The sequence below is a fragment of the Hibiscus syriacus genome, unplaced genomic scaffold, assembly GCF_006381635.1.
Source record: "Hibiscus syriacus cultivar Baekdansim isolate YM2019G1 unplaced genomic scaffold, ASM638163v2 tig00110374_pilon, whole genome shotgun sequence".
In the NCBI taxonomy this organism is placed as follows: Eukaryota; Viridiplantae; Streptophyta; class Magnoliopsida; order Malvales; family Malvaceae; genus Hibiscus; species Hibiscus syriacus.
The window spans coordinates 564,950-637,038 of NW_024062710.1; the positions used below are offsets into that span (position 1 = coordinate 564,950).

Below are 72,089 nucleotides of genomic sequence, written 5' to 3' on the forward strand. Positions count from 1 at the left end.
CATAGGCCATGAATTTGTTAAGATTGAAAAGGATATTGAAAACACTTCCAGAAAGTTTAGAACCTTTCAGGTCACGCAGCGTGATAAAACTCTCATTCTGCAAACAATAAAATTTTAATGATAAAAAATGTAAAGTGGTCCATCATCATTACAGTGTATATGAAAAGAGCATTCATTGGAAACTCGGCTCCTAAAACCCCAACCAGCATGTGATAAAAAGTTGTTCATGGTATAATTCTCAGAGCCTTAAATGACACAAAATGATATAATTATAAAGCAGCCACGAATAGCATGCTTCAGAGGAAATTTAAGAGACAAACTGATCCCCGACAATTGATCAGGCCGAAATAGGCTACATACATCATTTTAAGAAGGGTCATTTGAGCGTATCTAAATAGATTCCATGTTTACATATGGATCCCTAGGTAATTACATTCACACAGATCTTTTTGATATTACAAGGGGAACTTAAGTATGAGGATTATGACTCAATCCAGCCATTTGCAACACATTAAACAGCCAAGGAGATGAAAAGGGAGCAATGATAAAATGGCAAACCTCCGGTTTAATCATGTCAATCATCTGACATAAGATGTCCTCAAAGAGAACAGGCTCCTGTGCCATGCATTCCATTCGGTGCAACTGCTCCTCATAAAAGAATTGCATTTCATTACGAGTTATAACTCCATTGCCATCCAAATCTATGCACTTGAACCTACAAATTTAGATGTCCCAATCACTGGCTAGTAATAGCATGAAAATGAGATTTAGAACATACAATATCAGGAAAAAATAGCCAAGAATAGCAGTGCTCAGAAATTCAATCTTAACGTGATCATTAAGCCTCCACCACCTCAAAACAAAATGTATTTCTAACCCTTCGAAAGCAGGGGCAGAAAACATTTAAGCAAATATATCTAAGCTACTGAGAAATGCAAAAAAAAAAAAAAAAGTTAATGTCAAATTTTTAGGGGGACTTTTTCAAACTAGTGAGTTCATATGAAATATAGGTGTAATTACTTGACACTAGGCATGTGAGCTTTGAAAATGATACTTTGTGCATAAAATCCATTATGATACCCTTAAGTCGAGAGAGAGAGCGCACAAATAATACCAATACTCAAGACTAGGCTCAGATGACTTATCCTCCTCCGCAATAATGAAGTAAACAAAATCTTCATACCCCATCTTTCCTTCAACCTTACTGGTAAACTTTCTTGGAACCTAAGATGACATGGAAGCATTAAACGAGTGAAAGTTCAAAATTCATAAATAAATAGATAAATCAATGAAACATAAAACAGATAAAAGGGAATGGAGGAACAGAAATGTTCAATTAAATGAAAAACTTCTTTGACCAGGTAGAATGTGGTCTGGACCAAGGAACAAAAATATCATCAGACTCAGACAAACCTGAGAAAATATTCTATCGACAATTCGGTAGGTAAGCGCATGGTTACCATATCTGATAAGGTTCTCCTTGTCAATCAAGAAATCATGATCTGTATCCAGCTCCCAAAACTTGCAGTATATTACATAAAAATGCTCGTATGAAAAGTACCTGCGCATATGATAATCATTTTGAAAGATGAAAAGATGTGTACCAAAAAGCAATTATATAAACATGCATGTAAGCTTGTGGAATTTGAAAGAAAAATGAAAGTCAGTGTCATACTCTATATACTCAAGGAGATTCGGCCAAACCCTTACCTCAAAACTTTATTAATGTCCTCTTCCTCATCAGCATGTAGCATGGCTTCAATCAAGTTCCCACGTTTCAACTCTCTAAGTGTGAGTTGACCATTTCCAGATCTATTTATGTAGTAGTATATTCTGTATATAACAGATTCAGCTGGCCATGTGCAACAACAGTTGTATTAATATTTGGAAGCGCTGGGGGGCAATCCAGACTATAAAACAATTGAAAAACACAGATAGAGGTTTATGTTAATGTTTAAGCATTAGTAAACATGTAGAATGAGGCCCTGACATGGTAAGACAGAGAATCAATATGTTGTAATGTATCAACAGGTGTAAGATATTTTAATCTCCTTTTCAATCGCACAATTAAACACAATTTACTATTTCAACCCGAATTGTACAGTCATCAATTGTCAACAATCATCATTCTAATATGATCATATGAACATAAGATTACTTTACATTAAACTAAAAAAATATCGTAAAATGCCTCAGATATCGTAAAGGAGGGCTATGAAGAGTTAAAAAAAATCCTAGCATCCAAATATCCAATTGCAGTGAGAAAACAGTCAAACAGATGAAAAACAAACCATATCTGTCCTGAAACTCAGGTGTGCTCTGTAAGAATTCCAACCCTGGATGAGTTGCCAATAGTTCTTGGAGTAAAGGTTTGAAGTCCTCCTGACAGATTGAAAAGTAAAAAAGAAGCTAAGCTTGAACAAGGACAAACAGATATCAACCAATATTGCGGTTGATTTAAGCAGTGTCAAAAATGTATAAGAACCTGAGCAAGGTATTTGAGATCTGGTTTCTTTAGTATGGTATAAACTCGTTGCTATATCCTTGTCAACATGTTTCCGTTGACCCAATAATCCACAAAGGCATCCCTACAAGCAGATTAAAGTAAAATTAAGAAAAAAAGGCTAATATCTAAAATGAACTATATCAGATCACAGCTGAAAAGCAACTACCAGAAGAAACAGTAACGGATTAGGAGCCAGATTCTAAATTAGCAATTTAAAGTTATAACACATCGTTCTCCAACAAGGCCCAGCATGGTTGAGCACCTCACCGCAGAAAAGGAACCCAAAAAAGAACTCTCATTTTTTCCCTAAGAAATTTCCTAACAGTTTCAAAGAATATGATGGAACTAAGATACAGATATAAAAGTTCACTTCCATGAACAAGAAAGCCTACCTTGTAACCAAACCAGTTCCATTAACATCAATTTTTTTGAAAAGTGGCGTGGAGAAAAATGAAGGCAGCTTGCAGACTTCCTTGGTCACAAGTTTGAAATCTGAAAATTTTAGAAAGTAAAACATGAATATCAAATGAGTGCTAGAAATATCAGTCAAAGTGAAGCACACTTGTTTCTTACTTGGCAGCTGTAGTCCATCAGGGTGGCCAGCAAAGAACTGGCTGATTTGAGACATGCATTGTTCTTTTAGATCATTTGGAGGTGGACGGCCCTTTTTAAAGTAAAACTGGACGCAGTTTCAAGTACCAACATAATAAGTTATCACAACTTCAGAATAGAAATGAAAATATACATAAAACACAAGCAAGGACAACAATGGCAAAAGAAATATCATATCAATTAAAAAAGATTCAAACCTGAGGTATAAACTCTTTCACGGGTTCGCTAACTACTTTCAGTGGAGAACCCAAGTTTGAAGGAACGGGCCTTTGTTTTGTTGTTATACGAGGGGAACCAGATGTAATTCTTGGTGAAAGAGGAGGAGCACTGCCGGCAGGAAACATGGAAGGTAAAGAATGGCTCGAGGGAGAACCTCCACTGGAAGCATTTCCAGGAACATTCAAGGGATTACCTGCCTTTGCATCATTAACCAATGATGTCACCTAGAAAAGCAACAAGAATTAAACAACAGTGCACATATAGGCTTAGAGGAATATTTAATAAATTACATGAATTCCATATTCTCTGCTTCAAAAGATGCTAATGAGCGAAAATTCAAAACACCATATTTAAAAGCAAAACATAGCTTAATCATTCAAGATTAGACAACAGCAATTAATGGATATTGTTAAAATCATTAAGCCTCCAACTTAAAATCGATTTGCATAGAAAACTAAACCAATGTAAGATAAGAGTCCTTACAAAGACAGCAGGAAAATTAACAAGAAGATGTCACCATATTCTGTTTGCATTGATTTAATCCATGAAGTATCTTAGTAATGCGGAATTCAGAAAAATATACTCATAATGAACTAACTAAAGCAGGTAACAGGAGCAAAATAATGCTTAAAATAATCATAAGAAATACTCTTTTAAATATAAAAATAAATTATTTTCAACAACAACAATCATAAGCAATGATCTAACTTGTACAATGTTAAGGCAACAACAATCAATCATTTTCAATTCAAGTACAAAATTCAAATCAAACACAACGAAGATCCGGAATTAGAAAACGAAAAGTATACCAGCTTGTTAGCATCGGGAAGCGAAAGCCACTGCTCGAAAAGCTTTTGAGTGAATTCAGGATATGATTTGAGAGTTAAAGGAGACATCTCCTGGAGATGCAATAGCTCCACATCCAAACACGCTAAATCTCCAACAACAACAGCCTCCATTTTCTTTTCTTTGCATAACCAAAACACAGCTCGAACAAAATTTTCCGCACAGATCAAATGAAAATCAGTTTCCAAAAATTAATCCTCTATTAAGGCAGCTGATTTAAGCTTAGGAGAATAGTTTTAATAAATTAATAAAAAATATGAATAGAGAAACTTCGATTTAGAACTAAAAAACGTAGAACATCCTAGATATTCATTGCGGAACTGAGCTACAATTTTGTTTTCAAACAAAAAAATTATTTTGAGAGAGAGATAAAAATCGATGCGATTCAAGAGGGAGATTTGCTAAGAAATTGCAGAGATTTGAGTAGCATTTAGGGAGAGAAACAAATTATTAATAACGGATAGAAAATGTTTTTTCCTGAATAAATTAAGAAAATAAATTACAATTTTTTTTCTTGGTCACGTTCGAGATTACATTTATTACATATTTTACTATACTTTATGGAAGTTAATTTACTGATTTTACTATTTTGAATAAAACATAACTCTATTTTATTCTCTCTTATTTTGCTTATTGAACTTTTAATTTTTCTAATATGCTTACTAAACTTTACAAATTGAATCATTTTGCTTACTCCCTTGCTTTCTTTCTAACGACTGATTTTTTTATTTACTATAAAATAATTAAAAAATAAAATAAAAATAGAAGTTGGTCGGATGCCACCGTCGGTCACCGTTGACTGTCGTAGATGGTCGTCGTTTGGTCCCAAAATGAAATGGGTCGCTTCGCCTCAACAGCGTGAGTTCGAATCCGACCTACATTTTTTCGGAAGTTGCTCCAAAGTCTACGAATTTGAGATTGAAAGTGAGGAAACCAAAACGTCTCAGTCCAAATTCACTTGTTTTGGGACATTTTTCGATGAAACAACCACAGATCCAGACTCAGGGGGTCGAGACAAACTGATCCATCCCATTTTGAGACCGAACGACCACCATCTACGGTAGTCAACGGTGGCAGGAATGAAAATGACGTGGTGGGCAGCAGAGAGAAAATAGAGAAGAGAAGGAAAAAGGGTAAATTACACAATGAGTCATTAAAATTTACTTTATCTTATATTTTACTCACCAAAACGACGTTGTTTTTAGAGTATATTTGAGTTTTTCAAAACGACGTTATTTTGATTCATGTGCCACACCATAACGCCATTGAAAAGTTAACGGTAGAGTGATCAAAATGATTTAATCTGTAAAGTTCATTGAGCAAAATAGGAGAGAAAGTAAAATAAAGTGAGAAACCATGTAATTTACCCTAAAAATTATTTGATAAAATTGCTCAAATAATATGATGATAAAGAATTGCGATATAGGACATAAAAAGATTTTGTTTTTCAAATAAGGTGGGTTTTTATCCTATTATTGAAAGGCGTATGTGTTATAAGATAATTTTTGAATGACGTCTAACTTAATTAATTATTTTTTAGAGAAAATAACTTGAGTGACCCAAAATGCCTTATAATATACGATTTTAACCAACTTTTTTTGGATTTACAAAAATAACCAACGAATTCGCAACTCAATTTCGAATTCGCAACATGAAAGCCAATTTCGCAACACAGTTTCTGAATTTGCAACACAGAAGTCGAATTCACAACTCGAATTTGACATTTTCGCAACAAGAATTTCTTTTTCGCAACTCGATTTTTAAATTCGCAACACGAGTTTTGTTTTCGCAACTCAAAAATAAAATCCGCAACTCGAATTTCATTTTTGAGTTGCGAATTTCATTTTCGAATTGTGATTTTCGTGTTGCGAATTTTGAATTTGAGTTGCGATTCTGATTTTCTTATCTACACAAAGATAAGATTTCTTACAGATTCGCTATTCATGCAGTACGCAAAAAGTACCAGAGAAAGCAGAATATGATATTCTCTAATCTTTTCAACATAATTTTATTTCTATATAATTTTCAATTATTTTTCTCCCAAATGGATTTAGGCTATCTTATCAGAGAAATGGTAAAGTTTATTTGTTAACCGACAATGAAGATGTTGAGCGATTCATTGCTTACATTAGTGTTTCACAAGATGATGTTATATTGTATGTTGTTGAACCTAGAAGTAGTGAAGTTAGGTCAGTAACGGGTAGTAATCAACTAAGTTCTTCAGCCCCAGTTTATGGTGCTCACAATGTACAACGTTGTTATCAACCTCAAAATTTCATGGTTCCACCATAATTTCATCACCAAGAAACTTTTGTTTCACCACATTTCCAATACCAAACACAATATCAAACACAATCTCAAAATCCACAACTTTTCTCTAATCCAAATCTCAATCAATTTACAGACCCAAATTCAGGTTTTCGTATTGACAGTTAGACGATGATGAGCCAACAGATAAAAATGTGAGTACTAGTCAGTATTCGAAATTTGATCTTGGTCAATACACGGACTTTGATCTTGGTCAATACTCGGATTTTGATGATGTTTCAGATCAGATTTGGGGTAAAAGTAAAGAAGAAGAAACAAACCTTGCTTATTACAATAATGATTTTGATATTGGTCAGTACTCAGATTTTGATGATGATTCATATCAGATTTGGGGTAAAAGTCAAGAAGAAGATGAAACAGACGTTACCGAGGAAGATGTTGTTGATGATAATAAGGAGGAAGTTACGGCTGTGAAAGAACATGTTGAACATCCATTCTGTAATTCATATAACCCTGAAAAGAAAAATAAGAAAAAAAAGAAGAAGTCCCCTAAGAAAAGAAAAAGAAAATTCATGGCAATATAAAGGTTTAAGAAAGAGCCACGAGAGTATAACTGGAATATCCAGAATTACTTCTGATACCGGAAGAAGAGTTGGTAAAGATAGCAGTTAATTGTTACACAAAAGTTATTCGTATCAAGAAAGATGATTGTTTTGATACAAAGGAATACTTGAAGATTGCTTTGTATACAAAATGTGTGGAAGATGGCTATCAACTAAAAGTTAACAAATCAAGCAAAGATCGTTTCGAAACAAAGTGTAGGATTGACAAAAACTGTACGTGGCGTATGATTGCAAAGAGGATAAAAGATTACGAAATGTTTCAAGTTAGGACTTTTATTGATAAACATACATGTTCAAGAACCCAAGTTTTTCCTCACCATAGACAGGCAAACAAAAAGGTATTGGGTGGTTTTCTGGCTGAGTTGATGTTTTTGAATGACAAGGTATATTGGGGTCATGAAATTATGACTGACATGAATGCTTGGTTCAAGATTAGTATCTCATATTCTCAAGCTTGGAGAGCCAAATGTTATGCCTTGGAATTGTTGTGGGGGTCGCCAGAAGCATCGTTTGCCCAACTGCCTGCCTATTGTCACAATTTAAAGTTGAAAAATCTTGGGTCAGTAACTCATATCAAAACAGATAGAGATGGACGTTTTGAGTTGTTGTTTATCGCCATTGGTGTTGCGGTTAGTAAATCAATATAATTTTGTTGACTCATTTTTGTTAGTTACATGCATTTCACATTTAAATGATTATATTTTTGTGTATATTATTTTGTAGATTCGTTCGTTTGTTACTTGCATGCGCCCAATTATTATAGTTGACGGAGCACATTTGAAAGGTCGATACCTTGGAACAAACTTATTAACAGTAGCCATGGATGCTAACAATAGGATACTGCCAATAGCTTACGGGGTTGGCAAATCTGAAACCTCTAATTCATGGACATGGTTTATAGGGCATCTTAGAGATTGCATATGTCCTATTAGCAATTTGACAATCATATCCGATAGGGCAAACTCAATTGATAAAACTATTAGAAGGTGTTTCCCAGATGTTTTTCATAGACTTTGTGGTGTTTATTTGTACAGAAATCTAAAATCAAGGTCTGCTGGTATAAAAAATCACAAATGGACATACTAGAAGTCTGTAAAAGCTTATCGGGAAGTGAATTTTAATAAGCATATAATTGTTTAAGACGTGTTTTGCCTCAATGTTTTAAACACTAAAAGATGTCGGGTTTGAAAGATGGTCAAGAGTACAACAACTTGGAGCAAAATATGGTTTCATGACGTCTAATAGTGCAGAATCAATCAACGCTCTAAGTCGTCTTAGGTGATTTTTAAATGCAAACGTTGTATTATGTATTCATGATTGTATAACACTTATTATATTAGTACACCCTTGAATTGGTATGAACTTAAGGATCGAGAAGTTATTGGTCCTGAGTTGATTAAGGAAATGGAAGAGAAAGTCCAAGTAATTCAGAATAATCTGAAACCTGCAGCTGATAGACAGAAAGCATATGCTGATTTAAAAAGGAAAGAAATTGAGTTTCAAATTGGAGATAAAGTATTCTTGAAAGTGTCTCCTTGGAAGAAAGTATTGAGATTTGGACGTAAAGGAAAATTGAGTCCTCGGTTTATTGGACCATATGAAATTGTTAAGAGAGTGGGACCAGTGGCATATCAATTAGCTTTGCCACCTGGAATGGAGAAAATTCATAACATCTTTCATGTCTCAATGCTTAGGAAATATCGATCCGATCCATCTCATATTGTGACTACCGAAAAGATCGAGGTTCAACCAGATTTGACTTATGAGGAAGAACCTGTTCAAATATTGGCTCACGAAGTCAAGCAATTAAGGAACAAGACTATTCCATTAGTCAAAGTGTTGTGGAGAAATCACAAGGTGGAAGAAGCGACGTGGGAACGTGAAGAGGACATGAAGATTCAATATCCCCATCTCTTTGTACAATGAAAATTTGAGGACGAATTTTCTTAAGGGGAGAGATTTGTAACATCCCAAAATACGGGTTAGTGATTAACGTATAAAACTTCAGAGTTTGGTGATCGAAGTAGGATATTTGAATAGTTTAATGATTTGTTCAGAAATATTTCCTGAAAGTTATTAGTAATTATCCAAAGAATTAAAGGACAAAATGGTCATTTACCATGAAAGATATTTTCCCCCAATAATATGAATGAATCACGTGGAGGTGGGGGAATCTGAAAACTCTTTCTTCTTCCTTTCTTCTTCCTTTCTTCTTCTCCCAACCGTTGAAGCTAGACAAAGGTAAGGGTTTTCTGAGTTGTTGATTATTTGTTAAATTAAAGGTTAGGTTTTGATCACTAAATGATAATTAAGCTTAAGGAAAGCTTAATTCGTTCAAAACAACAAGATGAAAGGTATAGGAGAGATTAAAGATTTTGAGTTTTTGAATGAAATTTTGAAATAGAGTTGATGAGTTGAATTTTAAGTTGAATTTGACTTGTCATCTATGAGAATAAGAAGATAGAAGTGTTGGAATTAAGATTGGATAATATGGAAAATTTAGTATAATTCTTGAATTACATATGAGGGATAGAAATTTTAAGTTATAGATGATTTTCATGGATATAAGTTGGTTTAAGTAATGGTAGTTGAGTTAATGATATGATAGGGGTTTAAATAGAAGAATTAAGTGAAAATTGATGATTTTCGGGCTTAAAGTACAATTTATGGGTAGAGGGAACCGATACCTATGAAGGGGAATCAATTCCCCTTCTTGAACGAAAAAAATCTAGTATGTTCAGGGGGTAGGGAATCGATTCCCCCTAAAGGAAACATGAAAATTGGTTCAATAATCTGGCTTAAGTTGTTAACATTAAGTTTAAGGTTTAGGCTTCTGATAGTTGTTTTGAAATTTTATATTTATGTAGATATTGAGCCTAAACAAGTTATGGAATAATCAAAGGATTAAAATTGATTCAAATCAAACAAGGCTAAGGTGAGTGCAATTTTAATTGTACTTATATTATTGAACGAACATTGGCTTGCGATGAGTCAGTGATGGAGTTACTATGGTAATAAGTGACTCTTAAATGTTATTTGATTGGTGATTCTTATATGTGCATGAATACATGAAATGAGTATAGGTTATTATATATGTTACATAATATATATGTGATATATATTATGAGACATGACCAATGTGAAATGAGATAAGCTATGTGACTATATGAATGATATATGAATATGCAATATGCAATACGTGATACATGTGATATGATATGAAATGACATATGAATAGTAATACGATACATGTGATATGATATGAATACATGGTTACACATACATGTGGTATGTGACAGAAGAGAAAGAACAAGTGATGAGAAATGTATTCATCCCATACAGGAGTCCAGATTACCTACACACAGATCATCCTTCGGGATGACAGGTCCTTCGGGACACAGATGACATCCTTCGGGATGATAGGTCATTCGGGACATTTATACGAGTTGTGGTGACAGCATATGTGTGCACAACTCAGTGTACTCGCATACCTCTATTCTCAATAATATATGGCAATACAATTGAAAGATAAATTAAAGTGAAAATGGCACAAGAAGGTAAGTTTTACATGTGCATGACATGCTTATATATGTTGTCGTGTAATAGATACATGCATGTTGAAATGTCATGATCAAATGATAAGAATGCATATTCATGAATTGGTTGTTAAATGTTATTTATTGCCTCACTAAGTCTATGACTTAGCGTGTAAGTGATTTACACGTAGGTACCAAGAAACGAGAAGAGCAAGAATAGAAGTGGCAAGGACAATATTATTACTAGAAGATCAGATCAGAAGTAATCGACAAAGTATGTATTTTGGTGTGTATAGAGTGTGGCATGTAGTAAGTCGTTAATTACGAGTACTCTGATGGAGTTTGTATTTTTTAGTCATTTTTATGTAAATTAACGTATTTTGCTTTAAACAAAGTTTTAAATTTCTCTTTTTTCAAAGAGTCAAAGTTTGAAAAGTCAATGTGACACCTCGGACTTTTATTCGAGGTCGAGTACGGGTTGGGGTGTTACACTATATAGTAAACAAGAACGTGACAATGGTAACTTTGTATATAGTAAGCTTATATTACTATATTAATAGCAAATATGATCCTAGTTCTTTTGCTGCACTCTAACTCCATCATCTATGTGCTTTGGTGATAAACCAGAACCTCTGACAAAAAACTATTTTAAGGTTTGTCTTGGGCTCTTGGCTACCGACCTTATTCATAATGATGTGAAGGCTAAAGATAACAATATCACTTGAATTCCACCATAATGCAAGCCAATGGTTGGCATTACTTGATGATATAAACTTCGTCCGGATGAATGAAGGCCATGTTTTTTTGTCTATATCATTTAATCTTATAGCAACTTTCTCATTCTTACAGTTTTTGTAACAGGTTGGGTAATCGTTTTGCCAATGCTAGTGATACTGCATAATCTGCTAAAAGATCTTTCTTAGTATTCAACAAGCAACACCTCTAAAGCTATAATTATCTGAACATTACATAAACAGATTTATGTGTATTTTATGTGTGGATGCATACATTTTTGTAGTTAGGCATGCATTATTAAGTTGTATTCCTGACATCACTTGATTCTTTTTATATATTCTTAACTTGAGTTTGACCATGCTATGATTTGTTCAGTTGTTATCTTTTTGAATGTGTTTGCCTTGAGACATTATGAAACTAGAAAAAAAGATGATTATGTGAACTACACTCTTGTCCAGAAGGATAGAAAGATACTAGCAAATTCGTTTTTGTAAATTCATTTTTGTACATAAACAAATAGTCATACAATGAATGCAAGTTACGGAATGAAGCTTGAATAACAGTTAACAAAGGAGATGGGTGAAAGATCAAGGGAGCTCCAAAGAGATTCATTATCGCTCAAATTGGACAAACTGTTCCGGGTCTCAAGTGGCTATCTTGGAGCTGAGTTCCAAGTTCTACCGACTCTTCCGATATCCTCACATTTTTGGCTCCATATTTTAGCATCAACAGCTTTGTTATTCCATTGAAAGCATAGAGAGAAGATGAGAATTTGCGTTCATATGCCATTCTCTTCATCGCCCCACTAATCATTGAAGGTTCATCCATGAAACTCTCTTCTTCCTTACTGTTTCAATCACTTCTGCAATTTGAAAAGGTGAGCAATAGCACGATGATTCTATGTTATCAATGAATTTTTTAGGAAAAAACTTTTCCAGCCTGCAAATTACAATACACAACAATAAGTTCACTAAACAAGTATGATTAGTAGGAAAATTTACCTAGTGAAAATTCGCAACTCGAAAATCGAATTCGCAACTCGAAAATCGAATTCGCAATTCGAAACTCAAATTCGCAACTCAAATTCGTAACTCGAAATTCAAATTCACAACTCGAAAATCGAATTCGCAACTCGAATTTCGAATTCGCAACTCGAATTTCATTTTCGAGTTGCGATTTTCATTTTCAAGTTGCGAATTTCATTTTCGAGTTGCGATTTTCGTGTTACGAATTCGATTTTCGAGTTGCAAAGAATTTCTTTGAAAGTCAAGCGCAACTGAGAAATCTGCAGGTTATTCATTCTTAAAGTAAGAGGAAGCACTACAGATAAATTTGCATGCATAATCAGAGGTCAACATTCGCAACAAAGGATTACTTCCTGACAATGATATTAGCCAGATCAAGGTGCCTTAAGGCTAACTAACAAGGTTCAAAAAGTTATAAAGGGACATGCAAAAATACTAATTAGTAGAGAACATAGACTTAACCTGGAACGCATTTGCAGCTGATTTCACCAACAATTCAGGAACAAAGAATAAACATGTTAGCCATGCCCATGAAAGAAGTTTCCTATGACCAAAAGCAATGAACAGTTAAATCAGGAATAGTTTACTGTACAGAACAAAGAAAAGAACTACCAGTAGTTAGAGATACTATTCTAAATCATGCCATACAGCAACATATGTGAATATAACCCATTTGTTGAGTAGCTTTCTTTGAGACCCACCAAGTGGAATATACAAGTACGTAAAAGTTATATTATATTGTAAGTCGGCATGTCAAATGTAAAAATTCATAAATCACAAATGAAAACCTCACAATCCATTTGTTGAAGGACGCATGCCAATTTTTTCAAAAGCTTTCCAAGTTATGACAATTATTGACACACTTTGGCATGTTTTCTAGAGCATCAATTCCAGCAATCTACAATTATGAAAGTTTCAATGAATTTCTCAGTATGGGTAAAAACTCCATACTGATTATAAAAGTATTGGCACAAGTTATTACTAAACAGAGTGACGTGAACCAATGATTAAACCAACAAAGATGGAACGCAACAAGGAGGCATAAAAGGGGGAAAAGTACTAAACATCATTCTTAAAGTGAACATACAGGACCAAAACCGAAATAGCACCAGATAAGGAAAAATTTCAACCACATGAAATTTATGACCTGTACCAGTATAAGAAATAACATCAGACTTCATTTCGTAATTTGCATTTACACTTGGAAAACTTATGGTATATAGCAGTGTAAGACAATATAACTGACATTATCTTAGTTTGTATCATATCAAAATCTTCAATGATTCCATAAGATTCTTGTTCTCTTTGAAGATAGGACCTTAAGACCTCAGTGCTCAATAAATTTTAGGATGGTGTTTGCTAGCTTCACTAATATCTTTATTTAAACCATACATCACTTCTCACTATTGGTTAGAAAATTAAATCTTTTCTTAAACATTGGGTGCTTCAGGATCAATGTATAGTCAAGATATATATCCTCCTTCCACGAGACCTTTCCAACAGGAATAGCTCAAATGGTACTGATTATACGAGAACCAAAGGATAATTTTGGTTTACTCGATTATATTTCTTTGAAAAGCAAACAGATGTTCTCGAAAGAACATAATTCCCGGTTCAATTTCCTTTTTACTAATATATTTACATAATTATCATCCAATTCTTAGGCAAGCACCTCTCTTCTGTCTTAGGGAAAACGACCAAGAGTTTTTCTATTCACATGTTATACTAAATCTTAAGGCTCTTTCTTTTCCTTAACATGAGAATATGTAACCTGTCATATTTAAGGAATTTCAAGAAAGATATAGATACTTTAACTCCTTACCCCGTATCCAATTATGAATATGTCCATAGGAGACAACATTTTCCATGAAGCACTGGTCATTGCAAAAGGAAATGGTTAACATACAGTAAAATGCAGCTCTCAAAGTTTCGTTAAACAAAAATGTAAGCTTCAACTACGAATATCAAGAAACTTGCCTGAATGCAAAAGCATTAAAATAAAACAGATGAGTCATTAGTTCCATAAGAGACAGACCAATTACCCAGCGTAGCCCATACAAAGTCACATCTATGATGGAGTACTGAGTTTGTGGCATATCTAGCTGCAAAAATTAGTAACAAGAACACTTCATGAAATTAGACCACTTATCACTGATAACCAGAGTATGTTTTACTGGCAGTATAAACAGTCTAAAATACACATACATGAGGAACACATTTTTTTGTGGGGGGAATGAAAGGTATTGTGCAATGTTTGGGAAAATTAAATTTGAGAAAATTTCAATTTGGTTCATTATAATGTTGGAATGAAGGTTAAGATAACTTTGAATTTCCATTATTTAATTTAGGTATGTAATGTAAATCAACCATATGTTGTCGATTTGAATATATAAAGATTTTATTTCTGTGTGACCACTTACTTGAAATAGTTTGAAACATCTTGTAATACAAGTCCATTGTTGCCCACGCATAGCATATCAACCACTGGATGCAGGTAAGCAACGTCTCGCATATATCTCTCTAGCCATAAAATACCGAAACCACAACCCTACTACACCTCTATCTCTATCTATCGGAGGTAGAAACTATTTGCCTCCTTTCGTCATACGTTCTAAGCACATGCATACAAACGAACCACAATCCCCTCTGCCTATTGACGCTTATTGTGGCACTGTCTCATCTCTCATCATTGTAACATTTAACTTATTCGAATTATCGTTTCCTGAATTAGTCCAATAAGCAATCGCATCCAAGTATTTAGGCAAAAGACCGGTCTATCTCCTTCAAATAATATCTTTCAAAGCAGACAATGGTATGTAATTCAAACAGCTGTCATATACTATCGTCTTCAGTGATGGGAGCTGAAACTTAACGAGAAACCAATGACGACGTTCCATAACAGGGATAAACACCTGCAATATTAAATAAATAATACTTCAACTGCATACATTAAACAAATTTGATGAACACCTTTAAATATGCAAAAATAAATGCTAACCTTATCGACCTCCCACTACTCAGGATAAAGGATAGCTTTGCCATTACTTAACGCATATGAAGCGTCTCTCTGATCCTGCAAGTGACTTGAGTGAAAAGACGAAGGCATGATAGTCCATCGTGTCTCTTTGAGTTTCTTCAATTTCCTTAAAATCAGAAGTCATGTTACCCATACATCAATATACTGTTTTATAAAAAAAATACATATATTAGTGAATTTAATAAATTAAAAAAATACTCAAAATCAATATAAAAAGAATATAATACTTACCCCCCATTCGAAATAGCCATTATCTTCAACCCCTAATAAAACACCCCACCAAGGCCGCTCAAGAAACAAATGTGTATGGTCGATTTTGCATATGTCGGTGAAGCACCCCTTGCTTCGCTCATGTAGATAAAAATCAACTGCGGTCTTAGCCAGAATGGTATTATCCTTAACTGTATTCGGTAGTGTGCATATCTCGTGCTGAGGAATGGTACTGGCCGGTAACCGATACAAAAGCCATATCAGATCTAGCATACCGGGCACAAGATGGGGTTTACCAATATATCTACATAGTATGGAATGTGAATTTTGAACGATGCGGGGTGAATCTTGAATGATGGGAGGTGGATCCTGAACGATGGGAGGGGCCTCTTGAACAATGAGAAGTGAATCCTGAAGAATGGGAGATAGACCCTGAACAATGGTAAGTGGATCATGCTTCTTCTTACGCAGTCTTGGAACTATTGGCGTGAAAAGAGACGTAATGGCAGGTACACGGCGTCTGATGCATGAACCCCGTCGTGTAAGAAAAATGGTATCCATATATTTGAAGGTAGATGGCTAGTCTGGCTTGGAATTATGGTGGTCATCATGTAACATATCATCGGGCCTCTAAAAATAAATTAATACATAAATCAGTAAATAAATAAATAATGTCAAAAAAAGTTATATTTATTGCATTTTTATTATAGTATTTCTTATAAAATTAAACAAACTTACCTCATCGCATAGAATACGCACCTCATTCTGCAGCGATGAAATAATCTCACATAGAGCACCTACCTCATCACGTAAAGAACCATTGTCATCACGTAAAGCACCTACCTCATCACGTAAAGCACCTAACTCATCTCGTGGAGGTGGAGAACGGGGAGATAAATATCGTGGCATCTTTGCCGGTCGCCTAACATGAGGTGATGGTGGAGAAGAGGCTCGATGATGTGATGGAATAGGTGATGGATCTCGGTGTCGAGGTGTAGAGTCTACTAGAGGTGATGGATCTCAGTGTCGAGGTGTAGAATCGGCTCGATGAGGTGATGGATCTCAGTGTCGAAGTGAAGAATCGACTCGATGAAAAAGTAGGGGGTCCTCATCATCCGTCCCATAAAAAAACGCCTACTAGCTTGCCACTAATCAGTGGCAACCTCAGCCTTTGTGGGTATCAATGTCTGTAATAGATAGTTTGCCTCCTAACAATATAAAAGCCCAAATAAATTCAAACATCTACTAGTAATAAATTGTTTATATATATATATATATGTGTGCCTATATGTACACCCAATAGCCACCAATTTAAATAAGTATTTGTGTTTACTTACATCATCGATCGTCATATATGGTAATATCTCATCCCAATCCAACTGTCGGATCCTCTTCCAAGTAATAGCCCTAGGAATATCATTTGAATTCTTGATGGCATAAGTACGCATGCTGGGAAATGCCTCAAATATCCAAATCTACAATATAATACACAAACATTAATTTTAGTAATTGTTAAATAATTAATTTTGGAAACATTATATATTTATTACCTTAAAGGCCCAAATAAAGCATAGCAAAGTGTATTTGGAACCATGCACATGCAAATTAGGACGATTCTCAAAGGCAGACGACAATTTTTTCCAAGTAGCTTTCCATATATACGAACCCCACAGAAACACATTCTATGCATCTAGGTCATCTACCAATAATACTAAATCCTTACAAATAGGTTGTATGCCCTGTTTTGCTAAAAAATCGACAAACAAAAGTAACAAAAGGCATACTCGGACAACATCAAGGTCATCCATCCGAGTAAAACTATCTTTAAGAAGTAATATGCTCAAATCGTCGACGTGTAAAGTGGCCATCACCTTTGCCAGGTCAGGAAAAACCCGAAATAACCATGATGGGGTGGCGATATGACTAGTGTACGGACCTAATTCATCGTGTTATCCGAAACGTAGACCAGTGACCAATAGGGGTGTGCAAATCCGGGTACCCGATTCCCGGGTACCCGGAACTTCCGGGTCGACGATTTCTCAGCCCGTGTCCCGACCCGGATGTTACGGGTACCCGGTAATCGGGTACCCGGATTTTGCGGGTACCCGATAATCGGGTACTCGATACCCAGTTTTTAATTTTTTATTTTCAAATTATTAATTTAAAAAAATATATACACAAATTTAAATGTTCGAAACTTCGAATTACATACTCTAATATCCGAACATAAAATTTAAAAGTTCAAAATACAAAATATAATAATCCATAATATTAATAATTCATTATATTTTATATAATTATATATAAAAAAATAAAAAAAATAAAAACTAACCGGGTACCCGAAAAAACTAGATTTTGTGACCCGGGCCCGACCCGGGAAATGTCGGGCCGGGTACCCGACCCGGCCGGGTAATTTTTTTTAGAGAATTACCCGATTTTTTTAGATCCGGGTCGGTGGGTCGGCGGGTCGGGTCAATCGGGTCGGGTAATTTTGCACAGCCCTAGTGATCAAGCAAAACTCATCCCGCCCAAAACAAATATACGCCGGTGGAAAATGAAACCATATCTCCTTATCGCCACGTGGTATCCCCTCGGGTAGATCGTTAGTCATGGTCTGTAGAAACAAATGAATTAACAAAGCATCTCCACTTGGATGTTGTACTTTCAGCCATGACCCGAAACAAGTATTCTCAAACAAATTTCTTTAGACATGTGTAAGTGTCGACGCAGTTGTAGTGGCTAGGCTTAATTTATTCCTTAAAATCAATACAGGCGAAAAAAATTCCTAATAAAAACAATAAAAATACTAAGTTAGATATACTAATAATATACCAAAAACTATAAATTATACACAATAATAACCCTACTTACATATCATAATATACCTAAATAACTCATTCATATATGTATACAACAAATACACGTAAAAGTTATACTTATTAACCATCACAACATTGGTGAGGGCATATTAGTTTAATAGCTTCTGCAAAGGTGCAGGAATAGATAAGTCATTTCTACTTTCACATTCGACCTTCAAAAACACATTCAATTAAATCACTGTTTAATAATAGCCAGGAATACATAACAACTTCATTACTTCTCCAGTATTTTATTAATAACTTGCAATTCCATTATAAAATGATAAAACAACACTTTGTAGTTCCACTTCAACCATAGAAGGTATCTAATGTTTAGCAACCCTCTCATAAGTCATGTGCATGGGTGATTCTGTGTACAGAAGGAGAAGCAATAGTATCCGTCTCAAAGTGACAAACTTGGGAGACCAATGCTAATATCCACGGTGGTTGATTTTATATACTAATAATAATACAAAAATTTCAAAATAAAAATTAAGAAAACTAACCCTCGATGGTTGATTTTCCATTTGTGGTCGTAAATGGTTGTGAGAGGGTGTGTGGTTGTGTTTGTGGTCGTGGATAGGGTGGTTGGTGGTGGTTACGGCTGGTAGGGGTTGCGGTTTCCAAGAGGGTCGAGGGTGGCTATGAAAGATGGAGATGGAGGGGGTATTCGGAGATGGGGATGAATGTCGTCGGAGATGGGGACGGATGTCGTCGGAGATGGGGACAGGTGTCGACGAAGATGGGGACAGGTGTCGCCGGAGAGAGTGAGAGATGGAGATGGACTGAGTTATGATTTAGGGGTTTAGGTTATGAGTTGTGATTTAAGGTAGTTTATATATGTGTTGCGAAATTAAAAGCTGAGTTGCGAATTCGAAAATTGAGTTGTGAAAACGAAATTCGTGTTGCGAAATTGAAACTCGCGTTGCGAATTAGAAAATCGAGTTGCAAAAACGAAATTCGTGTTGCGAATTTAAAAATCGAGTAGCGAAAAAGAAATTCGTGTTGCGAAATTGTCAAATTCGAGTTGCGAATTTGACTTCTATGTTGCAAATTCCAAATTCGAGTTCCGAATTCAGAAACTGTGTTGCGAAATTGGCTTTCGTGTTGCGAATTCGAAATTGGGTTGTGAATTCGTTGGTTATTTTTGCAAATCCAAAAAAAGTTAGTTAAAATCGTATATTATAAGACATTTTGGGTCACTCAAGTTATTTTCTTTTTTTTATCATGTATGCAAAAAGGGCAAAAGTGCCCAGATAATACATGTGAGAAAGTTTATTTCCCAAAATAATGCACCCACTCGATTATTTCTCCAAATGGGGTGAATGCTACAATGTTGCATGGTTGCATGGGATATCTCGACGTCTTCAAGGGAAAGTTTTCCCATGCAAACCACCATTTGAAAATCAGTTGGAAATCTCGGCGTCTTTAGGGTGAAAATCTCAGCGTCTTTAGGATTTTAATGCAGAAAAAAAGTTGGCATTTATACACAAATATCACCTTAACAGAAATTAATTACTTGCTAGATCCGTAAAATTTTCTGAAAATGTGTCTAACAAGTAATTAATTTATGTTAGGATGATATTTGTGTAAAAATGCCAATTTTTTTCCTTCATTAAAATCTTTAAATAGCAATCTTTAAATATGTTTTTGTAAATTATTTTATAACTCGACAAATTTTAGCTTTTGCATGAAATTACACAATACAATTATGTCAAAAAAATTATTTATATTTTAAATTACTTATCCTCAAAGTTTTCCTAAAATATACTATACGTATAAGATTTTGAAAGGCTCAAAAATGTATCAGAAAGTGTCAAGTGATAATTGGTAGACATAACTGTATTGTGTAATTTCATGCAAAAACCAAAATTTGTTGAGTTAAAAAATAATTTGTAAAAATATTTAAAGATTTTAATGCAGGAATAATTTTATAAAATATTACGGATCATCATCATTTTGAAAAGGGCGCGGCACATGCACCGCATATGATTTTGAAAAATAAATACTAGTTATAAAACTTTTATAAAATTATTTATATTTTAAATTACTTACCCTCAAAGTTTTCCTAGATTATACTATACGTATAGGATTTTGAAATGGTAATAAACGCATCAGAAAGTGTCAAATGGTAATTGGTAGACATATCTGTATTGTTTAATTTCATGCAAAAACCAAAATTTGTCGAATTATAAAATAATTTGCAAAAACATATTTAAAGATTTTAATGAAGGGAAAAAATTGACGTTTTACACAAATATCATCCTAATAGAAATTAATTACTTGTTAGGCATCTTTTTAGACAATTTTACGGATCTAGCAAGTAATTAATTTATGTTAAGGTGATATTTGTGTAAAAATGTCAATTTTTTTTGCATTAAAATCCTAAAGACGTCGGGATTTTCACCCTAAAGATGCCGAGATTTCCAATTGATTTTTAAAGGGTGGTTTGCTTGGAAAAAATTTCCCTTGAAGACGCCGAGATATCTCATGCAGCCATGCAACACTATAGCATTCACCCCATTTGAAGAAATAACCGAGTGAGTGCATTGTTTTGGGAAATAAACTTTCCCACATGCATTATCTGGGCACTTTTACCATGCAAAAAGTATGAAGAAAACGTCTAATAATCCATACGATTTTTAAAAGTCGTCATATGTTTCAAACAACTTCTAATAAATACTACAATAAATATTTTATTTGAAAAATAATTTTTCATACACTCTATATATCTATTTTTCAACACATTATCCAAAAGAATTTCTCAAATATATTTAGACAGATAATTAAACCAAGAATGTCGAAATATTTCTTCACAACTAAAAAGCCAAATCCTTGTATAAAGTTTACTAGATCTTAAAATACGGTGCAAAAATTACGATCTATGGGTGTTTATTCACAGAATGTAAGATTACCTTTGGGAATAACATTACTGAAATGAAAGATTACTATAGGAATGTTGTATTATCTTATTTGATTTGTTTAGCATAAATATAAAATTACAGTGTTTGGTTAGAGGAATATAATATTACTTTAATATATATTTTACAAAATTATCCTTGTGATATATTTTTTAAAAAAAGTTGAACTTTAATATTAAATTATAAATATTTGAATGAAAATTCATAGAAATATTTTAATGGTTATACTATCTAATTTTTGAGAAAAATAGATTTAATATATAATTAGTATGTTAAACTTATATTTTTAAATAATTTTCATAAGAATCATATTTATTTATATATAATATAATATAATATAATATTATATAATATGAAAAAATAATATTATGATCTCGAGTATTCAAAGATATTATTTTTCAATGTATAAGATTTATTTTTAATAACTCAAAGTTAAATATTATTTTAAATAATAGCATTTTTAAAATCATATTATTTTTCACCAATAAAATTATAAAATAATTAATATATTCAATATTAAAAATATAAGTAATTTTAAATACTCAAATTTATTAATATTTTACTAAATTAAACTCTATGTATTTATTATTATATTTATAATTTTGAATAAAGTAAAAAAAAAGAATTGAAAAAAATCATTATAAAAAAATTAATTAGTTTAGGGGTATTCTTGTCCAAAGTGGTGAGAATTATCTAATACCTAAGAATTTGAAAATAATGACATTCTTACCATTTTAACAAAAAAAAAATATTACTATTAGAAAAAAAAAACATTCCCTGTTAATAATTTTTTACGTTAACCAAACGTCCCTTTAGAGAAAATGTTTATAACACGTTTGTAGATTAAAAAAAATATGAGGTGAATAGTTGAATATTAAAAAAAACGAGGTGGATGCTACCTTAAAATTAATTATTAATATTATATTTCTAAGTATTTTATTATTTAATTTATACTACAATTAAAATATAATTTCAAATTCTCCAAATATTATCTTTAAAAATATTTAAAAATGGTATCTATTCCAACAAAAGTGCCCAGATAATGTGGATGGGAAAGTTTATTTCCCAAAATGATGCACTCAACCGATTAATTTCCCATATAGGGTGTTTTCTACAGTGTTGCATGACTGCATGAGATATCTCGACGCCTTCAAGGGATATCTCGACGCCTTCAAGGGAATATTTTCTCATGCAAACCACCATTTGAAAATCAATTGGAAATCTTGGCGTCTTTAGGGTGAAAATCTCGGCGTCTTTAGGATTTTAATGTAGAAAAAAAAGTTGACATTTTTATACAAATATCACCTTAACAGAAATTAATTACTTGCTATATCTGTAAAATTATATGCAAAGGTGCCTAACAAGTAATTAATTTCTTTTAGGATGATATTTGTGTAAAAATACCAATTTTTTTCATTAAAATCTTTAAATATATTTTTGCAAATTATTTTATAACTCGACAAATTTTGTTTTTTTTTTGCATGAAATTACATAATACAGTATCAATTACCACTTGACACTTTCTGATACGTTTTTGACCCTTGTAAAATCCTATACGTATAGTATAGTATAAAAAAACTTTGAGGATAAGTAATTTAAAATATAAATAATTTTATAAAAATTTATAACTAGTATTTATTTTTCAAAATACTATATGATGTATGTGTCACGTTTTTTTGTAAAATTATTTTTCAAAATGATATGATGATTTGAAGAAAAAAAGTTTGTTTTTTTACACAAATATCACTTTAATATATATTAATTACTTATTAGGCATTTTCGGATCTAACAAGTAATTAATTTTTGTTAAAGTGATATTTATATAAAAACGCTAACTTTTTTTTTCTGCATTAAAATCCTAAAGACATTCACCCTAAAGAAGCCGAGATTTTCAATTGATTTTCAAAGGGTGGTTTGCATCGAAAAATTTTCTCTCGAAGAAGCCGAAACATCCTATGCAACCATGCAACACTGTAAAAAACACCCTAAATAAATAATTAATCGGCTGAGTACATCATTTTATGAAATAAACTTTCCCATCCAGCACTTTTGCCATCCCTTCCTCTGTTCAAATATGTGGGAAAAATTCGAGAAATAAAATGAAGTGTACCCGTGTTGGACACATAAAACTAAATGCAGTCTAAAGAAAACAAAGGTCAACACAAGCTAATAGAAGAGACTCAATCAAACAAAAGGGCAGTGGAAAAACTCTTTAGCCAAAAGTATTGGCTATCAAAATCCATAGAAACCAAGTCTTTTAACTCCATGGTTTCCTTCCTCTGAAAACTTCCCATTCCTTCATCTTTTGATGCAATTTGTTAGCTTTTTGTTTCATTCCGGCATTGACTACACCTCTGATTATAGTCGCATACTCCTCCTGTTTACTCCGAGTTGAGACCATCATTTCCAGCACTTGAATCGCCAAATCTAAATTGTCAACTTTACACAATTGAAGTACTACCATTTTATAACTACTAGTTCCAACCCTGTGTTCCCATCCCGCCATGACCTTTAGTATCCCTATAGCTCCTTCTACTTGATTCAACCTGCAAAATCCCCAAACTAAGCAACGATGAGTTATGTCATCAGGATTGATCCCTTCTTCTAACATCCGATTGTATAATCCCATTGCTTTCTCCATATCACCGGTTCTAGTACATCCATCAATCAGTTTTATAAGAAATCAAACCAGGGGAACACCTGCTACCACTTAAATTTGAAGTAGTTGAAGAGCCTCTTCCACCATTCCTTCTTTAGAAAGAGCACCAAGCAGTGTATTATAAGTAACAATGTCTGGGGAACAGTTTCGAGAAACAATCTGATCAAAGATGCTGATGGCACGGTCCAAAGGTCCGTATTTACACAAACCATTTATCAGCATATTGTAAGTAACCACAGTTGGAGGATGTGAAGTTTCCTTCATGATCGCTAGTATCTCATCGACTTCATAATGGATCATGGTATTGTATGTTACAGCATTCGGCTCCAAGCCATAAGATATAATATTGTAAATGACTAAAGCAGCATCATCGTATTTCCCCAGTTTGCAAGTTAAATTAACAAGGGAGTTGTAGGTAACAATGTTGGTATAACATCCTTCTATCGCCATATCATGTAATACTTCCATTGCCCGAGCAGTTCCACAATGCTTGCAGACTAGCTCAATGAGAATTATATAGGTGATTAGATATGGGGGGCATCCCTTTCTCAATTGATCCTTCCAAAACCCGACAGCCTGGTCAAAAAACCCATTATCAAACATGCAGCGTATTATTGTATTGTAAGTAATCACATCCGGAGGGCAACCACTCAAGCTCATGTCTTCCAAAAGGTCATTAGCAGATCGTATCCGTCCTTTCTTACAAAGCCCACGAACCATCATGTTATATGTAATATTATCAGGGATCCCACCGGACATTATCATAATCTGAAGAACTTTGTTGGCTTTATCGAGCTCATTTACCTTTACAAAGCCCCTTATCAAGTTTATGCAAGAGGGGAAATGGGGAATTTGATTCTGATGTGCCATAATTTCTATCAGCCGTGATGCATCATTTAGTTTGCCATTGCTGCATAAGTTTTGAAGAATATCATTGTTCGTTTCCTTGTCATTTCTAACAAAAGATCCATCTAAAGCAGATGTCGAAGGATTCAGAAGCTTTTCCGAATTTATTTGCTCTTTAAATTTTCTCTTAGCACTCGCTTTTGAATCTTGTGAACTCAAACATTCATCTTCATCAAATTCATCGGTGTCAATACAAGCACTTCCCTGCAGTCCTCTGCACACTAAAGATATTGCCTCTCTTTCTGAACCATTATCGACTTTCGGTGGCAAGCAAGAGTGAATTCTACGACTACAGTTGTTCGAACAAGTTTAATGAGTAGTAGACACCTTTACTATTGAGCACCTCAGAGAGCTACAACCCAATCCATGTTGTTTTGAACCCCACTGCACGCCATGAAAATAGCAAATCTCAACTGGAGAGTTGTGAAGGGTAATTGTGTATCCCATTTTCTGATCACTTATTTAAAGACTATAACTTCAAAAAACCTGCACTAATGACTTAAAAAAGTCAACTACGGGCAATTCCCGGTACAAACAAACAAATCCATAAATCTCCTTATCTCATGATTTTAGGCTGAACTTTAAATACTGGGCAAGTAATTCTCCCACTTTGTCTGCTGATCAAATCTACAACAACCATCAAAGCTGCAACAGTAGAAGCAAGCAACGTCAAAACCATGGACTCCTATACCAAAAGAGAAAACCCCATGAATTGTATAGATACATTATGAACAATAAGAATGAGCAGAACGTGATTAGATAATGCAAAACCCTAAACCCTGAACTATCATATCCTAGAGTTAAAACAGCCAAAGTCCGCTGGGGAGAAAGGGAAATAAAAAAGAAGAAAGAAAGAAAGAACAGTCCCAAGGTACGAAGTCTTAAATTCTCCAAAATCGTCAGAATTCCTCGTTTAAGGCATACATACCAAGGAACATAAGAAACCAGAAGGTTTACATTGTTAAAAGGAGTGTTATTTCCAATTAAGTGAAGATTGCAGCTTTCAACACCGAGTATCCTGGTTTCCTAGAATAGTTGCGTTGTTTTAAGTCGCTAGGTGCAGGATCGTGTTCTGTTTGGTTTTTGCAGAACGATGGTAGACTCTCTCCATTTTGGATAGTCCCATGCTCGCTTACTCTAAAATTACATGCGTTGTTTCCGATTTCTGTTAGAGTGTTATGCTCATGGCTTTTATTACCTTGGCTCTGTCGAGTACTACTGTAAGTATTTTAGTTGTTATTAGTTAGCTGCTGGCTGTAGGTGTTGTATGTTTGGATTGGTGTCGTCGCTGGCAGTGTAGGGGTCTGGGTGTTTTATGCCTCTGTGTTTCGCTGTTGGTGGCTCTACTTAACAAATAGCTTGTGGCTTGTGGATTCTGTTTTGCATTGGTGTGCCTTAGATATTAGTCTCGTGTATGTGGTGCAGATATGTCTCCCTTCCCATCTTTGTTGTATTGGTAGTTGAGTCTAGTGGTTCTAATTCGAGCATGGACTATAGTTGATATACCAGGATGTAATGCTGCTGATCTATTTTTGGTGCTGTAATGTTTGTGTTGGTTTGGCTTTGCTTTAGAGCAGGAGGGTACAACTGCTGGATTTCCTCCTAGTTCCTCTGGTTTGATGGGTTTCTGCTGCTTCCTAAAGTTGCAGAATTGACTTTTAATAGGGTTATCTTGTGCCAAGTTGAAGCATGACTTTGTTGGTGCAATTCTCTATGGCTTTGCTTATGGTTGTGGTTGGTCTGTTTAGTGTGTGTTCCTTTGCTTTGATTTTCGCCTTTGTTCAACAAGATTATGGTCCATTCTTTTTTCTACTAGATTTAGGGAGGTTTTTTTTAATGAGGTACATGATTTTGTCTATGTATTGTATTTGCACACATTTATACGATACATAACCCCTTTCAAAAAAAAAAAAAAAGTAAAGAATACAAAAACAAAAAAGCAAAGAAGACGGCTTATTGAAGTAGTCCATCAAGAACCCAATTCACATAATTCGAAAACCATAGACAACTTGCGTTAGATATGTTCGCAGAAGAAAAAATAATCCAAAAGCTTCAAATTCAATAACCCATTTCCGGTAATTCAACCCTTTGACCATTACACCTTCATCACATCCCAAACAACGAAAGAATGGAAAAGAAAAGAAACATTTTCAACAACCCACAAAGAAAAAGAGCCTTACCCGATTAACAATTCAAAGCTTTATCTTGGACAAGGAATTGACAAAACAAAGCAAGTAATCTTCGGTAGCGTTGGGAAAAGGAAGAAGGTTACATATTTGTTTAGGTAGTGGGGAAATTACGTTTTAGCACCTCATTACTTGCATAAGATAACGAATGGTCAAAGGTGTCGTCTGTCTTTGTACAAGATGTTCTGTCTGTACACACTCATCTTTGGGCCATGCTCACTGATAAAAACTGTCTTGGCTCACTCTTTTACTTGCCCACATTGTTTGATACTATATCAAATTGAGTATTAATGATGAAAATTATGTCAAATAATTTTTGGGAAAAAAAATGAAGATGCACCCTCCATGTTTAAAATTTGACGTCACTTCACACCATTAACAGTGTTGCTAATTTAATTGTTTAAAAATCCTTTCATTTCTAACTTCTGATGAACTCAGTCATCGAAGGTGTATGATAAACAATTGATAGTTGATAGTTAGTAGTTGATTCCAGTAATTAATTTGACCAATTGATTTGATTAGTTTATTTGAGAAACTTATTTGATTAATTGTTTGTTTAGAAGTGTTTAGTAAAATTTAGCTGATAGTTGATATGGGTGAAATGACAAATAAGTGTATGATATATTTAATTGTTAAGTATATATATGTTTTATAATACTTTAGTCTTTATTGAGGTGAAATTATTCAGATAAAATGTTTTTGACAATGAATTAAAAATTCTTAAGAAAAATAGTGAATGTTTTTGAAAATTTTGAATATATTTTTTAAATTTAATACTCACAAATATTACCATTGTGAGATTGATAGATAATATTAATCTTGTATAAAATATCAACACGACAACACTATATATATTTTTTACTTTCATGTTTTTTTTTATATTTTCTTAACTAAAATATATTTGAGAATTTACAATTAAAATAATAATAATAAAATAAAATTTCACTAATTCATAATTAGATCAAGTGGATTAGAATAGAGGCTATTTCATTAGATTAGGTTTTATGGAAATGATGTAATTATGGAAATAATAAAGTCAAATATGTCGTTTAACATCTTATTTTGCAATCAACTCTCCCAAACCGTTGGATTTTCCAACATTTTCATTTTCAACTTATTTTGCACAATCAACTCTTTCAAAAATGTATTTATCGAACATTAAAAATGAAGGGTTTAACTACCAATCAACTATTTATGCTCAAATAAGCTAAAAACTCTTCAAAAAGTTGTTTACCAAATACCCCCAATTTTTTTCTACTAAAAATGTAAATTTAAGTTTATATATATTTGATTCAATAATTGTTATGTTTTGTCAAAAAGTTTTTTTTTCTTTGTAAATAATAAAGAAAGAAATCTTCTAAACTCTGTAGATTCTGGTTTCGTCAAATTTGGCATTGGACCATCGACGTTATTCAATCACCATCAATAATACACCCCCCGCTCTTTAATTTATGCATATAATAATAATAATAATAATAATCTGAAACATGTTTGACAAAATAAGTATTTCACTTTCAACTTCCCATAGTTTTGTAATACCTCAAAAACTTAGTGACCAAAATAAATAAATTGAAAGTTTGGAGATCAAAATGTAAACTTGGGAAAGTATAGGGACTAAAAGATAAATTTCCCAAAAAAGTATTTTATCAGGTAAATGAATAGTTTATCTCAAGAATAGATTTTTCGTGTTACTCAAATGTTTCTAGGGATGACAACTCAACCCGATGGGTTCCGACCCGACCCGATCGGGTTGGATTTTTTTTTTAAAAAAAAAATCGGATTCGGGTCAGGTTTTTTTAATGCACTGTTCGGGTCAGGTCGGGTCGGGTTTAGAGTGAAAGAAAAATATATATAATTTTACCTATATATTTAGGGATAATTACAATATTACCCCTCTATATATAATTTTTTCAATTAAGTCACTGTTTTATTGAATATAAATATTTTTTTAATTATTTCGGGTCGGGTCGGGTTTCTAGGTCATATATTCGGGTTGGTCGGGTCGGGTGAAACCTTAATTTCTTCGAGTCGGGTCGGGTCACGGGTGGAGGACCATTTCTTCTCGGGTCGGGTCAGGTGACCCAAAAACCCGACCCGACCCATTGCCATCCCTAGATGTTTCGTACAAAATTTGTATTAAAAGCTATAAACCTATAGAGTTTGAGAAAGATTCAGATGGTTAGATCTAATCAAATAATTGAAATATTTTGATGGATAATAAGACAAGGTTAATAATTTAATTTAATGAACTAAAATAGTAGGATTTAATATGAATAATTTGATTTAAGTTGGTTTCCCATGTTAAATCGAGAATGTTAGATTAAAAATGATAAGATCGTAATTTCGGGAAAGTTTAAGGGCAAAGTTGATAACTAATTAACATATTGGTTTAATTTTGATTTTTGGATGAATAAATTTACATGTGTCAAGTTATGGAACATGTGATTTCAAAGGCAATATGGTCATTTGACATTAAAACGAATTTTTAATTTATTTTAAATACATAAAGGACAAATGGCCTAAATAGATGAAAAAGAAAAATAAGAGATTTCTTCATCCTTTCAAGCCATTGTTGTGAGTTCTCTAGATAAGAAATAAAATTTTCTTTTTTATTTTCAAGCCAATTTATTAGTATTTTGGAAGAAAGTATGAAATACAAAATTAATCGACAAGAAATTCTCTATTATTTGGTACTAATTGTTCATGTTTTCTATGTTTGAAACCCTTTTTCTTGAACAGGATGGAAGAAGAGGAGATTAATTTTTGATGTTCTAAGGCTTGATTAAGATGTAGTTGATGTTGTTGAATCATTTCCATGTTTGAAGGATGATTGAAAACTATTGGAAATGTTATATACATGATTTGGCCAAGTTAGGGTTTATGTTGATTTTTGAAGTTTGAATTGAATTTGATATGAGATTGACTGTAAGTGCTTGAAAATGATGTTTGGAAGTTGAATTCATGCTTGAATCAAGTTGGAGACCATGTATAAAGCGACCTTTCATATTTGGGAAGAAAATAGAGAAAAATTATGGAGAAAGTATACTAAGATTAGACTTAATGAATGGATGATTCTACAAGCTTTAGATGTTTGTTTGGACTAATTTGAAAGTATGTAATGGTTAAAGGACTAAATTGTAAAGTGTAGGAATTAAGGGGTTTGATATGGAAAGTGATTGGAATTGATGTAGAATGCTTGAAAATATTGTTATATGCTTGAATTTAAAGATTAAATAGCAAGGGACCATTTTAAATATTTTGGAAATATTAAGGTGAATTCTAAAAGAATTCATTTTGATGATTAAATTATGATGAATTATTCATTGATTTGAATATTGAGGGTCTTAAAGTTGTATTTTGCAGTGTTAAGGTTGGCATTGATCTTATGGAATGAAATTAGTATCAAATAAGTATTGAAAGAACTTTTAAAAATTTTATGCTAATGTGCGCCTATGTTAGTAAGATTACTAATGTGTAATTTGAAATGTGTATTTTTTTTTTTTGTAAATAATGTACATGAAGATCGTGATCGAACTCAAGATACAAGTAAACTTAAAACTAAGGAAAAAGTGCAAGAGTGAAGGTTATATCGTTAAGAAAGGTTTGTAGTAAGGCATACCAGGTGAGTGCATTATTACTTATATTATTATATGTACAATATGAGGAAGACTTGCGATGAGTCAACTTTGAATGTTTTGGAATGAAAAGAGTTTTGAATCGGATTATGATATATTTTCATACTATTTTGCTAAATGGTATTTGAATGATTTCGGGTATGAACTGCTCAATGCATTATTATATGATATTTTTATATAACTATCAATATTGATATTTTTGGTACATGGTTGATATATGATTTTAAAAAAGGCCCTTTGTATGTGCATTGAGAGTCATTGGTACAATTGGCATGCCATGAGATGAAGTGATTATTGTATTAGTACATACTTATACATTCTACGTGGCACTATATGTTGTGGAATTCATGATGTTTGACATTATGGTATTTCTGATTATTGGTACAATGATGTCGTGTTCTACAATATCTAGACATTCTATGTGACATTGAAAGTACAAATTATATATATGGCAAAACTGAATATAGTGCACACTCATATGACTCACGTATCTTGCATTCTCATTTGTTATACATTGAGCTATGATTTGTTATAGATTCTACGTGGCACTACATGTTCACTGTGGAATTCATGATGTTTGACATTGTGATATTCTTGATTATTGGTACAGTGATGTTGTGTTCTATAGTACCAGTATATTTTATGTTGCACTAAAAGTGCAAATTATCTGTGTGGCAATAAAAATGCATATTGCACGTAGTCGTCTGATTCACATACCTGGCATTCTCATTTGTTATACAGTGGGCTATGATTTAAATGTAGTTGAAAATTACAGGTTTAATTGATTCGATTGAAAGTAAATCTTTCATCGAATACTCTAATTTGATGTAAAATGTTTTATATATGAACAATTGATTTGCATGTTATTTATATAAAAGTGACTTAATAAGTATGTTTTATATGTTCATATATTATTATATGATAATTTCTTATTGTGGTTTATATGATATTTTATATATTGATATACTCACTTCATATATAGAAATATGTCACTAAATGTATACTTATCGTGTGATGGTTTCACACGTAGTTAAAAGAAAATCGAGTAATGTAAGGAGCTTAGCTTGACATCACTTAGCAGGGATTGCTTACCAATATCAGTATGACACCTCTTGATGTTTTGGATATTTTTAGTTGGTATGTATATATTATGTGGTTATGACATTATGATATAAACTTGTTTGAAAATTGATTTGTAGTATTATATGTATACGCTAGCTTATAATGGATAATACTTATTATTACTAGTTATAAATAATGGTTTGCGATAACTATTTTAGAAAACTATATTTTAATTGATATCAAAATGAATTTTTATTTAAGCAGTTTTTAGGCAGTTTCATTTATTATATAAAATAGTATTGGATTGTCATGTTGCTACCTGAAATGAATGCGATTTGTATATTAAAATATTATATTTTGATTTTATGCTATTGAATTAATTGTGGTTTTATTGATTTTAAATGATTTATTTTTTAAAAAAAATTATTGGTTTTCGAATAAGGATTGCTTTGATAAGTTTATGTGACATATCTGACTCGTTTTCGAGGACGGATACGAGAAGAGGTGTTAAAAGTTCCATTAAAAATAAAAACAATGTGGTTCACAATGAAAACACAACAATAGTGTTTTCATTTATTAAGATCATATAAAATAAATAATTAAATAATTTGTGAAATAAAACATATAAGTAAATACTATTTTTAACAATGAAGGTAAGTATAATTAACACAAGTATAATACAGAACATGACAACATGTAGATAATTAATTTTATCATGATTATAACTACCTGATGCGTTTGTTGAAGTTATCAAAAATAAAATCTACTTAAAATAATTTGTAGTATTGATAATAAGCATGGTCGAAAGCACAAAAAGTGACGAGAGATTATTTTTATTAATAAATAAAATATAAAATAAAGAGGATAGTTTGAGTTTGTGTAGAATTGGGGGAAAAGAAGAATAAAGGAATGTAATATAGAAATGAATTCTAGTCAAGTTAGAGATCTTGATGTATTAATTCAAGACTTAGATTATTAATCTTCACAAAAGATAAATTAGTATTGATCTCAAATAATTTAATTATAATTTATTAGAAAATATGTGCATATATACCTCAGTTTCTAAATTAATTAACAATCATCAAGAAAAATATAAATTATCACTTCTCTTGTTTTATTTACAAAATAAAGAAAATTTCTGTGATACATGATTTATTTTAAATTTAGTATAGGGTCTTGCTAGTGTTTTGACTTTAATTTTTACCTTAATATAAATTGTCTAATATTTACATAACTATAAAAAACAATTTTTAACATTATTCTATAATTTATAATACTATTTTAAGAGTTCATCATTCTAAATAGGGGTGAACAAGATTTTTATTTCAATTTTAAGTTATTTGAGTCAACTCAAATTATTAATTTAATTTTTGAGTTCGATTTGAGTTTGAATTTTTGATATTTCGAGTTACTCGAAAAATAAAAAATTTGACTAAGTATTTGACAGTTTTATAATTTAGTATTTGTTTTCATTATTATTTAAATTTCTCATTCATTTTAAGTCTATTTTTACCAAATTTGAACTATATGCTCCTAAAACATCTAAGAATACATATGTACTTTCAATACCTCTTTTTTATAATAAATTTTCTATTTTTCAATCTAGTCCTTAATTTTTCATAATTTACTTATTTCTTCAATTCATCCTAAATTTTAAGTATATTTTTACCAAATTTGAACCATATGTTCATATACCACAATAGAATATTTATATAACTTCAATTTCTACTTTTTTTATACTAAAAATGTACTCTCTCACTCTCTTTTATTCAATCTCTTGACTTTGCATTTTACTCAATTTGGTCTTTTTACTACATTTGTTTGTAAATTATTTCTTCTCATCAACTTCTTGACTCATTTTTACCCTCAAAATACTTTCTTTGAAATATAATATTATGAATATATTTTATAATTTTAGATTGTATTTATATATTAAATAATATTATAATGTGAAAAGAATACATATATATATTATATGGTTAGAGAAAGTCAAAAAATTAAAATAAATCCTTACCATAAACAATTATAATAAAATTAGTATAAAAACTCGAATAACTCGACTCGAATTTCTTAAACTCGACTAGAGAAAATTTCAAGTTAAATTCAAGTTATAAAATATGACTTGTCAATTCGAATAACTCAAATTTTTTTATTAGACTCAATTCGATTGAATGCTCACCTCTAATTTTAAACCTAGGAATAAGAATAACAGATTAATTAATTGAAAAAAAGGTTTACTCCCTAAATGGCAAAAGTAGGCGATACCTAAGAAGGGAAGAAAGAAACTGATAGGGAGTTAAACAAAGAAGAGAAAAGAAGAAACAACAATTATTTCGTAAGAACAGAGCACCAGACGAGTGTGATCAAACCACGTGGCGTAAATCGGACAAGGAAAAAAAGTGAAACACGAGAGACGAGGCAAAAGACTTACTGCTCCGTTCCCGACAAGGTGTACAATTGTCCACGTGGGAGCACGCGGCTTAGTAGGGACAAGCTGGTGGATGCACGTGTCAACTAGTGCACTGTTCACCGTGGATTGCGGGGATTTTCTGTACGGACGTTCTTTTATTTTCCTTTCTTTTTAAATAGGGGATTGTGCCTTGTGCGTCCAAGGTAGACTTTGCAAATGTTGTCTTCTTTCTTAAAAGGAAATATTTTATTTGGTCTTCCTTTTTATATAGTATAATATATTATAACCTGAAGCAGTAATTATTGACAACAGTGGTTTTTTTTTAAAAAAAAAATTGGTTCCTTTTTAATTTTACGAATTATTATTATTTTATTAGATTTGGTAAACTTTCAATCACGAACATAATCCTTAAGCACCAAGTATTAGATTGTGCGTCATTAATTAATATATTAAATCATAGTATATACCATCGATTATTGTTTTAAAAAAATAAGATATAATAATTTTTTAACTAAAACATATTATTTGATTTAATGATAATAGTAATTTATATGAATTACAAGATTAATATTATGATTTGTAGTGTGTGAATTTATATACAAATAAATTTTAACATTTTCGTGTGATGTGTGATTAAAAAATTGCATGTGGTTTTTTTCTCTTTCATTTTTATTTAACTAGTGACGATATCAATTTTATTATTAGTTATCAACCGTATGTGGGTATTAGTTCTCTTGCTTTTTATATCATATTTTTTATTTTCTGTTTTTATTGATTTTCTTTTAATTTTGAATAGGAATCTATATTCTTGTGATATATTAGTTTTTTTGACACGATTCTTATGATTTTTTTGCATATATTTGTGTTCGTTTTGGTACTCACACAAATATTATCATGACATTATTTTTCGATTGGTCTGTCGGATGTCACGTATAGTCTTTGGTAAAAAGTTGTTTGTAAATGTAATAAGAATTGTGTAGCGAAACAACTGCCAGATTGTTTGGTTCTCTCATCACTCTTTTATTACTTCGTAAATCATCTCATTCAACAGAGACAATGAGTTTTTTTATAAAAATTAGTGGGTTTTGATGTTGATCGTCATTCTTAATTGAAAATTTTATTCTTCGTATATTTAAGTTTAATATTTATTTATATGAAATTTTAGTGATTATTATCTCCAACTTTTCTCTATATTTTGACACGTTATGATTTTAATTTATTCCATTATTAATAAAATCTAGTTTCCATTGTTAAAAAATTGCATTACCCTTATAAATACTTCGTAATTATCTTTTCATGAAACTTTTAGATTTCTTATCTTGTTTCCAATTACAAATCTAACATCATTATTCTACAAGGTATAAGACATTGCTAAAGTACATACACAACATAGAAGAAAATAATTAAATCACAATTCAATTTTTAAAATAATTTAAAAATGATAAGAATATATGAATATTCTAAAATTATATAATATAAATTATTAATTTTATTGAACAGAGATGTACCAATTCTAAAGATTCTGCTTTGGATCTAATTACGCTATGTTTCACGGACTTACAAGTCTAAAAGTTAATCGTTCTGGTCAATTGCTTTTATCGAAAGGTTCAACTCATTGCTGTAATGTTCATAGTAGAATTGAAATACCCATTTCCCCCAAATTTTATTGATATTCATGATCCAGTTGCTTTGTTTTGATATTTTTCTTTTGCTATAAAAAAATAGTAATACACACCGATAAGTATTATACTCACCAACAACGTCTGAATTAAGAGGAACAATCACATACCCTTAACATGAATCATAAATCAAACAAGAAAAAATAAAAACAATAATACAGAAATTTAAAAACATTTTAATACAGACATATTGAATGTTCGATTTAACAAAATCTGCAAAAGCAAACAAATGAAAAACTAGCTTCATAAAACTAAAATCAATGGGAAACTTGGTATGTCCCTAGACTGTTTTGAAAAGGCAATGTCGAGTTCTGTGCTAGACTGATACGACCAGCAGTGTAATATGACAACTCATGTTGGGGCATCCATATATGTATGATATGAAGCACTTTTGTATGTTCATTTCGAGGACTACATTTCTTCCAGCATAAGAAAAATAAACCATGAAAATAATTTATCAGAACTCATGCATATTAATATGGATGGTTCAGAGTTTCCATGCTCAATATATACAAATTTATGTTATATATAAACGTTTGATTCAAAACATGAGAGACTCTATATAAACAATCCGTTAAAAGTAATTATTACATGAACTCATTCCAAGTTCATTTGTCGCACTTCCTTTGCAGTGTTTAGAAGCTTCAAACAAAGAATTCGTTTTTGGAATCTGTCACTAAAACAAATATACAATTCCTTGTACATATATTAAGTGAACAAATTCATGTACATATTTGCATTCAAGACATGTTTTCATATTAACATAACATAAATCAAGAATGTTTTAAGAATAATAATACTTTATATGGCATGTGTGTGTTTTGTTTTAGCTGTCACCATTCACCAATTTTGGAAAAGATGAATCTAGGTTGTCTTTTTTTGCAGCATAATATATGTCTTTGATTATTATAAGTAACAACTATAATATAACTAAATAAGCGACCTTTCTCCGTTCCAATGCATTCTTTCAAATATATACACTTGTTTCTCTCTTAATTTCGGTAAATTCTATAGATATAATTATTTAATTAAGCAAACGGGGAACTGGTTGATTCATGACAGAAGGAGAGTAATTTAGATAAATGTCATGTTTATATATGAAACAACATAGACATCGTTACATTAATATCTACTAGTATTGGCATTGACCAATACACACACACACACATAACTCTTAACGAAATAAGCCATTGAACTATCAAAGTAGACCACAAGAGAAATACCTTAAGAAAATAAAACCCATAGAAACGATATCGTTCAGACAATTTGTTGATGGCAAAAGGAGCCTATTCTTCTTTCGATTATATAGTACTTCCTGTAAAAAAAAAAGGAAAAAGAAAGTCTAGTAAGTACCAAGCAAGTTTCCAAAAACCCAAGCATACCAAATCTTGAAGTATATCAGGAAAACTGAAGTACAAGATTAGTTTCACAGAATACCAAATGGCATTCACTTTTGACACCATCATTTTCTTTTTGGTACTATTCCTTCCCAATAGGCAATTACCTCTGCTTCCTAGCCTAGTAACTGATTATCCCTATCACTACCATTCAAAACTGACCCCTAAAAGAAGGGTACCCACTAAACTTGGTACACCCCAAAATTGGTGGGGGGGGGAAGCTTAAAATATGATCAAGGTGCAACACAGATTCCTGTAATCAAGATAGTCTGAGTTTAATTATTTACTAGTAGCAGTGGCATCAGCAAAGGCTGCTGGTTGCAGCGGTGGAGCTAGTGGTGGCGCCACCTTTTGCTTAGGCCTCTTCCTTTTCTTCTCATAGCTAACACCTCTTGCTTTGGACTGGAAATCCCTGACTTCCCTTAAGAAAATCCTAACAGCTCGAGCTCCAAAAGGGTTCCCTTCCGGTCTGCCCCCATGTTCCTCATAAGCGGCTCGGAGTCGGCCAATGAGAGCATCAAGGCTACCCCACGCTTGTCTAAGAGGACAAGGGCAAGGGGCCGGTGGGTTCGGGAGACCAAAGAAAGGACATGTCTGGTTATGAACCTTGGTCTTCCCAAACTGATCAAGGTACCTAAGGAACTCGAGAACATGAGCACCGCTACACATTGAAAGCGACAATGGTGGCCTGTGGTTTCTCAGATATTGACAAAAAGTGTTCCAATCTCTGCGCTTCTGGTTCTCATATCGACTCGGAGTGGACGGTGCAGGTAGAGTCGCAGTGGTGGTGGAAGTAGGCGTTAAAGTGCTGTTTGCTACGAAGTTTGAGGCTAAGATCGGTGTTGGAAAGTTATTTGGATTGCTTTGTGGGGAAACCAAGTCCATTATTTTGCTGGTGTGTGTTATCTTTGTTTTAGGGTTTCAGTCCTCGCTCGTTTCTTCTATTTTCTTATTGAAAGAAAGAAAGAAACACCGATCAGGATTATCAGAGAGAATCCAGATATGAATTGAAGATAAATAATTATGGAGAGAGAACAACAGTTTCAAAGCTTTGATTTTCACTTCAGGTACATAAACTATGATAGTTCAAGAAATGATGAAATGCAAGATTCTGCATGGCTTCCATGGCAGAACTGATGAAAACATATATAGAGAGAAACGGTCAGATTAGAGAGAAACCAGAAAAGGGTTACCCTTTCCTTCCTTTTTTAGATCGAAAATATAGTCATAAAATAAAATTGATAAGTTGTTTCATTTTGACGAGGCTGGAGAGGAATGGATGAAAGACTGCAAAATTTGGGGTTTGGGAATAGGGTTTAAAACGATGAGAACAGAGGTGAAATGATCAGATCTTCATCTTCGAGCAAACTGAAGTTCAAAGATACTATTGATAAAGTAAGAGAGATATGAACAGATGAACTGAAACCAAAAGCTAAAGAGAGAGAAATTGAAGTCACAATCCAATAGAGAGATGGGGAAGGGTTCAGTAAATGAAAGACCCAATAGTTAATAAGTAGTAGTTGTGTATTATATATAAATGAGAATTTGTACGGTACGATACTTTAATATAAGATAAAAATAAGAATTATTGATTTTGTTATTATTTAAATAAAAATTAATAAAAAAATATTTAAAAAATTATTATTTTTACATAAAATATTAATTTTTTTAATATTTTTGATAAAAATGTCTAACAATAATAAAATCAATAAAAAAATAATAAAACCAAAAGCATTTTATTAAATCCAATAAAATACTCAATAATAATAAAACTGATAAAAATAATAATGTTTTTAATAAATTTTTTTAATCATAAATTAAGACTGTTGTGAATATATATATATATATATATATATATATATATATATATAAATAAAATAAAACTGTTTTCCCAAAATAGGACAAGTTTGGCAGTGAAGCTGCAGCCGACAATGACCCAAGGGGCTGTACCCCAATATTCCACACTTTCATTTTCTTACCCTTTGTGGATTTCATAGTTAATTTAAGATATTCTTTTAAAAAAATATTATCTTCTTGATGATGATTATTTTTACTTCACAATTATTTTATCTAGTTCATATTGAATGTTAAAAAAAAAGGTGTTTTTAACTTATTTTTTGGGAGTTATAGTCTTAATTTCATTTTTACATATAGATGGATTTTCGCATATGAGTTTTGGTTGTCTCAATCTCGGCGCAAAATTTAAGAATTTATATTTAATTTGAATCGATTATGATTTTTAAATAATTTTATTTTACACAACTTCTAACTCCATATATTAGAAAAACAATCAAACTTCAACTCGAACCTAAAATTTTAGTAAAAAATGAAAAAAAAATATTGACACCTGTTAAAAAATAGAGTTAAGTTGAAACTTGTTTGTCAAGGAAAATTTTTATCCCTAATTTTTTTAGATAAATTTTAAATTTAATTCTTATCTTATTTATGTGGAAGGAGAAAAAGAAATTATAGAAAAATAAACGAGAGTGCTCATAATGGGTCTAGAATTATGACCTAAGAAAATAAAAGAAAAAAAGTGAACAACTTGAACAATCTCAATATATGATAATTTTTATAACTATTGATATTTGATATTTTAGTCGATTAATCTGAATATGATATTATTTCATTCATGATAAAAAAATTCAAATTACATATTATTTAATAGATTAAATATCTCATCATATTTAATATATTGATAATTAGTTAAAACTGATATTATATAAGAAAAACACTTGTAAACACTAATTAGTAAATACCCTTACAACTTTACTTTTCAATTCCAAAAGGCTAAAAGCAAAGAGGATTGGAAGCTAAGTTCACAATTTTGTAAAGTGTAGGAACCTTCACAACAATTGGCCAAATCCCTCTTAGTTTTCCCCCCATTTTTCATGCCTACACACAAAGGCTTGTAGGATAAGCCCTTGAGTTGAGTTGAAGGCTCTCTTCAGTTTTCACAAACAAGAATGAAGCACAATATTACTCTTTTATTGTCAAGAGGAATTTAAGTCTTTCAATCTCGTATCTTTTGTTTGGAGTATTTACATTGATCTTTCAAGCTAAGTTCAAAACAATTTATTTATTGTGTACAAAATTAAGGCAAGTTTTAAATTATCCCTTTCACTTTAGTTTATCCCCAAAAAATACAAAAGAATGGATTAATACAAACACAATTAAAGAAGGTAATAATACAAATTAAAATATATAAAATTAAGGTAGATTTTTAGCAAGCACATCTGATTGGGTTATCAATTTATTCATTTTCCTTCCCCTCTCTTTTAAGTAGGATTAAGATTTAATTTAGTTTTTGGAAAAAAATAATAAGCTTTAAATTATCCCTTTTACTTTAGTTTTTTAAATTTCATTTCTTTTATAATGATATTTATTTTTGGGAAAAAAATCAAAGAAAGACAAGATCACAACCACCCAAATCCCTAAAAATAATTGACAAAAACCCTACTGATTTTTGAAAAGAAAATCGAAGCTCAATAAACATATAGATCACCCAAGCGTTATTCACAAATCCATCAAATCCGTGTCTGCAAAAGTAAAGCAATTCATCAATCAATAGGCACCATTTGTTAGGCAAATATTTGAGAGACATTGTTAAAACATTATAATATATATTTTCACATATAATGGACGATTCTTGAAGCGATTTTTTTTGTATATATAAAAAGATTTAAACTCAAAATTTATTAAAATAATATCAATTTATTTATCATTTGAATCAATTCATTGATTGATAATATATATGATTTTAGTATGTTATAACACATGTAATTTATAATACGCAGACATTGATTAATAAGCGAAAACTATACACCAAAGGACTTTATTAATTTTTCTGCTAAAGGGTTGATTTGATTTTTTTTTTATGAAGATTTGGTTATTTTTTTTCGTCAAGTGCCTTTTTTATCATTAACTTATAATTATTTTATAATTTAATCATTAGATGGGTATGATTTTATACTAACTCTTTTCTAATGTATTTTAATGTGAGGCAAAATTTTATTCACTGAAAGAGCAAATATTTTATTGAAAGGATCATTGAGAAAACTTTATTCCGTTAATTTGAGAATGAAATTATTGATAAAGAAAACGTCCATCAATTTGGTTTGATTTATGTGAAAGTATATGGCATCTTACCCGTTGGATTTTATACTTTAAACGGTTGTCCTTTTCTGTTTGATCATAAATGACTACAATTAAGTTTACTAAACAATGACATGACTTTTTCATTTTTATTTTTTATTTCATATTCGATATATCACCGCCATATATATATATATATTGAATCATGGTTTTTATCCAAAAATAATTTTTATAATATTTTCAATCAAACATTAATTCTTTAAATTTTACCGATCTAACATAATTTATAACGAGGGAGAATAAGGCGCGTTACGTAAAACGCGCCTTGCAGACGTAGAGGGAAGACGAGTTGTAGGGGGCGCCTTCATGGGTTCTGGTTGAGCTAGCGTCACGGTGGATGCTGCAGGACGTGCCTTTAAAGGCTCATTTCCGGGCACATGTCTTCTAAACTAGATACAATTTAAGGTTTATGATTTAGGTTTTTTTTGGTTAAAGTGGTTTAGAGTGAGTATTTTTTTTATGTGAAGTGGTTTAGGGGTTTTAAGTGATTTTAGAGTTTTTAAGTGGTTTAGAGTTTTTAAAATTGTATTAGGATTTATTTTAACGGTTAGGGGTTAGATAAAAATTAAAATATTGATTGTGAGAAATAAACCTTAAACTGAAAATAATGAATTTTAAGCATTAATTACAAAAAAAAATATATAAGAAAATGACATATTTTAAAATAAACAAGCTCAAATGACATTAATTGAAGTAAAAGAAAATGAAACAACACAAACTGAGATTTCAGAAACTAAAATTACATGAGTGATGCTCAACGGTTAAGTGATGATAAAAGAGATTGGCATTTTTTATTGTGGCCTAGGTTTCTACAATGCTCACATCTTTTGTTTTCTTTTGACGTATCTCGAATATCCATGTCACAATGAATTCAAGTGGATTATGGACGACATGCCTCCCTTAATAAGAACGAATCTGATATAATCGTAAGCCAAGTCTGAATCTCACCTGAGTCTTTCTTATTACTATGGGGCAAACTCAAATTCATATACCTTGAATACTTTTGAAAGTTGGTATACGGGATCCACAAAATGTTCATAGTCTTGACGGGAATATGAACAAGCTACTATGACATGGGAGCATGGATACTTCAGAGCTTGAAAAACCCCACATTCATACCACCTTTCTTGTAAATTAACTCTGAAAGAGTTAGATTTAATCCATTGATAAGTTGTGGTATTTATGTGACACAAAAAAGTTCATGGGTTCGAGAAAAGCTTGTTACCAAAATTCCATTTGATGCAACAACATTTTTTCTGGAGATCTGCTACTATTCTTAGGTAATAAACACTGCCGTTTTGAATCCAATTTAGAGATTGTCCTCCAATCTTGGCAAAAAGCACTCCCAAACAAAAACACGTTGTTTTAACCAAAATAGTTACTGGTAATGATGTGTCGTCTTTAAGGCCGAATTAATAGCCTCAACCAAGTTGGTTATCATATATCCATATCGTTATTTACCATCATATGTATTTGTCTATATTTTTTGTTGATGTAGTTGATGTAATTGTATCCTTGCTCATTTTTTACCTTGCAAATCTTAAAGCATGAACTCAAACCTTTGAGGTAATAGTTCATAACCTACACTTCATATGTAATACTTACTGTTAAGTACCCATAAAAAATGAAAATGATTGAGAAATAAAATTAGGCATCGTGACATACCCACGCGCACAAGTAATTGGCGTTCATCATTATTCTTAAATTTTGCACGACAGTTTGTAGTAATATGTCAGATACATAACCGATATTGGACATGAGATGATTTCCACATTGGACCCAAAGAGTCTATTGATGCTTTGATCCCAGCTCCGTGATCTGAAATGATGCATATGTTATCCATTGTGACAACGTGTAAGCGTAACTTTTTAGGAAAAAAGCCCAAGAATCTGTATATTCTCCTTCAACAAAGGCAAAAGCAACGTGATGTATATGTTATCCCTTGTGACAACATGTAAGCATAAGTTTTTGAGTAAAAAATCCCAAGAATATGTATCTTCTCCTACAACAAGGGTAAAAATAACAAGAAGAATGTTGTGATTACCATCTAAGATAACTGCTAATAATAAAACTTGCTTGTATTTTTCATACAAAAATGTCCCATCAATTTGGACCACGAGTTTGTAGTATTTAACAACATTAATAAAATGTGGGTAAGTTCAAAAAAGAGGGTAGAATTGGTATCGATCACGAAACACTCGATCATTGTGGTATGTATGACGAGTTTCAAGGTTAACTATTGTCCCTGGATTTAGTCTGTGCACTACGTTAAATCGACTTGGTAGTTCATTGTAAGATGAATCCAACTCGTCTTGTAGTTTTATAATGGTATTCTTTTTGCGTTCCATGCTTTCTTGTAGGAGACGGTGTGCCCATATTGAGATTGTATAGCTGAAATCAACATTGCAATAGCTATGTGAGAGTTTGCTTTGACCATGGGCATGATGGATTCGCAACTAATGTTGAAGTCCTGGTTAATCCCTCTAGAACGACATATATGAGAACCGTTGTATCTTTAGTTCCCATATGTTGTTCTTTCTCTTTATTTTTGATACATGAACCATCCAGTAGTATTCGTTATCACGTTGGACACAATGACATACATTCTTTTCGGTGATGGATCGATCGACTCTAGTGTGAACAAAATTACGAATATTGTAATTCTTAATTACAATCATTGCTTCATCTTTGGATAAAAACTCCATTCCTATATATAACTCATCATCATTGCCTAATGATTTAAATCCGTAGTCACCAACATTAGGCATATCTGGAAGTTCTGGCCAATACATTGTGTCATAGTCAGCTTTAGACATGTGTGCTGGAGGTTCAGTTTGTACCATATTTATGGGAACTTGATCTATATCATCATCAGAGTCCATACTGAATTGTGGTGATTCGGGCTCAACAAATAATCCAGTCTCATCATCATCCACACCTGGCTCATGAAAAGATTCTTTGGTAGGAGATGATGGTTCTTTTGTAATGTCGATGTTTAGGTCAAAAAAGCTCACAGTTGAAAGACTTCCCCATGAACTTGAAGGTATCGTTCATATGGGTTTTGAACTGACTGTTGTGTCATAGACATCTCTATATTGAGTCGAAGAAGCTCGCAGTTGAATGCCTCCCCTGGAACTTGAAGGCATCGTGTCATATGGGTATTGAATAGATTGATGTGTCAAAGGTATCTTCATATTCAAGTTAAACAAATTGGTAGAATTTCTTCCCCTTGAATTGGAATGGATGTAGCCATATGAATTGTTCGTGAAGCCTTCTCGGTAGAGATCTTAACTAGTTGTTGATAAATGTCTCCTCATTGAACTCGATGGAATGGTATTAGAATTTGGATTTGCCATTAACAAGGTAAAATCATTACACTTTACTTGAGTTAGGATGTCAACTTGATCAGCTTGTTGAGCCAACCCATAGTGAGAGCATAATGACATACCAAGAACTGCAAACACTTCAAAAAATATGGCATACATTTCTGTAAGAGAGACTAAATTTTAATTATGAGAATCAACCATCATAGAAATATTGTCATCATTGGAAAGATAAAAAGTTGTATATGTTAATGGAAATAGTTCAGTTGGAAATATGTACTGAAGTGAAGACAGTCTTCTAGTACTTTAAATATGAGCATTCCTTGAAATTTTTGTGATTAGCTCCTCAAGAGTGATGTTTCTCTTGAAGGATAAGGTGATATAATGATTTGATTCAAAGACAACGTTTGTTTCAACTTCCTGAAATTCTACATCATATTAAATAACAATTGAAATATGCCCAATTTTGAGAGTTTCAAAGATCAAGAGATAGAAGGTTTAAGAAGTTTGAGAGATGTAATGTTTAAAATTTGTATTGTTGAGTATTATATATGTAAAAGAAAATGAAAAGTGCTTCTCCTGGAACAAGCCTTTCTTTTTTTGTTAGAAATTTCTGAGAAAAGGAAAAATGCTTCCCCTGGAACACCTTTCATTTTTTTTTTTAGATTTTATCTGGAAGTCTCAGTCCATTATGTTGAAATATTTATGGCAGTTAGGGGCTATTCCAGCAACCCTAATTATGTTTGACGGGATAAAACACTATGACATGGCATAGATTCTCTGAGAAAGGGAAAACGCTTCCCCTAGAATGCCTTTCATTTTTGTCAGTCAATTATGTTGAAGTTATGATGTTGGCAGTTCGTGAATATATATATATATGAATGTAAGCAAGTGGTCCTCACAGAAGCTTTGTTTTCTATCATTTTCAGTATCACATCTATAATTTTCAATGAAAATTAAATATTCATTATTTTATCTCCCATATGATATATTAATTGAGATTGTACATTATGCTGCTTCTAATTCTATTGAGAATTTCCTCAACTTTCGTTTAACTTGCTGGGACTTTGTCTTGGCTTCAAATTATAGATTTATATTTGTAAATGTTCGACTTCATCAGTATGCCTTGAAACCTTTGGATCATTATGAATGGTCACTCTTACGGAAGACTTATATTTCTAAAATTTCAGTTGCATTGTTTAGGGAAGGTATAATTGAGTGTTTTTCCAAGTATTATGCCAATGTTGAAGTTGGTTTTCATATCTTGAAGCAAGCCTCTACTATGGGTGTCATCGAAGCAAATTATGCGTTAGGTCTACGATTACTTTACAAAAAAGAGAGATGTAAGAAAGATATAAACTATTATACACTCTACCCAGTGAATCTAAAGATGAAGAAAAAAGAGTTTACCCATTATAGTACCATCACTATCTCTACTATTGCTAATTTTTTTTCCAGTTTCATACATCGAAAAGATTCCACAAATATATTGCTCATGTGATGACATATTTAAAGGTTGCTTCTACGTTTTTGGAATCATGAAAGCAATATTGTAACGGATTTTGTTTTTAATAGGACTTATTAAATTCATTATGTTATTATAATAAATTTTGATTTGAAAACAACGAAACATAAACATTACATTAAAGAATAAACCATTTAACATGACATAAGGATATCATAACAAGTTAAAATAAACATTACATTAAAGAACAATCCATAAAAGAGACATACAACTTTTCTTATTGACGTTTCAATCCCAATTACGTTGGAACCATGCTTCCGGGTCTTCATCATTATCTCTGTTTGCCCTAACTCATTTTTTTAGTTTGTTGGATATTTGAACTGAACACCATCCTCATCATCATCAAACTCTACACATAAATCCACATGAGATACAAAATGAGAATATATATCTCAGTCATACCAAAAAGGTCAACATCATCGCTTAAATAAAACCTCCAAGATGATAGTGGCAATCATTAAAAAAATCCTCTAGCAGATTTTTTGAAAGACACTCGCAGAGATTTGCAATCATTAAAAAAATTACAAGAATATTAGCCATCTTAGAAAAAAACTCAAGCTTTTCCTTTGAAACACTAAAATATTTGTAGATGTTTTTTACTTCAAGTGAGACTCAAATAGGTTGTGTTCACACAAAATTATAGGCCCTCAAGGACCTTTTTAGAATTATTGGGTTTTGTCTTTTTCCTTAAGATAAACATTAAACAGAATATAAACATTAAATACAAATATTACAATTAAATAATAAAAATATTACAGAAAGATAATATATAAAAACATAATTCATTTTATTTTTTGATAAACTAAAAACATTAAATAAAAAAAGTAAACAAGTCTATAGATGCCTCATTCTTGAATGTATTCTACAAAGCGGTGGTTGTCTATTTCGATAAGGGTTTCTTCTTATAAATTGTTCTTCTTCTTGACTCTTATCATCATCGTCATCAACAACGACATCAACGATAACAACTACGTTTTGTTAATAAGGGACAAATAAAGATGTACGACCTGTATAAAATATGGGCCCTTGAGGTGTAATACCCAAAACATTGGGGCAATGACTAAAATGTAAGAATTTAAAATTTAGTGGATTAATTTGAATAAATTAAAAAGTTCAAGGACTAATTTTGGAAATTTTGTTTAGGACTTGTTATCAAAGATGGGATATTGGAAGGGAATTGTGGTGTTTTTAAAAGAAAGGAATTTTATTTCCTTTTAAGGGATATAAAACACATGGAATAAGGGAAGATAAGGAAAAGGAAAAATCTGGAACTCTGGGTTATCTTCTCTTATTCTTCCTCTTGCCCGTGAACCTTCATTTTCCAAGGTGAATTATTTCAAGTTGGATGTTTCTTTAAATTGTGGGTTAGTTTTGAAGCTTTGAGTGGTATATAAGATTAAGAAAGCTAAAAGTTGAACAGAAACTAAGTGAATAAGGAATTAATGGTGAAATAATAAAGTGGGATTTTAAGTGAATTTATGAAATATGGATAGTAATTGGATTCTAATTGCATATTTGACTTGTCAAATGTCAAATTTAGGTGTTTGAAATATTGGAAATGATTAAGACATGTTTGAAATTATGGTATGATTTTTTAGTTTTAAGATTTCCATAAAGAAATTGGATGTAATAAGGAATTATTGGATAAATGTTGATTAGGATAAGTGTTAACAAGTTTGAGGGTATAAATGGAGCTGAAAGTTTAAGATTTATGTGAGGGATGTGAAAAATTCAAAGTAAAAGAGGTGAAATCTAGGTAAATGTATCGATGCTGGAAGAATAATACCGATACTATAAGGGTAAATTGAAGGAATGAATCTGATGAACAGTATCGATACTGATTGAAGAAGTATCGATACTGATGTGGAGGTATCGATACCAAGATGAAGGTATCGATACTATAATTGAAATGAAATTCCAGAATGCCAAAATGGTATTGATACCGAAGTGGGTATCGGTACCATAGAAGAGAAGTATCGATACTGTAGGAGGGGTATCAATACTATTCAACCTGAAATGTTGAATTAGGTGTTTCATTTCCAATTATGTTTATGCAAATTGGTGATTCGTTTTGGGAAGTTGGTTTTGATCCTAGATATATTGATGTGTAGATTTGGAGCGAAAGCGTATTGATCGAAGTGATATAGTAAAAGATTGAACAAAAGTTAAAAATGATTTCGTTTAGGACTTCAGTGAGGCAAAGGTGAGTGCAACTCATTTGTTTTATATTAGATTTGAGGGCGGCTTGCGATAATTCAACCTTAGAGTTTTCGATCAAAATGTTTTATTTATTTTCTGCAATATTTTTATAATTCTTTATTCAAGTTATATTTCTAAAGCTATGTTTTGATTGTTATATGTACATGATTATGAACATGTGAGATGCAACTATACTTATACGAAAATGTTATATATGAAAATAATCTATGTGCTCAACAAAGGTGATATACGTGAAAGTGAACCATATGTAAATGTAGTTTATGAGAATAAGACACTTTAAATAGTGAAATGAAAAAAAAATGATAAAGCTAAAACCAAGTTATTTGTATGAGAATTATAGGTATAGTTGGCATGCCAAGAGTCGAGGGTTCTATGTGGTTTTTGGGGACAAAACTATGTGGTCATTCGGGACAAATATGTGGCACTTCGGTGCAAATTATGTAAGCAATTGTGACTACATTAGTGCACAATGTCAATGTACGCAAATACCTAGAGTTTTCAGTAGTATGCATTGGGCTATTAAAAATAAAGTGATATAAACCGAACAATTGATTAAAGTATACATTTTTTAATGAAAAGTAAATTGAATTCCTTAAGAAATGTTTTATATGAAATGAATAAGAAATTATTTTATAATATTTTATTTTACTCGTACTTGCCTCACTAAGTCTACGACTTAGCTGTGATTGTTTCACACTTAGGTTCGAAGAAAACAGAGGGTTAAAGCTAACGAGGATAACATACTCCCGCAAAAGATCAAATTAGAACAATTTAAATCGTATGTTCTTGTTATTTTGTGAAGTGTTGGCATGTATTACAAGTTTTAAATTGTAATGTTCTGATCTGTTTTGTAATCATACACTTTTATATTTATGTAAATTATCGAATGATGTATTTTCAGTTTAAACTTTTAACAGAAATTTTATTATAAGGCTTTCAACACTAAATTGCAATTTAGAGTTTTAATTTTATATGCACTTCTCAAGAGGAAAAGTCTTGTGATTGGTTCGTAGAGGGTTTGCACCTCAGATTGAAGGAGTTATTCCTAGCACTGAATCTTTCCATATTTTCAATAAGTGATGAATCGAGATAAAGCCTTAGAGTGAGCTCAAAATGAAAGATTTGGGGAGCAGAAGACCCAGTGGAACAAGAGAGCGGGTACCTCGACGAGTGCATTATAATCAAAGAAAAGTCGAGGCTCGAGTTTTCGACCTCAAACTAGATCGGAATCAGCCGTATCCTCAGGTAGAGGGTCCAATCCTGGAAAAGCTAGATAGACTCAATTAGTGGAATCATAAGTGGAAAAGTCAAATCAATATCATCATTGTGATAAAAACTATAGTGAGGTGATTGTGACTAACCCATTAGGGCATAGTACTCGGGTGAAACAAATTTGTTGGGGTATCCTATAAGGATTCAGGGAATTGAATTCCCTACTAATCTAATTGAATTACCCTTTGACGAGTTCGAGGTTATCTTGGGAATAGATTGGTTGTATCATTATCATGCTAATGTTGATTGTCGATTAAAACGAGTTATTTTGAGAAGTCCCGATGGATCGAAAGTCAGTGTGGTCAGCGAGCGACTCAATCCTTTAACTAATGTGATATTGGTAATGTCGGCTAAGAAGTTAATATTACAAGGGTGTCAAGCTTTCATTGCTAATGTGATCTATAATCGAACCAAGGAGAGAAGAATGGAAGACATTCTGATTGTCCGAGAGTTCCTAGAAGTATTTCCTGAGGAATTTCCAGGATTATCTCCAGATAGGGAGGTTGAGTTTCAAATTGAGATTTTACCAAAAACAACACCAATATATATATATATATATTATCAAAATAATATTCTAATTATATAATGATAATTAAATGTAAATATTAAAATTTAAATACGTACATCTGTAGTAGCCTTTTAATCAACGAGTAAGCGAATTTCTTCCAATTCGTTTGGTATAACACGATTATTTTTTCTTTGTAGATGACCACCTATTCAATGTAAAAAATATTTCATTATATATTCAAAAAAATTATTTATATACGAATTCAGTATCGAAATTACCTTAATAATAACAAGAAGAGAAACAATTCATTCATGATCGAACATAAAAAGGGCATATGATACCACACCCATGACTGCATAGGAAGACATCTTTCAATAGCAGTTTTTTTATAATCCATTGTCTGACACATTTCTCTATACAAAAATGCCAAGATTATGAAGCCCCAACTTAATGTGTTGGTTATTCAAAAATCAGCGAGGTGACGCAACCACATACAATGAACTTGGTTGTGAGATTTGTCGGGCATCAATATCCCTTCTATGAGATGTAATATGTATGCCCGGCAAATGTTTAGGCTGATCCTCAGAACAATTTTCACTGAACTGTTAAATTTTTGTTTGCATCAATGCCAAAGGTATTCAACCACCGTTGAACTCAGGCAGGATACCTCCAAGAAATCCTGGCACAACAAATGCCAATTACCATCTGCCACACTAAAATAACATCTTCATCTACCAAAACCCCAAATGTATGAAAACATCCTACAGTGTAATAGTGCACTCCCCACACAAAATATGGAATGTGTATGTCTCTAGTCTCTACCTCTCTATTAGTACATAAATAAGGGTGAGTTCAAGTTTACAGTATCCTTTATATTTCGTTATGTAACCAAATTCAGCCTCGGCTAATACGGTCAGATAGGATGCAATATGCATATCTTAGCATTACGAATAAATGGTTCTAATATACGATCATTCCCCTAATTAAATAAACAGTTTACGAACTAAAATATAAATTAACACTAATAAAATTTAAATTAATAAAATGTTCATAATAATTAAAATAACGCAATTTAATATTATTACCATATCGAAAAAATGACTCAAGATATGATCCACATCTAATAGGATCATCCCACCTTCCACTTTGCAACTGCAAAAACTAATAAAAAATAATTAGTACAATAAATTATTATAAAATAATAAAATATTAAATAAATATAATAAAATAAAAAATAAGATTTTTACCTTCTAAAAACTATGAAAAAGCTTCTAAAAACTATGAAAAAGCTACTTAAAACTAGATATAGAGAGTAATGTTGTAATACCCCAAATTTTGGTTAGTGACCAAAATATAAGTTTCAAAAGTTTAATTGATAAAGTATAAACCTTGTAAAAATTTAGGGACCAAAATGTAATTTTTAAAAGTTATATATTTTAGCTTAAAACAAGAATTTTCGTGGAAATAAGATTTTTGGAACGAGATTTGTTTTAAAAGCTATAAAGCGATAAAGCTCGGTATAGAAATCGGATAATCGCATCGAACCAGAATTTTATGAAAATATGAAGGATATAGATAAAAGTTGGAAATATAATTTCCATAATTTAGATCAGATAAGTTTAGCATATATCAGTGTAATTTTTCAAATTTGGCCGAATAGTGGAAAAATTAGTGACTAAAATGTAATTTTTGAAAATTCCATGGCCAAAGTAGAAAGTAAAGTCAAATTGGTTCATCTTTGACTAAAGAGTATTTTAATGGGAGATATTGCAATGGCATATTGTAATTATTAAGTTTCATTAATGGTATTTTTGGAATTTCTCATGAATTGAATTTTAAATTCAATTAAATTAGATTAAAACCAAGTGTACTAGTAGATTAATGAAGAAATTTCAAGAGAAATTTCAACTATTCTTCTTCTCCAAGCCGTGAGTTTATACCAAGGTAAGGAAAAATTTTGATTTCATTTTTAAAGCTACATGATTCAATTTTGGATTAAGTTATTAGATAGAGAATTAATCTACATGAAATTCTCTATCATTTGGTATAAATATTACATGGTGAACATGCTTATTTTATGAGATTGAAAATTAGGGTTATGTAGGGTTTTTGGATTTTGAAGAATCAATGAAGGATTTTTATGTTAGTGATGTAGAAATTAATTCCAAGGCATGTGTGTTGATTAAAATCATGTGTATAGCCTTATAGTGTTATAGCCATGTCTAGGGTTTTATGAAATTGGTTGATTTTGGTTTAATTTGATGTTGTGTTGGTTAGAATAGCATGAATTTGATGTAAGAGAGTTAAATTAATGCTTGAAATTGAATGGAAATCAAGCCCTGATGCACTATGTAGGTTTAGCCACAAGGGGAAAATTAGGGGAGAAATTGGAAAATTTTCTATAGTCTAGAAGTGATATTGGAAGTGTTCTATGTGCTTTGGAGATCAATTTGGATCATTTGGGGCCTTGAGATAGAAAAAGGTCTAATTTGCAAGTTATGATAATTGTGGGACATTGTTGCATAAATGTGTTATTTGAGGTGTTCAATGCTGATTTTTAATATTGAAATGCTGGAATTTTAAGTTAGATTAATGATTAAGGGTCAAAGTGCAAATTTGGATAAGTATGGTGATTGAATTTGAATAGTCTCAATAGTTGGGACTTAATTGTGAGTTTTTAAAAGTGATGATATTATTTTGTTAAAAAAATTAAAATTCTGGAAAATTTGTTAGCATGCTGATTTTTAGAGTTTAAATATTAGTTTGGGATCAATTTGCAAGTTTGTTCAAGTAGGTGGTTGAATTCGAAAAGTCTAAGAAAATAGAGGATGAATTGCAAGCTTTTGAATGTTAAAGTATTGATTTGAGTATTTTATTAAGGTGCTGGAAATTTTAGTAATTAATGTGTAAGGATCATAACGATGAAGGATCATTATGAATTTAATGGAAAAGTTACGATTAATTCTAGAAAGAATTCATAATTAGTGGCTTGATTGTGTAATTGGAAAAAGTTGAAGGGTCGATGATGAAAATAAATGTTTATGGAATTGAATGAACATTTTGAGAAGTTTGAAATTCTGATGGAAAATATGATTTAATTTTATATCGATTTGAGTATTGATTTTATTTCTTTCGAATTTTATATTCAAGCTTAAATTATGTTAATTCGGTACTAACATATAGTTTTAATATTTTATGTTATTATATGGCATCGTTAGACCACAATAAATCTAGTGATTCAAGTAACTAGAAAGGAAAAGAAAAAAGTGTAGGATTGGGAAGATTATCGTAGATAATGTTCGACAGTGAGGCAAATGTGAGTGCATATTTAATTTGTCTTATGCTATCGAATAAGCATTGGCTTGCGATGAGCCAGTGATGGATTTACTATGGTAATAGGTAACTCCTAAATAACATGTGGCTTTTGATTCATGCATATATGTCCATTTCGTAAGCTAATAGAATTTGGAATAACCTAAGGATGCTAATTAAGGAAAGCTGCCTACAAATTATGATTCAAACAATAAGTTTAGAAAGTCAACATAAATTATAAAGAAGTGATTAGATGATGATCTCTATATGTTGGATTTGTATATCAATCTAGTGTCATTTAAAGCAAATGGATACTGAGTTAGAGGAATATACAAAAAGATTATGATAAAAATAGGTCAGAAAACAGGATAATAGATTATGCTCAAAATAGTTTTTATAAGTCAACTTTGAAAATTCACTATAAATTGTACAAGTTAAATTAGAGAAAGTGACTTATATGGTTAAATTCATATTTGAGTCTAGTTTTCATTGGTATAAACGGAATAATTTTTAAGTATACAGATTAATAAATAATAATATTTCTTTGAAGGTAGTGCAAACTGTCTGAGTATGAAATTTTGATAAATTATGTAGTTGAACCAGTTGAAAGCAAAGGATTAAATCTAAAGCTTAGTGAGACTTATAAATAAAGTGTCAAAGTGAGTGTAGTTTATTTATTTAGTTATTTTGCTTGAGGATGACTTGGATAAGTCAACCTCGTATTATTTAAAATATGTTTTCTAATTTAAATACAAATTTTTCATAATGTTTATATAAAGTTCTATGAATGATTTAGGGTATGAACTTCCCAAGTTTATGATTTTATGATGTTGAAATTTAAATGATTAAAATTTTGAGACGATGATTATTAAACAAATAAGATATGATCTGAAAGCTCATTATATGTTGCATTGAGAGTCATAGGTACAATTGGCATGCCATGAGGTGGAGTGATTCTGATTATGATCTGGTACATTTGTGTACATTATGTATAGCACCATGGGTGCAGATGATATGATTGCACTTGGAGTGCATTCTGATTTTGATGAAAGCACTGAAGTGCTTATTGCGCACACTCGTCTGACTCACATAGTTTGCATTCTCTTACATATACATTGGGCTATAAAAGTAAAAGTTAAAGTTATGACAAGTATATGAAAGAAAATAATATGAAAATGAAATGAAACTTCTTAAATATGTTCGAATGAAAAGAATATGAATTTTTATGATATTTAATGTTGATCTACATGATTTTCCATAAAATCTTGAGATAATTTTCAAGTTTTCAAGGGGAAAACAACTTGAATAGCTCTGTTTGAAAGTTTTAATGTTTTAATTTTAAATTACAGTTTTATGTTATAATATTTTATGAAATTTATGTTATATATCACTTTAGTTATGTTAATGCCTCACTAAGTTTTACTTAGCAGGTGATGATTGTCATGCGTAGGTTTAGATAAAGAAAGGAACGTGAAGTGAGGAGCCTCTTGAGCATATTTTCAGAAAATCATACCTAATATCAATATCAGTAAGACATCTTATCTTTGACTTATCAGTGACATGTATATTATATATGTACATTGCTTTATCAGATTTGTTTTTAAATGGTTTGTAATAGTAAACTAGGACCATTTATTTTGGTTAGTCTATTTATGTTCGTATCTATGAATGAATAGTTTATTTATTATGGGAGAACTGGTTATCCTAATTAAGAAGTGTTTAGGCAATTTTATATAATTTATGAAATAAACCTAACTGCCTAATTGATGCTTAAAATTTTATTCGCTTTGAACGTTCAAATATTATTTTATGATTATATACAATTAATGAAATGGTTTTTTTTTAAGTGGATAAAGAAATGTTTTAAAATGAAACAAATTTTAAGAGTCTATGATCAATGAGTGTTCGTAATGTTGATGTAACATCTTTAACTTGTATTTCGAGATGTATATGGGTTATGGGTGTTACAAATGTGATTAGGTGTGATTTGAGTGTTGGATGAGGCGGTATTTATAGGGGTGGGGACAATGTTTAGGTGGGATTTATGGCTGAGTAGGTGAAAATTTAAATGGAAGGCACGCCCCTTGTAACGCGCCTTCCTACGTGGCATCGTTTCCTCACGAAGGCGCATCCCCAAGAACATGCCTTCCCACAGTGGCGCCAACTCAGCCAAAACCCATGAAAGGCGTGCCCTTGCTATTTGCTTCCCTCTACGTGTGCGTAGCGCATTTCACGAAACACGCCTTATTCTCTTTCTGTCAGAAAAGGTACTAGATCAGTAAACTTTGGGGAAGGGGTGCCTGATCGGAAATATTATAAAAGAATGGGTGATTTTGGATAAAAACCCATGAATCATATATCATTTACTTACTACGGTAATTTTTTTTTAAGGTTTGTCGTTTCTGTAAAAATAAAACGTGTTATATCTAGGAAGATTTCTTTCAAAATGACTAATTTTTCTCGTTTTTAGATACCTCCGAAAAGATAGTTGTGCTCATTAAATTTTTTAAACAATCGGTTCTTTTTGTTAATCTCGAGTATTTACAAGTGATAGTATATTCTAAAGATTGTCAATTATTTGACATTAAACACCCGATAATATATCGTTGTTAGTGTTCGAACTTGAGATATCTAGGGATAATAACATATCTTTAACCATTGAAGTCACTTTATTTGAGTATATTCTTTGAACATAAGTTTTTGAATCACTCATAACACAGATAATATATTTGATAGATCTACGTGATCTAACATAATAAAATTTAAATTTTAGCTATCAAATCTGTTTAGTCTATCAGCCTACGAATAATCATCATTACTCTATACCTAACATTATAAATTATAAACAATGTAAATAACTTTCAGCTGCGACTAAGGAATAAAAAAAATTTCTTTCGAACTTTTATCCACATCAGATATCTTCTCTCACACATCACTTTTCCTCTCATTTCTCCCAGAAAAGAAAATTTGCCAATGATCGTTTTTTTAATTGATTATGACTTTTCTTTTTAATTAAAAAGAATAAATTCAACAAAACTAATTTATTTCCATCAACAAAACTTTATTTGTTTAATACCCAAAACATAATGAGGAACATATTCTAATACGTATTGCTCTTACATTTTTGCAGATATATCTGATTCCATTTACAAGTAAAACAGGGTTGAGCAATGAAACTAGGAAAATTTAGAAATCGATATGAATATATTATTAACGCCCATTTCTAACTCTCTTGTAAACGTATTTTAATTCTATTTTAAATATAATTAGATTGTACTTTGAAAATAACGATTTTATCCTCACTATTTAGGCTATAAATAATGAACAATCTTATTCATTTTATATAATTCAAAAAGCAACCGGTGTTGGCTTTGAAACGCTCTTTGAAAATTTTCCTTCATTGTTTTTTCGAGTTGAGAGAAGAGCATTATCATCAAAGTCCACCCCATCTTTTGGGTTTACAAAATTTGGAGACCTGTGTTAATTTGAGAGATCATCCGTCCATTGTAGCGATTACACATATTGACACGAATTCGCTTATAAACCAGTGACTAATACCATGATACGATTATCGCTCTGATTAGTTATTTTATTTAATATTTTTCAGTTAATGCAAATGTCTTGTTTAGTCAATTTTTTCAATAACTTTGAAACATAATCAACTTCAGAAAATATTACTAACTTGAATACATGTGTTGGCATGTTTCTGATTCAATTTTACTTATTATTGTTTTTTTAATAGAAGACTTATTATTGCTATATGCATGTGTTTATTTTTTATTAGATGATGAGTGGTAAAGAACAAACGTTGCTATGCATTCATGTGTTGATTATTACTTTAATAATTATTAACATGCATGTTTTAAAGCATGATATTTTAAGTATTTTAAAAACGTATGATATGTGTTTAAATCAAATCGTATGCGTTTTTTATATATTGAAAAAGGTATATTATCTTGTCTTTATATGTGCTCGTTGATTATCATGCCTAAACTAAGGGATACATACAATTAATGCATAGCAATATATTTTTGGGTAAATTACGTATTTAATATCTAAACTTTCACTTTAGGTATATTTTAGTACTTAAACTTTCAATTTTTATAAAATCATACATAAAGTTTAGATTTTGTTTCATTCTAGTATCCCTAAAAACTTAAGGGCAAAGCTGATGTGGCATTTTTAAATTATTTTCTTAATTTTTAAATTATGATTTATATTATTATTTAATTAGTTTTATTAAACTAATAAGGTGGTGACACCACCATATTAAAAATGAAGCAAAAGGAAAAAACTCCTTAAAAGAGATTGCCAAGAATCAAATCTGGGCATACTTGAAGGAAGGAAGAGCGGCGAACCAGCTAAGCTAGGCATAAGACTGATATGAATTGGCTAAAGTTTGTATTTAACTTATATAAACTATAACTATATAATAAAAGAAATTTATTTGATCTATTATAATAAATATTTAATTTTATAAAATATATAAATATTTATTTAATTATTTTTTATTTTAAATTGAAATGAGAAATTATTTAATTTTAATTTAATATTTTTATAAGTTAAATAATAATTTTGGTACGTATTACATCAACTCTTAATCTGATTTATTGGTTGAATGTTTGAATATTTTTGTTATATGTTTTAAGTAAATTTCTTTTATTTTACAGTTATAGTTTATATAAGTTAAATATAAACTTCAGCAAATTGAAATCAATCTTATGCTTAGCCTAGATGGTTGGGCGCTCTTCCTACCTCAAAAGTTGCCAGGTTTGATTCCCTGTAGTCTCCTTTAAGGAGATTTTTAATTAGTTGAATAAAACTAATTAAATAGTAATATAAATGATAATTTAAAAATATCAGTCTTTAAATTTTGAAAGACGAAATATTAAAATGAAATAAAAATTAAATTTTAAATATAATTTCATAAAAATTAAAAATTCAAATATTAAAGCGTACTAAAAATAAATACTAAATACGTAATTTATTCTATATTTTTTTACCAGAAGTGATTGGTCAGATTCAAACCTATGAAGTTACATTTTTAACAAATACGTTTAATCTAAAGTTATGATATGACTTTGAGTTGACATTAAAGTTAGAATTGATTGCATGTAAACGTTTAATAATATTTTTTAAACGTTAAGTCATTTGCTTGGTTTTAACATATTTTTTTAAATAGCATTCAATTCCTTGATAATGGAGGAAATATATGATAGAAAATTATTAATAATTTAAACATTTTTTAATTCAAGTTTCAAACATTTAATAACATTAAATGTTTGTAATAGTATTTGTAAAATTATTTAATTTTCTATTGATGAATATTAGTGAGGATGAAAAAGCATGCTTTATAGCATGTGTTTAATGCTATAGTTATATTGTTTTTGATATTATAAACGTTTATAAACAATGTATAATATGATAAACATGGTATTTTTAAGTTCTTTTAAAATCAATGAATCACCATGATAGTTTGTTAAAATCTAAAGCAAAAGCTAAGGAAAAATCTAATTCATATGAGTTACTTTTCGACCGAATATATGCTTTAATCATGCTTTTGTGTTATCCTTGCATGTATGAAAAGCTTGAAATGATCTTTAAAGGTTCAAGTTGATGGCCGCATAGTTATTATAATTAATAGCAATTCAAAAAAAAAAAAAAAAGAGTATAACTAAAGTGATAATAATGTCGGTTATACAAATTGCTATTTAATTTATTAAAAGTGTTGGTGTTAATATCATTGGTGATTATGTTAACATATACCATGTTTAGTATTATTTTACCGTACTAATAATCTCACTTTTTTTGAGGAGTTCTAAGCAATTTTGAAGATTTGAATTGTTTAATTTATTCAAAAATTAAATGTCTTTATCAAAGAGCTATTTTGATTCTCAAAATCTCTTGAAACAAAGATATATACTAAAGATAATTACTTTATTTGATATCAGTAAATTATTTGAAGTAATTTTTATTGTTAGCAAATTATTTCTCAAATACTAATCTAGTGAAAATTCTTATGGTTTAAAATGAATAGAATAAAAAAGAAGATGATAAATATGTGATCATATTGGTAGATTCTGATATTATTTTGATTAAAGATGTGATGATGCAAAGGTTGAAGTTTGCATGCATGTTAAGAATGAATAAGTCTGCTTGAGGATTTTGATTCTACTTGTGAGGTCATATTATTTTGACTTCCTATTAATTCATGCTTTTAAATACATGAATTAGAATAAATGGGCCTTTAAGTTAATCTTTAAACCTTAGTGAAAATACTATGAAATGAGATTAAACACTATTAAAGACTAAGGCCAGTGAAAGATTACTAAGACTAAGTCAATAGTGGGCACAAAAATGTACATACTTAATAAGATATTATTGTGAGTAAAGAATCAATATAATTCTTTAAATAGACCTTAATTAAAGAAAAAAAAATGCATAAATGATTTATTGGAAAATAATGTGATAAGTATGAAAGTGCATGTCTAGGATTGGTTCTATGAAAGACTTGATATTTAAGCGTGCCTAGTGCATCACCTTTCTTTCTTAAAAACCTACCTCGTGTATTGTTCCTTACTATGCTCACTATTCCTATTTATGAAATACTATAACAAGTCCTCTTTAAACTTAGTGTAGAAGTTGAAAGAGTATAGATTAGGTTAGTCGAGTAGAATACCAAATTTAATACCAAATTTAGTCATAGTAAATAAATATGTGATGGTCTCTTTATGGCTAATATGTCGAAAAATATGAATGTGAAAGTGATAGACACTAGTGCTACTAAAAGTTGGTTGCAACTATTAAGTCTCTTTGAGTTCTTTTTCTAAGTAGAGGAAAGAAAAGAGATGATCTTTCTTAGGAGTTGTGTTGAATTATCTTATAGTAAGCTTGTGATAATTTTCCTATTGTTAGAAAAAGTTGAAAACTCCTGTTGTTAGAAAATGCGGGGGGGGGGGGGGGGGAGGTGTCTCAGATGATGATTAAAGTTGAAGAAGAGCCTAGCTGATCTACTTATCAAATGTTAAAGTCGGAAATGGTTCTTGATTTGTCGAGGGGATGAGGCTAAAGTCCATTGGTTGAAGAATTCATGGTGGATACCCAAATTTGTTATCTAAGTTCAATGTTGTCAAATGAAGTCATGAAAAGACTCATAGTGTACATTTCTACCTAACTATCCCTATGACAAATAATGTAAATGCACAAGATGAGCGTAATTGCTATCAATAAATTCATAATCCAGGCTTTGAGTGGTCTTTCATCTTAGTGAGAAAAACTTGATAAATTTATCCATTTTAGTTGAATATTTATTCTTAATAAGTTTATAACCCAGAGTTGAGTGGGTTGTCCTAATCGCGAAGGGCAAGATGAACTTACCGCTAGCGAGGATTAGTTTTATCAAAACTCTTAACAAATTCAAACCCAAGAGTTTGGGTGTTGTTAGTAAGAGGTACATATTGAATTCACCGATTAATGGGGTTGAATATTTATTCTTAATGATTTCTCATCCTAGAGTTTTAGTGATTCATTTAAAAATGAACTTGAAGAAATTCATCAAATCTATTGTGAGGATGAGTCATTGAAAAAAGCTCTTAATTATTTTATAGCCAAGTTTATGTGGTTTATATTTAGATAAACCTGATGAAATAACCTAGAGAAGAATTAGCCATCTTCTATGAAAAATGTTGGGTCTTTTTTCTAGTAAACTTATTGTAATCCTAAGGAAATGTGGTTATATATATACATTTGTATATATTTTTGTAGACACGTCAAGGATTTCAGTTAGGGATGGCAATAGGCCAGGTCAGGTTGGATTTTTTCTTGTTCTGACTCCGGATCGACATAAAGAAACCATAGTCCGACTCTAACCCGACTCCAAATTTAATTTTATTTAATCCAACCCGACTCCTACTCTGAAAATAAAAAATAAACCCCTATCCACCCGACCCGACCAGAATATTACTAAAAATTAAAAAAAATGGGTAAAGACGATGAACAAAGGGGAAAAAAATAAAAAATAACCCTAATGTTGCCAACATCACTTATAGTTAAGATCGTCTTCTTACTTTTAAAGACCAACTGATAAAAAAGATAGCAACTAAACATCTCATTGAATATAAAAAAAGCAGATTTTTGTATATGAAAATAAATATCAAATTTTAACATCAAAACTGAAGAAAATGAACTAAATAAAAAATCAGAGGAAAATAAAGGAAAACAAACTAAATAAAAAGGCAAAGAGCAATAAAAATTGATTTTTTTTTTCATAAAGAAAACATGTATATTCAAAAGAAATTTAGATAGAAAATTCCCAAAAAAAAAGAACAAAAAGAATACTTGGAGAGCTTCTGGAAAATCCACGTTGTAGAGATGATTTCAAAACATAAACAAAGCTAAAATTATTTAGCAGTCAAGTATTTGAGGAGAGGATTTGAGAAAGCAAATGAAGAAAATCCCTCAAATTGGAAAAAAAAATTTGCAGCAGAAGATAAAGGGGGAATGGAGTAGAAGAAGACCTAAACATTTATATATAGAGTGGCATTTCTATAAAAAATATTAAACTATACAATATAGGTATGGGCATGACACCTGGAAATGACGAATTTCAACCCAACCCGACTTGATCGAGTCATATTTTAAAAAAAAAAATTAGGGTTGGGTCGGGTCGAGTTCGGGTTTAGGGTGAAAAATACTCGATCTGACCTGACCCAAAAAATATAATTTTACAATATATATTGGGGATAATTACAATAATATCCATTTATGTAATATTTTTTAGTTAAATCCATATTTTTTAATAAATATATTATTTCAGGTTAGGTATGGATGACCAAAACCCGACCCATGTCCATCCTTAATATAATATAATAAAAATATTCGGGTCGGGTAAAATATTTTCTATCCCAAACTGACTCCGACCCAAACATGAAAATATTGCACACCGAACCCGACCCGAACTCAAACTTGTAAAGAGAAAAACCGCTCCTATCGGGTCGAAAACCTTCGGATTCGGATTAATTTGTCATCCCTAATTTTGGTTAATTTTGGTGAATGAAGGAGTTAGTCGTGTGTTATGAGTTCATCCTAATCTTAGAAAGTTCAAGATTCATTCACTTATCTAAGAGAAGAATTACTCATCATCACTATGTACTAGTTCAAGATACGTTTACTGGTGCTTAAGCAACTAATCTCAACATTACTCTACTAATGTTTTACCTTCAATGCTCTCATTTTTTACGAAAGAATTACTTTGCATTAGTGGGATAATGTTGTTAATGCTCATTTTAACTCTCTTTTAAATGCCTTTTAATTCTATTTATTGTGCTTTAGAAATGAAAATTTTGCCCTTACTATTTAGGCTATAAATTGTGGGTAATCTTACTCATTTCATATCATTCAAAAAGCAATTGTTGTTTGCTTTGAAACACTTATTGGAAATTTTCCTTGAGTGTTGTTTTGAGTTAAGAGAAGAGCAATACCACTAAAGTCCACTCTATCTTTTGAGTGTATGAAATTTAGAGAGTTGTGCTAACCTCAAGGGGCCATTCGTCCATTGTAGCGATTACACATATCAGGGCGAATTCATTTCTAAGGCAGTGGTTAATAGCATGACACAATTATCATTCTGATTGATTATTTTATTTAATATTTTTTAGTCAATGCTAATGCCTCGTTTTACAACAATCAACTTTTCAATAGAATCAATATATGTTGTTTGAGTTTTTATTTTGCGATTCAGTTAGAGTCAAGTTAAAAACATAATGTTAGGCTCAATCAATCAACCGAAAATTGACAAGAGGGGGTGAATTGGCGTTTAAAATCTTTGGCGTGAAAGTAATAAAATATAAGAATTAGACGCAAGATTTATAGTGGTTCAACTTTCTCAACCAAGGTATACACCCACTACCTTGGCTCTAGACTAGTGATTTCAACAAATTCACTAATTTGCTCTTTCTTTTTCTAGAACAAAGAGTAACCTTTACAACTCTAGTTTTTTTCTTAGACTCAACCAAAACCTCTCCCCTTTTTCAAATGATGTTTGGTAAACAAGAATACCTCGCAAGGTAGGTGTTTACAAAATTTTAAGCTCACAAGAATAAAATAAAAGATATGCAATTAAGCTCTATACACTTATGAATAGGAGAAAAATGAAGGAAATAGAAATGAAAACTCTTTTCTCTTGATCTCTAAGCTTGGATATGTGTAGTAACATTCTTCGAGAGTCAATTTGTTGTTTTTATTAGTTGGAATGTATTTCTTACCGTTTATGATAGTTGGGAGTGAATTATAGCCGTTGAAAGCATTAAAAATATGTAATAAATGTCACATGCACATGAAGTTTTGAAACTTTTGAAAAGTTTCGAAACTCTTACTTAAAAATATGATCGTTGAAGAAAATCATGCTATTAAAAACTGTTTCAGGGGGCAAAGTTTTGAAACTTTATCACTATTCATGAATAGTACTCGTGTATGAACAATGTCAAATAATGTCTGAATAGTGTTTTTCATATTTTAAAACCTTTAAAAACATTTTAAAACATACTTTAATTAACTCAAAAATATTTCACATATATAATATAATTTAGAAAACATATTTTTCAAGTTATTTTAGACTTTGAAATATTTAATTAAGTCCAAAATCAATAATTCAAATTTTATTACTTCAAAATAACAATTGAAAGTAAGATGAGAACAAAAATAAAAGTTTTAGTACTAAAATTATTTGAAAACAAAGCCCCCATTAATAAAAACATTCCATGAAAAGTTTTGGCACAAAAACACTTAGTCACGTAAGAGGAATATTTAAAATAAAGCAAGAATTATGATATCAATTGTATTTATGGAAGGCGTCAAATAAATCATACGCAAGTTAAAAAAATTGAAAATTTCTTACATATGTAACAGCTAAATGATACCAATTGGAAGAGATTTTTAAATCATCATCATATTAGGTACCAAAAATTTAAAATGAACCCACTTTAAAAAACTATTCAATAAATCATAGATATCACTTGTTGAAAATAATTTTTTACAATGACACATTTAAGTCAAAATATTTTAAATAAACCATTCAAACATAAAAATATAACTATTATGAATATCATGTAACTCATCAAATTCTGGGTTACAAGTTTTGGGCTTTTTGAACAGGCCTTAAAATAAAATTTCCTTAGCTCATAAGAGGCTTGACCCAAGTGGGTTTTGGTTTGGGCTTGATATGAGCCCAATAGGGATATAAATGATGTTTTTAATCTTGGATCCAAAAGAAGAGGGACTAAGTGAGAAAATAACCTATCTCTGAATCTAATTTATTGTTGATGATCTCACATCTAGCACCTCATTTTTTCAACTATTATTTGTCTCTTCTTCTTTATCATTCGTCCTTTATCCTTTATTCTTCATTCATTCTTCCACCCAAGCAACAAATTTATTAACTTGGTAACCCATTCATTCCCAATATGATATTGTAATGTAAGAAATAGGATATTTATCTCTCTAGCTTCCTTTCAAGCCACTAAGATCAAGTTTTGGCTATAGTGAAAAAATGGGTTTAGTGGGGGATTTATGGAACCTTAGGTTTTTAGCCCGTTTTTGAGAGATTTTAGTTGTATGAATCATTTCTAGTCTTATCCTAAGACCCAAAATGAGTTAATAACTCATTTTTCTTGTCTTTATTGAAAAAGGCAAGGAGAAAGTATACCTTGGGTGATTTGAGGATGTTTTCCAGCAGCTTAGCACCAAGGTAACACGTTTCTAACTTGTCCATACCACATGTAGTTCATTAAATGTTCATAGATAGTTAATTAAGTTCATGAAGTATACATGAGTAGTTCATGGAAAATTCCATGTATGATGTTTTTCAGCATGAAATGTGATTCCTTTTAAGCCCTAATACCTTAAATAAGACTTTAGTAATGCGTAATGGCTTTGGTAGGTGCAAGTTGGTAGACTTAGACCATATTTTCTTACCTAAAACATGATACTTATGGGCACGAGTATCGGTATTGAAAGAATAATATCGATAATGTTCATCAGATAGTGTAAAATAAAGGAGTTTTGGAAGGGGAGTATCGATACTTGCTCATGAAGTATAACTATTATTGGTCTGGTCTTGATACTCACTGGGTGATATCGATACTAGGGGCACTAAACGGATTCCAAAATACATGTTTGGTATTGTACCCAAGAGAGTATCGATACCAGGGGTAGTGTATCGATATTTCTAGTAAGGGTATTCATATTAAGGCATTGTTTTTAAAATATCGAAGTTATTTTTAATATCGGTACTTGGGGTAGTATTGATACCCTCCCATAGAAGTATCAATACTCCAATAAGAGTTTTGATACCGAATGTTTCTCAAAACATCAAAGCTATTTTTGGTAGCGATACCCAGGGTGGGTATCAATACCCAATGGTTAATATCGATACTATTGTCACAATAATGGTACCGTCATCATGAATTGGATAATTAACCCAATTGATTCAAGTGATCGTGCAAGGGGTTTTGGGACCATCAGTGCCTTGTATATAAGACTACAAGTGAGAACCACCAAAGTAATGATAATTACAACTAGAAATAGAATAATTTAGGATGACATAAGACTGACCTTGTTTCATGCTCGAGAAACAATTAAGACACCTGGGTCTCATTAATAGTATGATGATTCTTTCCATGATGAAATATTCAGATATATTTTGCTATTGCATGGCAGTTCAGTTACCAACTAGGTGCATATGCCTCAAGACTCGGTGAATTAATTTGGGTGAGGCACGTATCCAATGCACGTAAAATTTTAGATTGTACCCAATGCTCGAGAGCCTATATGTAGAATATATATGTAAGCCTCCAATGCTAGTGTGTTGTCTCGAGATGTAGAAAACTCTTTCGACTATACCATTAGACTTACCTCATGTATGATGTTATACTTTTGCATATCCATGACTTTATGCTTTGGCATGTTCATGTAATGAATACATGTAATATTGCATAGTTATTAACGTGGCATTGAGCTTGTGAGTTTAGTGTTCGAAATTTGTTTCCTTGCGCAGGTCAGTAGAGAATTGATGAGGAGCCTATCACGCAGATACATTCCAGATCAGCAGTATATCATAGTATATCTTGAGTCTTTTTGAGGGCATGTATTATGTTGACCTTGTATTATTTGAGTCATAACTCTATTTTTGATTTTAAACTCATTGATTGTATTTTTTACGTATTGGGCCATATCATATTTTGTAAACTCTAATTTATGATGTTTTAATTTACATTACTATATATGGTTTTATTTGATGTCTTACAAATGATTTTGAAAGAAAATTTTTTGTTAGTTATTTTGGTGTCTCGTGTAACGCTTTAACCGTTCTATCTTCTGGTCAGACCATATTAGGTTGTTACATTTAGTGGTATCAAAGTGTCATGTTTAGTCATTCCTAGGGCCTACGAGTACGAGCCAATAAGCGTCTATGTGAGTACATGCCCTTAGAGTGTAAAAAATACTTAAGTCTCTAGAATGACGATAGTACCACTCTTAGTCATGAGGGTAGGGAAGAGAGTCGCGTCTCTCTCATTAGTGATATCGGTTTTGAGTTTGTCCTGGATTCCGAGTATGGTATACCAGGAGATTAGGAGTCGATGAGGAGGCCTTCTTTAGAGACTTGACCTCGACCTTTAGGAAAATAGTCTGGGCTAGGCCTAGTGCATCTGATATGTCACCTCCCCAACTCGTACCTCCAGTTCTGTAACATCCTCAATATCGGGTTAGTGACTAAATTGAAATATTTTAAAATTCGTTGATCAAAGTAGATAAATTGAAAAGTTTAGGGACTTATATGGTAAAATTTATATATGATTAAATATCAAAGAAGGAAAATTGGAAGGGTAAAAATGTCATTTGATAGTAAGATAATTTTGAGAGGGGTTATATATAGTTACACGTGGAAGATGAAGGGGGAAAGGAAAAGCTTTCTGGATCATCTTCTTCTTCTTCTTTTTTTCATACGTGAAGGTCAAAGCAAAGGTGAGATTCCTGGTTAGCTAAATTCATGTTGAATTTAAGGTTGTTTTATGATTATTAGGTGATAATTAAGCTTAAGGTAAACTTAAATTGTCTCAAAATAATAAGATGAAGAAAATACAAGGGATTAAAGAGATGAAGTGAATAAGTGAAATCTTGGAAGAGGGTTATTTGATGAAGTTTGAGACTAAATTTGACATGTCAGTAGTTGAATTAAGATATGAAATGATAGAATTGAATTTAGAACAAATAGAAAATTTGGTATGATTATTGAATTTTATATGGAAGATAGGATTTTAGGGTTAGAGATATGATTAATAAGTAGAAATGGGTTTAAGCATGTGTATATGAGTTATGAATATGTAAAGGGTTGAAACATGAAGTATTTATGAAGAATTGAGTGAATTTTTTTTGGCTTAAAACATGATTTCGGGGTTAGGTGTATCAGTATATATAAAACAGGTACTGATACATCAAGAGTAAAATGCAGAAATATATTTAAAGTGTACCGATACATAGGGAGTGTATCGATACCCCCTTAAAATGAAATCTTTTGAATGTAATTTGTGTATCGATACATAGGTAGTGTATCGATATACACATTAAGGAATGTATCGATACCCTATAGTGTGTATCAATACACTTAAAAAAAGGAAATTAAAAATAGACTTCTCGTTTAGTCTAAGGAATTAAAGGTATAATTATAGTAATTTGAAATATGTGATTGTGTAGATATCAAGCACATGCAAGTTCCGAATCGACCACCGAGTTAGGATTGGATCGAACGAAAAGAAGGCAAGGGGTAATTGATAGCAAGTGAACCCAAGGTGAGGGCATACTATAGATTTAATCCAATGGAAATAAGACTTGTGATAAGTCTGTTTCCTATATTAGTTTTCATGGTAAGGTAATCAAGAACATGCATATAAGATAATCTCTATGTATATATATGTTTATATGATATGTTATATGCTAATTGATTTAATTGTATAAATGCAAATAGAGTATGTGATATGATATGAATATGTGATATATATTATAGGATAATGATTTGTGAAACAATAGAGGAATATTAATTAAGTTACTTGATAATAAGTCATAAGGTTACATGCATAGGTAATGTAAGTTATAAGATGAAAATATATGTAAAACATGAAATAAGTTCTAAGATAAGAATATATGGAATGAAAGTAATATGAAATGACTTGAAAAGTTACTATAAGTTATGTGAAAATGATCTATGTGTTTATATGTGATATGGGATTATGTGACAATAAGTTATATGATGTGAATGATATAATAAGAAGCTATGTGATAAGAAGATATGAGTTTATGTGATATAAAAGTGTATATGTGAAATGACATGATATGTGATAACAACCGTGAGCTTATATGAATGTGATGTATGGGAAACACATGAGAACAAGAGATGACAATGATATACATGTCATATGAACACAAGAGAAGTGTTATAAGCTAAGTGACATATGATTATGAAATCATATGAAAAGTGAAATGTGCATGTGAATATGTGAAATGATATGAAAGAGAATGCACAGGTTATGTGTTATGAGAGCTATAGGTATAGTTGACATGCCAAGAAGGGTTACCTATGTCTTTCAAGACATATGGATAGTTTACCTATGTCCTTTGGGACATATGGATAGGATTACCTATGTCCTTTGGGACATATGGACAAATACTTATGTTATTCCGAACATATGGATAGGTCCTTCGAGACACAGATTTCATATGCCACTTAGTGGATTTTATACGAGTTGTGGTGACAGCATATGTGTGCACAACCTCATAGTACTCGTATACCTTGAGTTCTCAGTAATGTACATGGGCCTATAAAAGATATGCAAAGTGTTTATATGATTGTATGTTATCATGTTATTATTGTTTGTATTGAATCATATATGCACATGAACTAATACAGAAATAATAGCAAATATATGTTTGTGATATGCAATATGTTATAGAAGTTATATGATATTGTATGTATAGCGTTTGATTAAGAAGGATAAGTATAAAATTAGGTGATTAAAAGATAAGATATGTGAATTGGTGATAAGAATTATATGATTAGGAAGTATGTAAGTAAAACGACTTAAATGATGATAGTAGAATGTGATATAAGCTAAAGGGGTATAAAATAAATGATTATAAGAATATGAAATAGGAAACACTCATATATGATATGATGATATATGTGTATGTATGTATTTATAATAGGAAAGTGGATATGAGGTTGTATGATATGATGGCATGAAGCATGTATTCATTGTTAGAAGTTATAATTTATATTATATATTTATATACCTCACTAAGTCATCGACTTAGCGTGTGCATGTTTCACACGTAGGTTTGGAAAGCTAGAAGAGAAGTAAAGAGAGCAAGACATGTTAGCATCTCCCTTACGAAGATCAGATCAAAAACATATTGAGTATATGTATTTTTGTTATTTATAATTTAGATGGCATGTAGTTACAAGATTTGAATTGAATGTGCTCTGATCAGTTTTGCAAAACAATTTGATTGTATTTATTAATGTAAAGTACTCATTTTCTTAAATGATGAATTTAAGATTTTTACGAATTTGTAAAGAACAAAGTTTTGAAAAGTCAATGTGACACCTCAAACTTGTATCTGGGTTGGGTATGAGTTGGGGGTGTTACAAGTCCAACCAGTTGTGGTACCTTAGGAATCCCCGATAAAGAAGCTCCGTAGGTACACGATTATAAACTTCTTATGATCATGGGACGACGACCCCATCTCATCATATCAATGGCCCAAAGAGACCCTCTGTATGTTACGTCAACTACACCTCACTCCAAAGGACAAGTAAGAGTGTGTCATCACTCTCCTGAAGGGTAATGTGATTGATTGGTTAGACAATAGAGACGACAATAGAGCTAGAGAGTCCCATATGAGAGTGGCTCATGTTAGAGTTTCAACATAAATATATCAGAAAAACCCATACAGACGAGTTGAGAGATCAATTTCTTCATCTGACTTAGGGTGACGGGATCGTACTTGTGTGTGAGAGGGAGTTTCTCAAATTGAACTGTTACCAGAGTTAGTGGTGATAGAGGCTCACTGTCATAGGATCGTCCTAGATATCCTCCCCCACCTGGTAGTTGACCCTCATCGCATCTTTATAGAATTGACCGATATGTGAAAACAGTAAAGAGAGTTATGAATAGAAAATCTCAAGTGGCAAGCGATTTGATGAGTCAGAGTTAGAGAGCTCTAGAGAAAACTAGACCATCTCATTCATTGATAAAGAGAGCCAAGGCTCCTTACGGTTCGTGGAGAAAATCGTCGAGTGTGCGTAGGGGAACAATTCAAAGTTTATATCGTAGAGGTAGGTCTGGCCCTAGAAGGACACCCTTATCGTTAGCTTCTGGACCAGGAATCAGTAGGATAGAGTGGACTCGAGCCCATCTAATGTGCACAACTCTTGGTAAGAGACACCCCGGAGAGTGCTATCGGGTGTCCAGAAGTTGCTTCAGCTACGACTCATTGGAGAACTTTACTAGAGACTATCCCAGAGCTTAGAGTACAACCCCCATAACAACGCATATGTTAGTTCATACGTTTAGTGAGGTCGAAAGTCCTTGAGGGGTGACAAAGCTGTTTCAAGGTAGTTCAATAGAGGTATCGCTAGATCATCGATTGATTCAGAGCCTAGAGTGGCCTCACGCTAGTATGTCGTACGAGCTCTATATGAGTGTGATACCACAGATCTGATATGAGGTATATTTACAGTTTACTCTATTCATATTACTACACTAGTAGATATGGGTTCTACCCATTCCTATATATATTATGATATAGTCTGAGAGAGGAACAAACCGAGGATTTAGAGATAGGGGTCAGGGTGTCTAGTCACCTAGGGTTAGACGTGTTGGTTGATAAGGTTCATCATCGATGCGTCGTAGAGATTCAAGGTCAGATATTGTTATATGATCTAATAGAGTTACAAATTTGGGAATTCGACGTGATTTTAGACATTTATTGGCTTTTTTTAGCACGATACTAGTTTAAAGTACAAGAAGAGATAACTTAAACTCTAGTTTAAACTAGTGAGAGGAGGGATTGTGTTACCAAAGTCGTCTATGCAGTGGTAGCTCAAAGATTAATTAGTCAGCGGTGTGAAGCCTTCTTGGCTCACATTATGGACACCAGAGTTTCAGTTCTGACACTCGAAGATATATGTACGGATCGAGAGTTCCCCGATGTATTCCAAGAAGAATTATCGAGGTACCACCTGACCGAAAAGTCAAGCTGACCGAAAAGTCAAGCTGACTGAAAAGTCAAGTTTAGTATTGAAGTATTGTCAGGTTCAACTTCGATGTTCATTCCTCCATGTTTCATGGTGCCGAAAGAGCTAAAGAAAAAAATAATTAGATTCAAGAGTTT

At 31.6% G+C, this 72,089-nt stretch overlaps 1 protein-coding gene and 2 pseudogenes across 1 annotated transcript; all 3 read right to left on the reverse strand.

The window, feature by feature from the left end:
* The window catches only part of LOC120121504, a 5,128-nt pseudogene extending 720 nt beyond the window's left edge, over window positions 1-4,408 (reverse strand).
* A 19,223-nt stretch (window positions 4,409-23,631) lies between these two features.
* LOC120121511 lies at window positions 23,632-27,196 on the reverse strand (annotated as a pseudogene).
* Window positions 27,197-36,924: 9,728 nt separating this feature from the next.
* LOC120121510 (protein LIGHT-DEPENDENT SHORT HYPOCOTYLS 1-like) lies at window positions 36,925-38,239 on the reverse strand. Its single transcript, XM_039140854.1, has 2 exons — window positions 37,618-38,239; window positions 36,925-37,248 (listed from the first exon to the last, which is right to left on the reverse strand). Exons 1-2 carry the CDS (start codon window positions 38,213-38,215, stop codon window positions 37,235-37,237), a joined length of 612 nt encoding a protein of 203 aa, XP_038996785.1. The 5' UTR covers window positions 38,216-38,239; the 3' UTR covers window positions 36,925-37,234.
* Window positions 38,240-72,089: the final 33,850 nt, after the last annotated feature.

What these genes read in the sequence shown, in the direction of transcription:
- LOC120121510 (XM_039140854.1), bottom strand. Translation starts at nt 38,215, where the DNA reads ATGGACTTGGTTTCCCCACAAAGCAATCCAAATAACTTTCCAACACCG.